Source organism: Castanea sativa, chromosome 3 (assembly GCF_040712315.1).
Source record: "Castanea sativa cultivar Marrone di Chiusa Pesio chromosome 3, ASM4071231v1".
NCBI classification, from domain to species: Eukaryota; Viridiplantae; Streptophyta; class Magnoliopsida; order Fagales; family Fagaceae; genus Castanea; species Castanea sativa.
In genome coordinates this window covers 37,047,765-37,119,853 of record NC_134015.1, presented here as the reverse complement: position 1 = coordinate 37,119,853, position 72,089 = coordinate 37,047,765, and the positions used below count along the sequence as shown (strand labels likewise).

The 72,089-nt window shown below is 35.0% G+C and overlaps 3 protein-coding genes across 3 annotated transcripts; 2 read left to right on the top strand and 1 right to left on the bottom strand.

Annotated features, from left to right (window-relative positions):
- The first annotated feature begins 17,247 nt into the window (after positions 1–17,247).
- Positions 17,248–18,608, top strand: LOC142628889 (uncharacterized). The gene is made up of 3 exons (XM_075802921.1): positions 17,248–17,348; positions 18,054–18,172; positions 18,271–18,608. The coding sequence occupies exons 1-3, from the start codon at positions 17,248–17,250 to the stop codon at positions 18,606–18,608; spliced, it is 558 nt and encodes a 185-aa protein (XP_075659036.1).
- A 5,816-nt stretch (positions 18,609–24,424) lies between these two features.
- Positions 24,425–30,498, top strand: LOC142629880 (pantoate--beta-alanine ligase). The gene is made up of 5 exons (XM_075803932.1): positions 24,425–25,204; positions 25,824–25,937; positions 26,248–26,379; positions 28,554–28,725; positions 30,230–30,498. Exons 1-4 carry the CDS (start codon positions 24,590–24,592, stop codon positions 28,668–28,670), a joined length of 978 nt encoding a protein of 325 aa, XP_075660047.1. The 5' UTR covers positions 24,425–24,589; the 3' UTR covers positions 28,671–28,725; positions 30,230–30,498.
- Positions 30,499–36,997: 6,499 nt separating this feature from the next.
- LOC142627133 (histone-lysine N-methyltransferase, H3 lysine-9 specific SUVH4-like) lies at positions 36,998–56,418 on the bottom strand. The gene is made up of 17 exons (XM_075800934.1): positions 56,076–56,418; positions 55,163–55,593; positions 54,030–54,095; positions 53,138–53,206; positions 52,094–52,145; positions 51,860–51,966; positions 51,156–51,332; positions 47,202–47,300; positions 44,077–44,175; positions 42,798–42,847; positions 42,554–42,642; positions 41,577–41,736; positions 39,952–40,057; positions 39,683–39,865; positions 39,056–39,292; positions 37,931–38,097; positions 36,998–37,330 (listed from the first exon to the last, which is right to left on the bottom strand). Exons 2-16 carry the CDS (start codon positions 55,568–55,570, stop codon positions 37,984–37,986), a joined length of 2,016 nt encoding a protein of 671 aa, XP_075657049.1. The 5' UTR covers positions 55,571–55,593; positions 56,076–56,418; the 3' UTR covers positions 36,998–37,330; positions 37,931–37,983.
- Between the last annotated feature and the right edge of the window lie 15,671 nt (positions 56,419–72,089).

Here is a 72,089-nt window from a genome sequence, read left to right as displayed (position 1 = left end):
GTACTCAAAGCCCATTATAGGCGATGACACTGATTTTGAGTTGGTGAGATGAACTTTAGAAGATTTGGGCCTGAATGGAGCCTTCCATCTTCCCACTCATCACCAACTGAGGTTAAGGGACAAAAGAAACTAAGTGATGTGTGTGCAAACAAGTATTGAAATAGTTTTTATCAAGATTAAGAAATAAGACACATAGGAATTAAACTCACTATCCCTAGTGGAGTCGCGATTGTGGACACAACGGAAATGTTGGGAGTTGCCACCTAGTTTTCGTAATGGCCTAAGAACCATATATATAGTGTCCTTTCAAGGAAGGACCATTGATCTTACTACCAAAGATATGGGTTCGGAGTTTAGGTATGTTCAACGGAAGGTGTTAGGCACCCAAGACCGCCCAACCCTAAGGTTGGCCTCCCATCATTGTGTCTTACGTCTTAACCTCAATAAAATCATGTTCAATACTTGTATTCTAACTCTCACACACACACTAGCATGCATCTAAGCATACAACATGGCATCATTCATCTCAAAACACATACATATCTATCCATAAAGCATAAGAAAACAAACCACACATATACAACCCTAGCATTCGTCAAAGCAAACCCTTATATCTCATCACCTCATCCTAACATTCATCTAGTATGGCATCACATCATATTCAAGGCATCAACATGTATAATCAAGTCAAGGAAAAGCATAAGAAAAGATTCAAGCAACATGTGATTCATCCCAACATAAAAACAAAATCATATCACAAATGCATGATCATTTCCAATGCATGACTTACCTTTTACTTACCTTGCAGCAACTCAGCACCTATGGCATTTATGCCTGAGCATGTGAATGAATGTTCATGTCATTCAAACAAGGAAAACACTATACAAACCCTAATTCTACATGTGATAGCAAACCAAACAATTAAACATGTGAAACAAAGGCATTGGAAGCATAAAAGCATGGAAATGAGGTTAAAAAAACAAACATGTGAAAGCAGAAGCAAAAAAAACAAAAACAAAAACAAAATTAGGGTTTCTGGGCAGCAATTTGCGCACGCAAGAACAAGCCTGCGTGCATATAATCAAGCCTGCATGCACAAGCAAGATTATGCGTATGCAAGTTCTTGCCTGGAAAACCTAAAAAACATAAAAACAAGGCAAAACCTCAAAACGGAAATTCTAACAACTTAACATGTATTTTAAGCATAACAAAATGTAATCCTAATCAAGAAAAGCATATTAAAACATATTATAACAAACAAATAAAGCAAATAGAAGGATTTAAAAGCAGAAAATGAAAGAAAGGAAAAAAGAAAAGTTTAAACTAGATATCTCAAAGAAAAGCTTTCCAAGATTGATTTTTGACCGTTCCCCTCAGTCAAATCTATTCACAAACCAATAAGAAAGTGATTAGCAACGTTAAACTAAAAGGATTAGGGCCAGAAAGGGTCTCAATCAAACAAAATTCACTTGAGGGTATTTTGTGAAAAACTCTCTTTTGATTTACTATTTTCTAGTGAATCTTGTAATTTTCCTGTGGGATTTGTGTGTTTTGAAAATGTACCATGTAAGGCTTTACATAGTGGAAAAAATGAGGTTTGGAATGACTCCTAGACAATGTGAGATTCTTTCCAAACCTCAGCCATTATTGCAAAAAACTTGCCTTTTTTATGTTTCTAAAATCCTAGTTGCGAACATATGCTTTGGCCCACGTACGCAAGCTGCTGCCCACGTACGTGGGCCGAGGGCCATTTTGGTCATTTTATTTTCAAAAATAGATTTTTAATCATTTAAAAGGTTATATTTTCCATTTTAACACTCCTCAAGTCAATTTGATATCTGATTAGGCTCTAAACTGGCCTTTTGGCCTTAGAGTTTGGGCATCATTAGGGAATGGGGGGAGCCCAAGTTGTAAGGGGTACAAAATGCGGTGTCTACATTGTGTACACAACAGGGAGTCGCCACCTAGTTTATGCAATGGCCTAGGAACCATATATATAGTGTCCTCTCGAGGAAGGACCTGTGTGAGCATGCATCGTGGTTGCGCGCGTAAGATGATTCATGTGTGTGCATGCCGAGGGCTTCCTTGGCCCTACTTTTCCAAAAATATATTTATTCGCTCATTAAAAGTTACATTTTTCATTTTAACATTTTTCAAGTTAATTTAACATCTGATTGGACCCTAAACCAACCTTGGGTCTTAAAATTTAAGCATCATTGGGGAATGGGGACCCGAGTCGTAAAGGGTACAAAATGCAGTGTATACAGGTGTCCATAGGTTGCATCTTACTTTTAGGTCTGAAACAATGCCATAAGCCAACATAAATTGTTTAGGGTATGAACTCCACCCATCAACTGTTCTCCCTTTTTATTAAACGTAAGACATACCCTTTTGGAGAACTGAAATATTAGGTCATTATCATAGATTTTACTTATGCTTAAGATGTTAGCCCTAGGACCTTCAATATAGAGCACATCTTCAAAGGCATGCATATCAAGTAATTCAACAGTACCTTTACCCACAATTTGGGATTTACTCTCATCACCAAAGGTGACAGCTCAACCTCCACATTTCTTTAAAGTTTTAAATAGAGAGTTGTCCCTAGTCGTATTTCCAAAACACCCACCATCAAGAAACCATATACAAGTATCAAGGACTTTCATGGCAACCTAAAAATTAAGCACATTGGTCGTCCTTTTCACCTAAACTTTATTGATAGTGTAGATATCGCATTTTGTACCCCTTACGACTTACGCCCCAGTTCCCTAATGATGTCAGAATTCTAAGACCCAAGGTCGGTTTAGGGCCCAATCATATTACAAATTGACTTGAGAGATGTTAATGTGAGAGACTGCCAAACTCGAGTGCTTTCAAACAAGAGATTTGGGTGCTTTTAAGGGCACCTATCTTTTTGGGAAAGTGGTGTGGAGTCACTGATTGAATGAAGAAAAGTACAACTCCGGTAAATTAAACCTTACAAAGCTTTGGGTTCTAGTTACAATCTATGCAAAAGAATACAAAGCTTCTGGTCCTAGTTACAATCTACCCAAAATTAAAGAAAGATAAAACACTAATCTGCCTATCCAAAAATCCTAAGCTCGGGGGCTAGGTTTCAGAATGGGAAGGTGTTAGGCACCCATTCCGCTAGACAGAGTCTGGTCTTCTAGACTCTAATGACCAATATACCCTTTTTTGCATGATGTTGAATGATATGTTGAACATACATGATAGACACTTCACCAAATTAACTCAAATAAATTTACCTTATGGATGTGTCATCTTTTCAAGAAAATTCAGACATGTTTTGTGAATTAAAAAAAAAAAGGATTTGTAAAGAAAAATCAGATTGTATTTTATGTAAAAGAAAGAATGCGATTTTTGTTAAAAAGAATTAGATTTGTTTTGTGAATAAAAGAATGGATTTGTAAAGAAAAATCAGATCTGTATTTTATGTAAAAGAAAGAATGCAATTTTTGTTAAAAAGAATCAGATTTGTTTTTGGGTAAAGTTAAAAAAAAAATGATTTATCAAGAAAACCAGATATGTTTTTATGAATAAAAAAAAAGGCTTTCTAAAAGAGGATCCACATTCATGAGATGAATTTATTATGCATGCATCACATATAACAAAAAAACTATGACCTAACATTCAATCATTTCATTTAAATTTCAAAACCTACAATTTTGTAACAAAGAAAATTTTTTCTAAAAAAAATCAGATATGTATTTAATGAAAATACAGATCAGTTTTTGTGCTTTAGAAAAAAAATCAGATTTGAAAATATAGATAAGTTTTTGTGCTTTAGAAAAAATCAGATCTGTAAATACAGATCAGTTTTTGTGCTTTAGAAAAAATCAGATTTGAAAATACAGATAAGTTTTTGCACTTTAGAAAAAATCAAATTTGTAAATACAGTAGTTTTTGGCTTTAGAAGAAATTAGATCTGAAAGTGCAAATCAAGTTTTGTGCTTTAGAAAAAATCAGATCTGTATTTAATGAAAATACATATTAGTTTTTGAAGAAGTCTTTAATAGATATTAACAAATTTTGAAATTTAAATAAGAGAATCTTAATAAATAACCATCTAAGAACATGCTAAAGAAAAATTCAAGAAGAACATGGTAATCATATATCAAGAACAAAAAATAATAAAACATGTTAAACATATTCATGCATCATCAACAAAAATTAATGGAGAAGAAAAGAAAAGAACAAATAGAATACCTTTTGCATAAGCATGCTCTTCTAGTAAAAGAATATTTTAGGATTCAAAGAAATTTATTCAACCCTTTAAATCCTAAAAATACTTTGCTTGCAAAAAAGAAATTCCTAAGGCAAGAGCCTCCAAAATGTCTTTAATGTAAGGGGAATTGAAAAGAAGAGAAGAGCCAGAAAGAGGAGGGGTCAGAAAGTGTAGAAAAGTGTGCTGAATTTTGAGAGGCATCCTCTATTTATAGAGGTTGGAAAGCTTCAAAAAATTAGCTGAATGATTAGATATGAATTGGGATGCGTCCTTATCTCTAAAAAATTGAAAAAGGTAAGGTTTATCTTAATCCAAGAGTCCTCGGGCCGGGCCTCGAGTTTGTGCCAATCAGCATTCCAAGAGTGCCGAATGGCCCTCTTGGGTGCCGAACCCATGTTTGAATTTTGGTCCACTTTGGACTCATTTTTTGAGGGTTTTTTAGCCGAAAATTGCACTTAGACGCATTTTTAATCCGTATTCTAAAAATTAAACCCCTTTTCTGGATATTAAGGTCTCTAAAGTGATAATTATCTTGTAGATAAACACTCCAAAAAGTCTTGATTATCCACAGTTTCATTGTTATCTGATTATCCACTTTATTTCCATGGAAGCAAGTCTAGTTTTTACACTAACTAACAACCAATCACAAAATTATTTAATTAATTTTAATTGTCTAGCCAATCAGAATTAATTATAATTAATCATGCGTAGTTGGTTCCACCCAAACAAAATGCATGCAGACCGTGCAAACTTGATCATGTGATATCTTTCAATCCGACGGTCCGATTTGGAAATCGGGCATACCGTCGCGACCGTTAGAACCTCAAGATCATTTTTATAATATGTAATACATGTAATGCAACTATAAATTTTGGGTATATCAATGGTCATTTTAGTCATCTTCCTTGATTAAATTATGGGTGCAAAATCGAGTGTCTAAAGTTAAAATAGAAAATATAACATTTAAGTGAGCAAAAAAAAAAAAACTATTTTTGGAAAATAAAGGCCAAAGGAAACCCTCGGCCTGTGTACGCAGGCATGAACCTACATACGCAGCTATAAAGCTTGTGTACGCAAGCACGAGCCTGAGCACGCAGGTAGGGTTTCAGAAACCTATGAAAGGTAAGTTTTCTGCATTAAAGACTGAGATTTAGAACAAATCCCACATTGTTTGAGAGCCGTTCCAAACCCCCATTTTCACAATATAAATAGCCATACATGGTACCTTTTCAAAACACACAGAAATCCCATAGGAAAACTCTAAGATTCACTAGAAATAGTGAATCAAAGAAGGAGTTTTTCACAAAACATCCTCAAATCAATTTTATTTGATTAGGGCCTTTTCTGGCCTTGATCTTTGAATTTTAAGATTACTAATTGTATTCTCATTGATTTATGAATATATTTGACTAAGGAGAACGGTAAAAAATCAAGCCTAGGAGCCTTTTGCTTTAAGGTATTCATTTCAAATTTTTTTCTTCCATTTTTCTTTAGTTTAATCTTGCTTTCTTTGTTTCTTCACTTGTTTTACATTTTTGTATGTCTTAAAAGCATGTAGGTTGCTAGATTTAAGCTTTCAAGTGTTTTTCTACATTTTCGTTTCTAGGTTAGGCTTTAGGATGTGTCTGCGTGCACATGCGTATGCAAGCCTATGATGCACACGCATACCCGTGCGTAGAAACCCTATTTCAAGTTTTCTGCTTTTGTTCCTTCTTTTATCTTACACCATATGCCTTTGTTTTAACTTTCTTGTATGCTTTTCAGTTTTCTTTTTCTCTGTTCACATGTTTGTTTGTCATTGTATGTTAGATTAGGGTTTTCTCTTAAAGTTCGCACTTTAATGCTATGCCATTCATTCACATTTTCATACATGATGCCATAGGTGTTGAGTTGCTGCAAGGTGAGTAAAGGTAAGTAAAGGTAAGTCATGCATTCACAATGTACATGCATGGTCTCTCTTAGGCTTGATGATACAATTGTGTTCTTAATGTGTTGGATGATGACATGATTTGTTTGTTTTATTTTCTACCTTGATTATAATGATCTTATGCTTTTGCCTTGGATGTGATGACATGGTTCTAGATGTATGCTAGGGTTTGTGATGTGATGATTTGCATGATTAGATGAATGTTAGGTTGCTTGATATGTATGCTAGATGTATGTTGGGTTTGTGATGTGATGAGACGCCATGGTAGATGTATGTTAGGGTATAATATGCCATGTATGCTAGATGAATGCTAGGCTTTGGTTGATTGCCATGATAGATGTATGATTAGGTCTTTTTGGGATGATTGATGCGATGTTGTATGCTTAGATGTATGCTAGTGTGTGTGTGTGAGTTAGAATGCAATATTGAGTGTGCCTTTAATAGGGTTAAGATATAAGACACAATGAGACGAAGCCAACTTTAGGGTTGGGCAGTTTTGGGTGCCTACCGCCTTCCCAAGACCGTACCTTAGCTCCAAAACCCATATCTCTAATCAAAAGATCAAAAAGGTCCTTTCTCGAGAGGAAACTATATATATGGTTCCTTGACCATTTCAAAAACTAGGTAGCGACTCCCTGTTATGTCCACAGATAGTAGGAAACTCATCACGACCAGGCTAAAGCTATTTTGGTTTAGTTTAAATGGATCTAGAAATCAAATCAATAATGATCTCAACTAAAGTGAAAAGAGCCTGAACTTTATTTTCTAAACCTAGTTCATTTGGTTTGGTGAGGGTTTTTGGGAACTTAGGAGAAAACATTTGGATTTAGTGTGCCATGGACACTATAACAATGACAAGTGGGATCAGTGTTTAGTTGGGCATGTTTCATGTTTGTTGGTTTAGACACATAAGAAAACTTAGGCCAAATTGGGCAAATGCCCTTTTTGCGCAAAAAAAAAAAAAAAAAAAAAAAACAGCATTATGCCCCTTTTCCAAAGCTAATTAGGGAAATGCCCCTCTTTTGAAACTCGATTTTCTCAAAATTGAGTTAAGCCTTATAGCGACGTTTTAAGGAGCCTATAGTGACGTTTTGTAACTTGACCTCCATGAACTTGAGGTATATGTAAAAAAAAAAGAAAAATTTGCATGGAACTCAAGTTTATGGAGCTCGAGTTACAAAACGCCGCTATAGGTACTTAAAACGTCGCTATAGGGCTCCAAATTTTCTTTTTTTGAAATTCGATTTTGAGAAAATCGAGTTTCAAAATAGGAGTATTTTCCTAATTATTTTAGGAAATGGGGCATTTGCCTTTTTTTTTTTTGCGCAAAATGGGCATTTTCCCATTTTCGCCGACAAACTTAATTAATTTTCAAGAAAATTAATCTTATCACACAATGCAAGGTTTCCTTGTTAGTATCTATCAACCAGTTTATTTGATTTTACCAATCCATCATGTAGGGTTTCTTTCTCAAGTTTGACTATCTTTGGCTTTTCACAGAACTTTTTGGCATGTCTCTTTGATTTAACAAATTCCTTAAAGATTTTGTTCTCTACAATTTATGCAATGATAGTAATCACAATCATGCAAGTTATCACACAAGGAAATCAATCCTAAAGTAATGTAACTTGCTCTAATACCACTTGTTACATGTTTAAACCCTAGCAAGACTTTCTACCAATTTAAATTGCAAGCATCATGGATAAGGAAAAAAATAAATAAAATTCAGACACACACACAAACAATATATAATTACAAAGAGAAACCCATCAAGGACAAAAACTCTTTGTGGCCTAGCCCAGTAACATAATTCACTATGAAAATAGTTGCACTACATAACAACTTACAAAGCCTATGTACATACACTCAAGCCTCTAGCTTCTACTAGAACCAAATTACACTAATCGTTTCTGTTCACAGTCTCCAAATGCAAGTTGACACGTCAATTGCAAGTCCGATCACACAAACACTGCAAGGCCTCTTGAAGATTTTCAAAAGGTCTCTCTGGTTTTCAGAAATCCAAAGCACTCAAGGTCACACTCACTATTTTGGTGAAGTTTTCCTCTCAAGAATGTTCAATGGTAGAGGGTGAAGGTATAAGAGGATGCAAAGTTTTTTTTATTTCTAGGGTTATAGGAGCCTCTACCTTCGTTCAATGGTAAGTAAGGTTTAATTTCGTTCTTATAAAAGTACAAATCAAAGGCGGGATGTCTATTATTGTATTTGGAAAGTTATAATATGGCAAGTTATTAGGAATCTTGCTCAACCAAAGTTACGGGAGAATGTCGAGAAAGCTTCTCCATAATCCATTTTAATACTCTTGCTTGACATTTCAATGCTCGCTTGACCAAGGTCTTCATGACAACAACTTGAACTTCTATCAAATCTTTTTCCTTGATTACTTAATTGATTACAACTTAAATGAAAAGTATCCACTAAAATCAATATTTTTACAATCAAAACTTTGACATGGAATTAACGCACACTAAATAACTCGAACATACAATAAATACAATATGTCATTTTAGCTTTTGTGAAAAACAATGTGAAATTTGTTATGATATTATATTTATTGATTGACTAATGTGGCCTGTGATTGTCTTTCTCAACAATTCTAAAGTCACAAAAAATTTCATAAAATAATTTACGCACATTAAAGTGAAATATATTTAGTTATAAATAATAAAGTAATAACTCTAGGATAAAATTTGGCTACAAACTGGGTCGTAGCAATTGACTATAACCCCCACACAAAAAAAGATTAGCATGACTACATATTTTGAAAATATTACCGTTAAATTACATGCTCTTTATGTTTGTAATACACATGTCAAATTTTGTGCTAATTGGATGTTATTTACTATTTGATCATTAAATTTATTTTTTAAGCATAATTTTAAACTACAAAAATTTGAAATTTAAACATTTGATTGATGACATAGTTATTAGTTTTTTCTTTTCTGGAAATTTTGCAAACATAAAGGATATATGAAAAAAAATGTAATTTAATAATGGATTTGTCAAAATTCACATTCACTAAAAAAATATTGAGTTGAGTGATAGCCATTGATTTCAACCAAGTTTGTTGTCAAATTTTCTCTTATAATAAATCCTCTTTTAATTCATAGGTTGGTTTTGGAAGTAACCAACTCAAAAAAAAAAAGAAAAAAAAAAGAGGTTTTACAAGGTTGGGTATTGTTAAATCCATTATAAAATTCAATATTCACTCTTCTTAAGCAAATGGGTGCATTTAAAATAGTTGAGAGTTGAGACCCTCCACCAAGTGACAAGCCTTTTAGAGGGACATAAAAACCATCATTATGTGCTATTGATGTTCTCAAAAATCAGTAACCTTAATCTAAGGCAGTGATGTTTTAGACTATGATTACAAAATGACAAAGTTTAGTTACAAACTTGGTTGTAGTTAATGACAGCATCTTCAATATTTTTTTTATTGAATGTGAATTTTGAAAAATCCACTATCAAATTACATTTTTTTTTCTTATATTCTTCATATTTGCAAATGTTTTTTTAGAAAATCAAAGACCAATAGTTATGTTTTTAATTAAATGTTTAAATTTAAAATTTTTGAAAATTAAAATTATACATAGAGAATAAGTTTATGGATTGAATAGTAAATAATATTTAATTGACACAAAATTTAACATACATAAAAAACATATGTACATAACACCACTAAGGCATGGGAGAATGCATATGTGGTTGGATCTAGACCTTACACATGGAATGACTGTGAGAAGAAGAAGAGGAAGTGTTGGCTAAAAGATCCTATCCTTGGTTTATGCCAAAGGCGTGACTGTCTTGGGAAGGAAGTAAGATATGCACCTGACATGGTACTCAAACACTCACAAAAAGGGAGATAGTGACTTTCTAAGGTCAGAAACTATAGGGACACCTCTTATTGGTTGAATGCATGGTGGACCATTTCAGAGACACGTACACCATTCACAACACTCCTGATGTCCTTCTCAATGTTCAGAGCTGGTTTCCCAAGCAGTGGTGGCAAAGTCACCTACCCACAAGTCTTAGTGCCACGTTGGCGCAAGTTCTATCCTCTACTCAATAGATAATATCACAGCTGTGGTAAGGTCCAAAATAGAGAAATGATGATTTGACACCTGTCTTTGTACTTGTAAGGTTGAATTTATTCAACTATTTGTTGGCTTTATTCCGTGCCAAATTTTCTTGTATTTCAGCAATTAGATATCATGTATTTAGGTGGGAATCATGTAAGGGTTGTGTGTGAGAGTGTGTGAAGAATTCAAGTGTGTGTGCAATCAAGAGGATTCTCGCGAGTGACTCACGAGTGGTGTGACTCGCTAGAAGTGTCACACGTGTGAAGCATGCAAGAAGCTGAAGGGTTATGATAGCTGGAGCACTATAGGACAAAAAATACAATCTGGCCAGTTAGTTATTTCGCGATTGAAACTCGCGACTAGTCCCAGTAGCGAGTCAAGTCGTTAGAACCCCTTGTTATGCAGAAAAATGACTTTTCACATTCCTTCTCATACCCTACTATAAATACTCTCATACCCACAAAATGTAGAGAGCTTTCAGAGAGACTTTTGAGAGAGAAACCCTAGAAAAACACAAGATTGACTCATCCACAATCTTATACCTTTGATTCTCAAATTCCTCTACTTTCACCCTCTCCATTGACATACCCTTAAGAGGACCTTTAGCCAAATCCTTATCTCACCATACCCATATCAGTGAAAATGTTATTTAGTGCTTGGAAAGTAGTTCAGATAGGACCAATTCATTTGGTTGATGTAATGGGCTTGTTGCAGGATTCAGTAAGCTAGAGGAGACAAGGTTAGGCTTAACCCTGTTGGAGCAAGAAACTTGGAGGGCTTAGGTGCATCGAGTGGATTAGGCTTGGAGGGTCTATTACTATTCATGTAACCCAACTAATTTTCTAATGGATCATTTTACCGCTTGGAGGATGGCGGAAAGGTTTTTCGCCAAGTTCTTCGGTTTCCTCTTCAATAACATGTGCCGGTGTTATCTTTTGTTTGCATCTCTCTAACTCTTACTCTTTGCTTTTAATTACTGTTGTGTTGTGATTAAATTACAGTTTAGAGTAGTTTGTTTATTTGGTATAGCTTATATTTATCATTCCGCACATACATTGTTTGAATATAAGCTTGTGTTGGTAATACTGAAATTGGGGGTCTAAACATTCACTAGTGTTTTACACACCAAGTGAACTTTCAGTACTTAGCCATATTCCTCAGATTATAAGAGGAAAATCGAATTGTATTTTTAGGGAAAGAACCCAAGTAGATATTTGTAGAAGATAGTAGAAAGTTGATAAGATAGGAAGGAAGAACACCCTTATTGTACGAGATTGACCTCTTTTCACACATAATACAATCTAAGCAGAGCAAGAACATTCCATTCTTACTCAAACCGTGGTTTTTCATCCTTTCCTAGGGTTTTCCACATACATCTTTTGTCCTTTTATGTTCTTACTATCACTTTCTTCTTCTTTTTTCGAGTGTCATGTCAAAGCTAGCATCTTTTCAAGCTTTTTCGTGTTGATGTACTGTTAGATAACTTATTCTACTCTCTTATATAAGCTCAAATCTAACTTGCACATACATTTTTAGTGACTCCACTGGAGATCTCTAGTTATTTGCTTTTTAAATATGTCTCTGTTGGGTTATATACCTCTGTTTTTTTTTTTTTTTGTACTTTCTCTATGCCTCCAAGGAAGAAGGTTACAAGGGTACTAACTAGTGTGGGTGAAAACCATCAGTCAGAACCAAGTGCAAATCACATATCCATGCACTGTGAAGGCACAGAGTCCTCTGGTGAGGGTGATCATCTTGAGAACAGGCATATTATGGCTGCTATCGAAGACCTTCAGTGTTCTCAGGCTGCTATGTAGGCAAAATTCTAGTCTCTACGTTAGGAGACAACCATACCTCAAGCCCCTCAAGGTGGTCAAGGTCCTTAGGAATCTCCTTACTTGACCAAAGAAGACATATTTGCTATTTTGTTTGAAGCTAAGAAGTTGGAGAGTGTTGTTTATGTTGATACCATACCTCTTTATCCTAAAGAGATAGTTGGAAGACCTTATCCTGCTAATTACACTCCTCTTATTTTTCCCCAAGTATGATGGCATGACAGGGAATGCTAGAGAGCACATCACACGGTATGTAGATGCACCGACAACTCACTCCCATGATCATGAGTTGAGACTTAGGGAGTTTTCTAAGTCGTTAGAAGGCTATGCTTTTACCTGGTATACTAGTCTTGCACCAGGGTTGATTTTAGTTGGAATGATTTGGCAACACAATTTATGAAAAAGTTCTTTGCTTTGGAAGAAAAGCTTACACTATCATATCCACAACATGAAAGGAAAAGAGTGTTTGAAGGGTCGCTAGAGTATATTCACAGGTTCAAAGACCTTTCTTTGTTGTGCTATGACCCTATGGAGGAGGAAAGACTGGTGGATGTTTGAATTGTGAGTATGCTGTATGAATATTAACCTTATTTCGAAAACTTGCAAATTTCTAGTTTTACAAGGCTTGTAGAGGCTTCGAGAAGAACAAGTATGTCCGTGAGGAAGCCTTCAAAGGGTACGACTTCACAAGCTATGTGTACGCCTAGACAGCTTGCACCAGGGTCATTAGAAGGCCGTGCTTTTACTTGGTATACTAGTCTTGCACCAGGGTCGATTTTGAGTTGGAACGATTTGGCAACGCAATTTATGAAAAAGTTCTTTGCTTTGGAAGAAAAGCTTACGCTGTCAGATCCATAGCACAAGAGGCAAAGAGTGTCTGAAGGGTTGCTGGAGTATATTCACAGGTTCAGAGACCTTTCTTTGCTGGGCTATGACCTTGTGGAGGAGGAAAGGCTGGCGGATGTTTGTATTGTGAGTATGCTGTATGAATATCGGCCTTATCTCAAAAACTTGCAAATTTCTAGTTTTACAAGGCTTGTAGAGGCTGCGAGAAAAACAAGTATGTCTGTGAGGAAGCCTTCAAAGGGTTTGACTTCACAAGCTGTGAGTATGCCTAGACAGCCTTGGAGAAGAGAGGGCAAGAAGGTGGAAGTTGCTTTGGCAGGGGAACCTAAGAAAGTAGTCAAGGGTAAGAAGAGGGAAAGATGTGGTATTCCCCCTCCTTTTATTGTGTCTACTGAAGAGCTATATAGCATCCTAGAAGCATGATTGAAGGATGGTGTGGTACTGTTGCCTGAATGCAAGCGTGAACCCATGGAGGAAGAAAAGCGAAGTCCACTTTATTGTAGGTATCACATGAGATGTGATCACCATACCATGGATTGCTATGCTTTGAGGAATATCTTCCATGATAGGGTAGCCAAGGGAGATTTAGTTATCAAAGATGGGAAGAGGGCTGACCCAAGGATGCGTAGACTAGAGATAGCAATGACTTTCTTCATGGGTCATGAGGATCCTATGAAAGAAGAAGCAAAGAACATGGCCAACAGCAGTTCAGCACCTCCACCTTTGTTAGATAAAGAAATTGTAAAGAGAATTTAGCAGGAAGATAAGATACATTCCTTTCTTGAAGGAATAGGACTTCAGCCATTAGTTAGAAGAGAGGCAGCTCAAGCTTTGACTAGGGTGATGGAAAGAAATCATGAAGTGGCAGCTGTCGAAAGGAGTTTGATGCAAATGGCATATCAAGAAGCAAAGGATTCGGTTACCTTTTCTAGTAAAGATCTAGACAACTAAGTTGTTGATGGTGACAAAATTTTATATCTCACAGCCTTTTTGGGAGCATCTCGAATTAAAAGGGCCTTAGTATACACTAGTGCATTCACCAATATTTTGCCTCTCCCAACATTTGATGCCTTGGGTATTTTGAGAGAAAGAATCATTCCAAAGCCACTATAGGTAGCAGGAATAGGATCCTTACAGCAGAGTACCCTAGGGCATGTGTCTTTGGATCTTAAGGTTGGGCCGATTCGGGTAACCACTCTCATGCATGTAATGGAGGGGAGTATATCCTATCACATCATTCTAGGCCATCTCTAGATGAAGGCATATAAATCTATGGCTTCCACATATCATCAATGTGTGAAGGCAGTTTGGAGGAACATGCAGGTGGTTATTGAGGCCACTAGGATGCCTTTTGATAGAGTAGAGCTCCATTTTGTTGAGGCAGCTTTATATCAAGAGTATGAGCCTAAAGGTGAGAACATAATTCTTCCTTTTAATCCTATTGCTTTGCAAATAGAGGAAGAAGATGATGATGAGTTGTAAAGCCAGAAAGGCCTTCCAAGATAAGAAGAACCACTGGGCTTGATGGTTGGGTGGTATATAAGTCTGACAGCTGAAGGAAGGGGATGAGGAGGATGGTGAGCCTAATTCCTTTAATCCGATACAACAACTAGAAGAGGTTCATGTAGCTGAGGATTCGATTACCTTTTCTAGAAAAGATCTAGCCAACTAAGTTGTTGATGGTGACAAAATTTTATATCTCATTGCCTTTTTGGGAGCATCTTGAATTAAAAGGGCCTCAGTAAACACTGGTGCATTCACCAATATTTTGCCTCTCCCAACATTTGATGCCTTGGGTATTTTGAGAGAAAGAATCATTCCAGAGCCACTATAGGTAGCAGGAATAGGATCCTTACAGCAGAGTACCCTAGGGCATATGTCTCTGGATCTTAAGGTTTAGCCGATTCGGGCAACTACTCTCATGCGTGTAATGGAGGGGAGTACATCCTATCACATCATTCTAGGCCATCTCTAGATGAAGGCATATAAATCTATGGCTTCCACATATCATCAATGTGTGAAGGCAGTTTGGAGGAACATGCAGGTGGTTATTGAGGCCACTAGGATGCCTTTTGATAGAGTAGAGCTCCATTTTGTTAAGGCAGCTTTATATCATGAGTATGAGCCTGAAAGTGAGAACATAATTCTTCCTTTTAATCCTATTGCTTTGCAAATAGAGGAAGAAGATGATGATGAGTTGTAAAGCCAGAAAGGCCTTCCAAGATAAGAAGAACCACTGGGCTTGATGGTTGGGTGGTATATAAGTCTGACAGCTGAAGGAAGGGGATGAGGAGGATGGCGAGCCTAATTCCCTTAATTCGATACAACAACCAAAAGAGGTTCATGTAGCTAAGAAGCCTGTGAAAGAAGCTCCTGAGTACATGAATGACGTTGTGCAAGAAGAACTTGTTGAGATTGATCTGAATGATGGAGAAAAAGGTGAAAGATTGGTGAAAATCAATAAGAGTTTATCTGAAGAAGAAGAAAAAAGAAAGTTGATAGCCTTGTTGAGGAAAGACAAGGATGTTTTTGCTTGGAGTTACCAAGAAATTCTAGGTTTGAGTCCAAGCCTAGTAACACACAAATTAAAGGTGGATCCTAATGCTAAGCCTATGAAGCAACCGCCAAGGAAATACAGTTTAGATGTAGAAGAAAAGATAAAGGCTGAAGTGAAAAAAACTTTTAAAGGCAAGTTTCATTGGAGAAATTGAATGTCCAAGTTGGTTAGCCAACATAGTTCCTGTAAAGAAGAAAGGCGGTCAGATCTGTGTGGATTTTCAGGATCTCAATAAAGGTTGTCCATAGGATGAATTCCCACATCCTATTGTTGATATTCTGGTAGATGCAACAATGAATCATGAACGTTTTTCCTTTATGGGTGGCTATACTAAGTATAATAAGATCTTTATGGACCCAACAGACGCCTCGAAAACTGCCTTTAGGACACTTTTTGGGAACTGCTTCTATAAAGTGATGCCTTTCGAGTTAAAGAATGCAGGTGCTACTTACCAAAGAACCATGACTTTGATCTTTGGTGATATGCTTTATAAGTAAGTGGAAGATTATGTTGATGATTTTGTGGTGAAGGCGAAGAATCATTTTGAGCATTTATTGCACTTGAGGCAAGTCTTTGAAAGATGCAAGGAACACAACTTGAGGATGAACCCTCCAAGTGTGCCTTTGGGTATCTTCAAGGAAGTTCTTGGGATTTCTTGTTCATTATAGAGGGATTGATTTAGATCCTACAAAGGCCGAAGCAATAACCACCCTTAGTCCCCCTATAACGCTGAAGGAATTGAGAAGCTTTGTGGGAAAAGTTTACTATTTAAGAAGATTCATTCCAGGTCTAACTAAGATCTTGAAGCCTCTTATGGAGTAGACTAAGAAAAGAGTGGCTTTTGTATAGTATGATCAATGTCAAAAGGCATTCAAGAAAATTCAGATGATATTGGCAAATCTTCACACAATGGTGGCCCCTTTGCCTGATAAACCTCTTTTGTTATACATAGCTAACACAAAGCAATCCTTGGGAGCATTATTAGCTCAGGATCAGGAACGGGTAGAGATGCCAGTGTACTATATTAGCAGGCTTATGAATGGACCAAAGTTAAGGTATTCAACTGTTGAGAATGTGTGTTTGTCTTTAGCCTTTGCTATGTTGAAGTTCAATTATTACTTTTTAGGGCATCGTGTGCAATTGGTGACCAGGAGTAATCCTATGAAGTACCTTTTGACCCTCCCTCAATTGTTAGGGAGAATGGCACAGTAGGCCATCTTGATATCGAATGCATAAGACCAACCGCCATTAAAGGTCTGACAGTAGCTAATCTATTGGCTAACTTCTCTGGGACAACTGATTTTTCACCTCCCCAACAAGAAGTTTTGGTGACAGAAGAGCAGGAGTAGTCAATGTATTTCGATGGTTCATCTACATTTTAGGGGGGAAGGATAGGAATGGTACTAAAGTCACCTGGGGAGAAACATACATTTGTTTATAAGTTACGTTTTCCTTGCTATAATAATGAAGCAAAGTATGAGGCCTTGTTGGTAAGGCTGAAGGTCGCCAAAAGGTTAGGCATAAAAAGGTTGAAAATATTTGGTGATTCTGAGTTGGTAATAAGGCAAGTTGAAGGAATTTATGGAGTAAAGAATCCTAGTTTGGTTGCTTACAGAGTTGCAGTGCAAAAGATTATGGAACACTTTACTTCCATAGAATAAAAGGTGATTAGCAAAAATGAGAACAAGTTTGCTGACTCTCTAGCTACCATAGCTACCAAGTTTGTATTGGGGAAAGAAAAGATGACACTTCAAGTGGAGAAACAACCTGGTTCGGTCCAGGATGAGCTATATTTCCTTCAAGATTGGCGAGAACCCTTGTTGAAAGCAATGACTCAAGGGAAGTATGTTGGGTCAGAGTTACCAACAAATATGAAAGACTTCCTCAAGATCAGCGGGGATTTGTTTTTCTAGAGGAGCAGAGGGTTTGCTGATGAAATGTGTCTCGAGACAACAATGACTGACATTGTTGCATGGGTTGCACTATGATACTTGTGGTGTAGACCTTGATGTCAGCTTGTATAGAAAAATACAAAGGCTAGGGATCTTTTGGCCAGAAATGGCCAATGATGCTAAGGAAGAACAACGGAGTTGTAAAACTTGTTCTATTATTTTTCCAGATCAAGCAGAATTGCTTAATGGCGAATTGTTGGAAAAAGATTAGTAGGACCCCTATTTAAGATACCTTTCACAAGGTGTATTACCTACTAATCAGGTTCAAAGAGAAAAGTTGACAAAATACGTGACCGGGTTTAAGATGGTAGATGAGAAGTTATTCAAGAGAAGCTTTCAAGGAAGGTGGATGGTATGTATTCCCACTAAAGAAGTCAATGGTGTTCTTTCAGACCTGTATGAAAGAGAACCAGCAAGACACCCAGGTGGGAGAAAGCTATGGCAAATGGCTTTACACCAGGGATATTGCTGGCCCACAATGCAAAGGGATGCTCAAGACTTTGTCAAAAAGTGTCAAGAATGCAAAGGCGAGGGGATGAAATACACACCAACCATCAAAGTCTTCATCCAATTGTGGCTTCATATACTTTCTACAGCTGGGGACTAAACTTTATAAGACCTATAAACCCACCCTCTAAAGGATGTACATGGATACCGGTAGCTATTAAGCTATTTACCAAGTGGGTAGAAGCTGTGGCTATGACGAAGGCAACAGGTAGCTCAGTGGCTAATTTCTTGAGGGAGAATATAATATATCATTTTAGGGTACCCAAAAAAATTATTTTTGACAATGGCACACCATTCCTGAACAAGGTTGTGCGCCGTTTAACAGATGGTACTCCATTTCTCACACGACATTGACACCTTATTATCCCAAAGGAAATGGTCAAGCTAAGGTCTTTAACAAAAGATTACTGAAGATATTGGAAAAAATGACTAAGGAGAATGGAAAAGAATGGAAGGAGGAACTTCCTACAGTTTTGTGGGCTCATAGAACAGCCAAGGCACAAGCTACAGATTCTTCACCCTTTTCTCTAGTCTATGGCACAGGAGCTATTATCCCAATAGATTCAATAAGGCCAGTAGTGAAATTGGTAGAGATTGCAGGGATACCCAGAGAAGACATTGGAAGTTGTGAAAGAAATGCGTGACAATGCTGCCTTTCATAACCGCCTTTACCAAGCTAATATGAAGGCTAAGCATGAAGGCCAAGTTAGGGAAAGAAAGTTTCAAGTGGGAGAACTTATTTGGAAAACTACCCAGCATGTGCGAGGAGTGGTTGGAGCTGTTAAACCAAATTTTCTCCAAAATGGGAAGGACCATATATAGTGGAAGAAGCATATCCAACATGACACTATTGGCTAAAGGATCAGGCAGGTACAAAGGTGTATAGCCCCATTAGCGGAGCTCACCTTAAGGAGTATCATGCTTAATCTTGTAAAAATATTTTTTATTGCCATCATGTTAAACTAATGTTGTGTTCCACAAAACTCATACTATTATAAATGAAGTCTTATATTCAGCTATTTCATATGCTATTGCTCATAATATGCACACAAAGTCTAAATAGCTTAACTGAATAAAGCATAATAAAATTTATAATAAAACCACGTGGTCTTTTAAGATCATAAAATATTACAACTTGGAAATTAGATAATGTTTGAGAGAAATCTAAAATTTTCAAGGGAGAAGTCTAGATCGCTCAGGGCTCCTAGCTCGCCTTCTAGCTTTTCAATCTCTTTTCTCAAAGAGTTACGTTATGTCATGACACCTTCTAATTGAGCTTGAAGGGCAGAACTTGCTTCTTGCTGGGATGTTAATTCCATCTGAAGTCTATTGATAGATTCCTGGAGTTGAGTGATTGAAGTGCCACGTACCTGTAAGGTTGATTTTGTTTCCTTTACTTTGTTGATGCAAGAGTTTTTCTTAACTCTCAATTTGTGAAGAAAGGACAAGGAAGCATGAACAGGGGGTCCTACCTTCTTTAAGTCCTTTAATGAAGTGACACAGCTCTTTAACCAGCCAACATTGACATTTAGGCTCTCAGCCTCACTTAGTGTGGAAAGGAAATTGTCAAGGGGAAGAGTTAGACAATCCTCTTTGCCCTTTGACTACAGTTGGGATATGATAGACCCAATTTGCTATAAGAGAAATCCCCTAAGTGACAAGATCCATTTGCTGGTATCCCTCATGGTTTTGAGATATTTGGAGAGCAATTGAGAATAGATTGCTCTCAAATTAAGAGAAATCAATGAGAGTAGTGGATCAAATTCTGTCTAGGTGCTTTCACCCCCTTGCTCTTTAGAAGTAGCTTCTGTTATATCTTCTTTCTCCTAAGGATTTTCGGCATACACCTGATTTGAATCCTCCCTTTTAGTGTTAGATTCTATTTCTTCAGTAGAAGTCATTTCCTGTACAAAAACCTCTTGAATTGAAAAAGTGTCTTTTGCTCTAGGTTGAGCTTGGGGAACAAAGCCTGTCACCTGTCAAAGGTCAAAATTAGAGAAAGGAAGAAATTTTACTTACTCCATTGACTAAAAGAAAAGGTTACAAGAGTTTAGTCACTATAGAGAAGAGAATGTACCTTGGGCTTCTTGCTAAAAGGGGTTTTTGCATTCTTCTTCCTCTTAGTGCCTGAAGGTTTGGCTTTGAGAAGGAGTTTTAAAGTCAAATCACCCTAAAAAATAGGTGGGACATCCACTCTCTGGGCACCACTTTCCCCAAAATTCCTAACACTTTCTCTAATGTCGGACCACCACGACTTGAACCTAAGTGAGGGTAGTCCAATTCTGGTGGGGGAAGTAAAGGGGATTTCAGGATTTGATAACAATATCTTGATGAGGTTCTCTCTTCTAAAGACTAAGGAGGCCACTACAGCGGGTAAAGCTAAAGTAGAGAGATGCCTAGTATGCCTTGGTCAAAACCAAATTGGCAAGCAAACCTATGGGGATTATAAGTTTGAGTTTCATACACATCTTGAAAGCGTGCCTGAAGATGAGAGGGAATAGCACATGAAACAAAAGAAAGTTCTTCCTCAGACCAAGGGGTGTCTCTGTAACGAGAAACATAAATGCTTTCCAAGGAAGTGAACAGTGGGGAAAATCCACCCTCTAAGACAGCGTAAGGTCTAGCTGTCCAATTAGTAGGGTCATCTAATACTTTGCTAAAAAAGCTGTTTGAAGACACTGCCATCTTGTTCCAACGCCAAAAGCGTGGCAGCCCTTGGGGTGATGGCAGATTGGTCCTCTAAAAGTTTAGCACCTTAAGAATAAGGGCATAATTCCTAAAGTGTTCCCACAATCATATTTTCAAAAAAGGCAACGGGTACAAAGGTTTCAACTTGAAATCTACCCCATGAGTGTTGCAAGTCAAAGGTAAAATGATCTAAATGAGAATACAAAGTTCCTAGGAAATAAGGAGCAAGAGGAAAGGATTGTCCTTTGGCTAGTTTAACAGCTAAAGGGAAATGCCTACTCAAAATCTTCTCATAGGGATATCCCTCAAACAGATGGCGAGAAAGTAAAAAGGCAATAAAGGCTTCAAGACATAAGAGCTAGAATTACCTTCTCCAACAACAAAGTTAGTGCTTGCCTTCAAGGAGTCTCTATTGGCTTCCTCATCTACGCCATCAGCATATCCCCTCCAAAAGTACCTGATCCATCCCCAGAAGTTGGCCCTAGAACCATTGTCTCCGCCAACACTAGTATCTTCTGGTACTTCCTTGCTGGGGGCTTTTCCTTTCCTCGCTGCCTTCAAAACTAATTTCTTTAAAGTTTTCTTCATTGCATCTTCAAAGAATTTCACAACTTTAGAGTCATCAGGAGATAAAGAGATGTTGACCACTTCACCATCTACAAACGAGGGAAGTATCAATATCTCATAGACATCTTCTAGAGATGGAGAGATTTCTTAACACCCTATGAAAAAGGTATGGGTAGTGGAATTCCACATATACAGAAGAGAGAAGAGACTTTCACTATCTTTGCTGATCTCTAGACCAGAGAACACAAGAATGATGTTCACAAGTTTCACTCTCTGTAAGATGTCCATGAAAGGAGGATGAGCCAACACTCTGCAACACCAGCTTCTCCAACCTCTGGAAATAAAAGTGTAAGATTTAAAGACCACATCCACGGTGGGAGAAAAGTCCCATTTGCTGCCAAGCCTAGGAATGTTCTTTAATTCCAGATCCATGGTTAGAAGATCATCAAGTTCCTCACATGCTGTGTAGGGAGGGTTTTCAGAACAAGGGGCTAAATCCCAATCGAGACTTTTATCAAACAGATAGTCTTCGAAGAAGGGAGGGATAATCCATTGTTCCTCTATGGAAGGATTTTCACCTCCTCCTAGAAGGGGTTTGTTACTCTTCAAAAGTGTAGTATCTGCAAATTTTGTAGAACTGGATCTTAGATCACATTTTACACCCATGATTTGGTGTTTGAAAAGAATTTTGGGATTTGGATTGAAGAAGAAGAAGATAAGGGAAAAAGAGAGAAATAAGGAAGGGAAATATCTTTCATTTCCTCTTATACTTTGAAAAGTTAATATTTTCCCTCCAAAAAGAGGCTGGTTCAAAAGTGAGATATCTTTTCAAAATTTACATGTGTCAGCGTAGGGAAAGATTTAAATCTCTGACAAAAAAGGGCAGTTGATGGTGCTGAAATCAAAGAAACTGCCTTCACAGACAAAGTATAAAGGCGTAACCCTTCACTAACAGGTTTAGTTTGGTTTATTTCATTTCACATTTTGTTAACTGACATGTTTACATTTTATGTCTTTGCGTAGGAATTTTATAGGTGATAAAATAAACATAAAGCATAACATAAATAAAAACAATAAACATATAATAAAATAAACTTTCTTTTTCTTTCATATATATTCTTTTGTGTTAAATTTTTTTACAAAATTGGAAAGAAGGATTTAAATGATTTGGCCCTTGTGGCCTATCATGTCTTTTCCTTCATCCTCCCCTGAGTTAGAACTGTCAAAGGAGCTGTCAGAGGAGTCTGACTCCTTAGAGTCAGAAAACTCTGAACCACTGGACTCCGAGCCTGATTGGGAAGGCTTGCACCATCTCCTGTGCCTAATGGGGGCATCCACAAATGCAGCAGTCGTTGCCTCCTCAGCATCCTCTTTAGCCTTCAACTGAAGTTCTTTTGAGTTCTCTTCTTCTTCGTCGCTCTAGTTGAAGGGAGTGACCTCTTCGGGAATGGAGACATGAGGAGGCAAAGGGTGAATGGGAAAAGGGAGAGAGGGATGCATAAGGCTTGGTGGGGGGGGGGGGGGGAAGGAGTGTGGTCACTAGAGGCACTCTCAGAGGAGCACGAAGTGTGTTTTGGGGACTTGGAACCGGTAGAAGAAAGGTTCGACATTTTTTTTATGGAGGTTAAGGTTCTTTGGGAGAATCTGAAGATACAAAGGGAATGAAGAATGAAGAAGAAACATTCCCTATTTAAATCCTCAACTGCAGTTAAGTGAAGAGATATGGCATTTATGAGGAGTAATGTCTAACTGCCAAAACAGAAGAAACGAAGAGGCGCTAAAATGGCTAGAAGCACCCCTATGAGCCACGTGTCCATATTCAAACGTCACAAGGCATGACTACTAGAATGTTAATGCTTGAATCAATGTGATTGTCAAAGGCCTTTGCCATTAAACGTCATTGACAATCAGGGGGCTAATGTACATAACACCACTAAGGCATGAGAGAATGCATATGTGGTTGGATCTGGACCTTACACGTGGAATGGTTGTGAGCAAACGAATAGGAAGTGTTGGCTAAAAGATCCTATCCTAAGTCTGTGCCAAAGGTGAGACTGCCTTGAGAAGTGAGTAAGATATGCATCTGACATGGTACTCAAGCACTCATAAAAGGGAGATAGTGACTTTCTAAGGTCAGAAGCTATGAGGACACCCCTTATTGGTTGAATGCATGGTGGACCACTTCAGAGACACGTGTACCATTCACAACACTACTGATGTCCTTCTCAATGTACAGAGTTGGTTTCCCAAACAATGGTAAAGTCACCTACTCACAAGTCCCAGTGCCACATTGGCGTAAGTTCTATCCTCTACTTAGCAGATAATATCACAGTTGTGGAAGAATCCAAAATAGAGAAATGATGACTTGACACATGTCTTTGTACTCAGCCATATTCCACAAATTATAAGAAGAACATGCAAGTGTACTTTTAGGGTAAGAACCCAAGTAGATATTTGTAGAAAAGAGTAGAAAGTTGATAAGATAGGAAGGAAGAACACCCTTTTTGTACGAGATTGACCTTTTTTCACACATAATACAATTTGAGCAGAGCAAAAACATTCTATTCTTGCTCAAACCGTGACTTTTCATCCATTTCTAGGGTTTTTCACATACATCTTGTGTTCTTTTATATTCTTACTATCATTATCTTCTTTTCCGAGTGTCATGTTAAAGTTAGCATATTTTTAAGAGAAATGATATGTCCACAACATTTTTACAATATTTTTACAACAAATTCTAAGTGGCAGGATGTTAATGGTTGTTATTGTTGGGGCAAAAAAGTAATCTTAGTGTTAGGTTCAAATTTGAACTAATAACAACTAACCACCTATGATTTGTTGTAAAAATATTGTGGACGTAGTACCTCTCTATTTTTAATATTTGTCATGTTGATGCACTGTTAGATAACTTATTTTAATCTATTATATAAGGTCAAATCTAACTTTGCACGTAAACATATAATTGAATGATTAAATTTTTTTTCTACCCTACAAACAATTTGCACTTATAAAGTTATAATCACACTAAAAGTGTCCAGTGATATAATTAGATTTCCTAAATATAAAGCTATGTTAATTATTTTAGTTGAGAATCAGAAATAATGGCTATAAGTTTGCAGCCAAACTTCGTACGACTTTTTGTTCAGTTCTATTAAAAATGATAGACAAAAATAATAATTGGTCAACTCAAAGATGCGACTCCAACCAATCCGCCGCCTACCCATTTTTTCTATTTTTGGCATTACATTACCCTTTCCAATTCACAGAGCCATGTATGTCTTCAGAAACATAGCATAGTAGCATACACGCTTCTTTGGAACTTCACTATCAATTGACAAATCCCACTTTTTCTTAGACTTGTTCTGCTCTAATGGAAAAGACCCACAATTCCCAAATACCAACGGAAAGCAGCCATAAGAATGAGAAAGAGCCAGAGATAATAACAGACAAGAATCAGATGAGAAAATGGTCAAGGGCCATGAGATCCCAAGGCAAGACCATAGGCTTGGTACCCACCATGGGATATCTCCATGAGGGCCACATATCATTGATTAAAGAAGCCCACAAGCACACAAATCTCATAGTGGTCTCAATCTATGTGAACCCAGGTCAGTTCTCTCCAACTGAGGACCTTTCCACATACCCATCTGACTTTGATGGTGATATCCAAAAGCTCATGGCTGTTCCTGGTGGTGTTGATGTTGTTTTCCATCCGTACAATCTGTATGACTATGGGAACTCTGGTGTTGGTGGTGATGGTGAGGTAGAGAAGAAAGGGGCAGTGTCTTGTGTTGAGGAGAGAGGTTTGGGGCATGAAACTTGGGTGAGAGTTGAGAGGTTGGAAAAGGGTATGTGTGGGAAGAGTAGGCCTGTGTTCTTTAGAGGCGTTGCCACCGTTGTCACCAAGCTGTTTAATATAGTGGAGCCTGATGTTGCTCTGTTTGGCAAGAAGGATTATCAACAATGGCGGATTATTCAGCGGATGGTGAGCTCAACTTCTCTTCTATTCTATAAATAAGAGAGGAATATGGTATTTTTATCTTCATTATGAGTGTCCCTAATTCCCTTTTTTTTTTTTGTATGTTTATTTGGAACCTGAAAAATGAAGAAGATTATATAAAGCAACCCATTTAGTCATTATGACACATGCACGCAACTCAAGTGTTATCTTGATCTTGCATAGGCCCTCTGTGAAGAGAGAGAGAGAGAGTCTTCCACTGCTCACATTCATCAACTTTTTATTAAAGTATTCATTGAATCTAAGAAATAGTATTATTCACATTGTATTGTGATTTTATCATTAGGCTTTTCTGTTGTGCAGAACTTCACTTGATATTACGTATGACATTTAAAACAATTTAAATTTTCAACAAACTGGTTCTGTTCTTTGGTTGGCAATGTTAGTGTTAGTTCAGTTTTGAGCCTGACCAAATGCGTTTTGGGTTTGTACTGATTCTAGAGACCTTGATTTGGTCTTGTTTCATCTTCTAACCTAGTTGTTCCACTAATATGTAGAAAGATATTAACAAATTGATGTCATTTGCGATTTCTAGCTGGTCTGACTGTGCTGCTTGTTAATTTTTTTTCTTACTGAATTCTTCCAGGTTCGAGATCTTGATTTTTCCATAGAAGTGATAGGTTCTGATATAGTGCGTGAGAATGATGGCCTCGCAATGAGTTCACGCAATGTGCACCTATCAACTGAAGAGAGGAAAAAGGTTCTCTCAATGTTGGTTATTCCTTTAATATTCTCATGAAGCTTTACTACCAATTTGCATATAGATACATTTCTCTACCATGAAAACAATGTTTTAAATGCTGCGGAGTTTTAGTTATTTTGTGAATAAAAGATCATCAGCATTGGCTGCTTAAACCAGTTTTTTTCCTCCTCCCTTTGCAGATATTTTGACTTTTGATATATACATCTTTTCTAATTTATCTTAATTATTGTTATTTTTTTCTATCCTATACTTCTCTAGCAAATATATTGTTTACATCATTGTACAATTGCTTCTGTAAATTCTGCAGGCATTGTCTATAAACAGGTCATTGTCAAGAGCTAAATTTGCTGCAGAAAAGGGTCAAGTAAACAGTGGAGAGTTAAGAAACATGATTATCCAAGAAATAAATGAAGCTGGTGGAAGAATTGATTATGCTGAGGTGAGGCATGAAAAATCCTCCTTAATTTAAATTTATTTTGGACAAATTAGAACTTTTGAGTGATACATAGTGGCATAGCATTTTCCTTTTCAAATTATTGGATAGGTAATATTCTAGCAGTAGTTAAACCAATGTAAAATGGTCTTATCCACTGCACAAAGGTCGGGACCTGTAATGGTACCTTAGCACCCCCCCCCCCCCCAGCCCGCCCTTTTTCCCCCCCCTGTAGAAGTTGATTCTTGGACTCAAAACCATGACATGTTGCTTTGGGTGAAAGGCACTTGCCATCACAGCAAGGTCTAACCTCTTATTAGATGAAGTCGTATAAAATTTATTTTTTATTTTTCCAGAACTTGATACATTGAGTAGTCATGCGAGGCTTTAAGCGCAAAGCTCAAAGTGCCAAAACCCAAGTGCTTTTCACCTCCAAAGCAAGGCACATTTGAAGAAGTGCGCTTTTTCAATAAAGCTCAAAGCGCACTTTTATTTTATTTTTTTTAAATGAACCAAATATGAATTGTAGCCATCTTATCTTAATACTGTTGAAATGAACCGTTGATTTTGTATATACAAATCAATTTTATGGTATTCTACTATAAACGTAAGCCCACCCCCTCCACCTTTTCACATATTCCGTTGAATTTTCTGCTTGGTACAAAAACTATCATGTCCGGAAACTCCTAATTCATTCTTAGGAGAAAAAAAAAAAGAAAAAAAAAGGCATGATTAATTTATTTTTGATAATTTTTTAGTTACTTTAGGAGTTGATGTTGAACATATAATGAACTCTATGCACTTAGACATATTGATTAATACTCATTTAAGTGAAAATTTGATTAAGAGAATGATATAAAATGTTATATTTCAAGTTATATGATTATTTGATCACTTGATTTTTTTATTGACCATTAAAAATTATTTTCAATTTTTACATTATATTTTTATAATGGTGAATTTCACTTCAATCTAGCACTTGCTTGCACTTGGGCCTAATCTCCAGGAGGCCTTTTGCGCTTAAGTGCACCTAGCGCTTAATTTTCATAACCGTGTGAGAATAAACACTCAAGGTTTTTGGGGGACCCAACTGGTTGCAGGGTCCCGGAGAAGTTGATCTTGTTTATTATTGGGGTCGGCATTTAGCAATCTACTGCATGACAGCATGAGCATCTTTTGACTAGGTGTAAATAGCATGCAGGTCAATTTGATGCAAATATATGAAAAGAAGTACCTCATTTTATCATCCTTTGCCACTAAGTAGCCAGCCCCTATGTGTCGTAATTCATAGGATCCCTGCTTCCATTTTTTACTCAAGATTTGAGTCATCATATGTAGGATCAAACTCACTGTAGTGCCATTCATTATCATCTTCTTATCACTTTAAATTGTTACTTTATTAAGTAGAAATCTTTTGTTGTTGATTATGTTCAAGACCAAATAAAGCCATCAAAGGCTAGTGTTTTCAATTCCTAGGAATTTGGCAAACAGCTGCTGCCTTTCCTTTCTGTTTGTTATAATCTTCCTTGGTGGATGTTCTGACCTACTCATTCTATCCCTCTATAGTTTGTTTCTTTTCTCCTTTGAAGCCTGCATGTGTTTGTTTGTATCTTCTGGGGTATGCACCTGTGCTTTGTCTCTTTGAGTTGGTGGTGGGACTCTTCGTTCTGTTATAGTCTTTTCCCAACACAAGAGTTCCCTGTGCTATTGTATGCTTTTGTTTTCTTTTTATGCAGTCACTTAACACCCTCCCCCCCTAAAAAAAAAGACATCCAAGGCTCGTTTCTCTCTCCAAATTGTCTTACATTTATGAAGTGAATATTTTTCATCTCTATATAGATATATAAATCAATTGTTCTGAGTTTTTTTTTTCTTGGGGGGGGGGGGGGGGGGGGGGGGGTTGTGTTTTTTTTTTTTGGAGCCACTTGCTTGTAGTGATTGTGTTTGCACTAAAAGGAATATATAGTTTACGAACAAGAAACTGGCTGAACTGTTTTACTCAACTATTAAAGGAATGGAGCTTCTTTAATATACTCAAAGATAATTGTAATATTTGGAACCCATCTCTTATCAGAGTGGTGCCTACTAGCATTGTAAATAGAACTCTAGCATTTACTTTGCTGAATCTTAAAAAGTTTAGGTTAGAATGTGTTTTCGTTACATATGTCTCTTGCTATCAGATCGTAGACCAAGAGACGTTGGAGGCAGTGGAAGAAATCAAGAGCCCCGTAGTGTTCTGCATTGCTGCCTGGTTTGGGAAGGTCAGGCTGATGGACAACATGGAAATAAATATTTAAAAGCCGCATGCTCAGTTACACAACATTGTGCAAAACTGCGTTCCTTATCAAATTGGTAAAGATTTGTCTTTCCTTATATTTTAAGCAATGGCAGTTCAGCAATCTTGTTCTGACTTTACTCTTATACAAACTATATACGTGGTCGGTGTTTTTTGTTGTCAAAGAAAATGGAAGAAGAATACATCTATTGAGGATCCATAGCCAATCCCAAAATTTTGGAATTAAGGCTTTGTGGTTGTTGTTGTTGTTGTCCCCCTTTGAGGCATACATGTTATATCTTTCAAATTTAACGTTTTAACATACCAACAAAAAGAAATGATAAAGCTAAAATCCAATTTTGTAAATAGCAAGAGTAGAATTTACTAATATATTCTGTGTTTAAAAATATATGTGAAAATTGCTATTCGAGAGAATATATGGTTGTACTTAGTAGGTAGCTATCAAATGCATGGAAATAACAGTCTTAATTCTCTTGGATCTCAGTCAAGACCACCTGTTTGAAACATTTATGATTTCTCGAACTCTAATTTACATGTAATGCTCCAATTTCAATTCGGAGCAAAATGTACCATGTTATCCATGCTCACCCATTCGTATTACATTATATTTTCCTATTACATTATACATAATAATATTTCAATTGTCTTTGGAGAAATTGGTTTAGGAAAAGAAAAAAGAAAAAGAAAAAGGGGAATGTAGAATATTAAACTTTTCTGGAATTCATAGACTTATCTTTTATTTATTTTAAAGGGAAATTCATATGTTTATTCTGATTTTGTGAAATAAACGCAAAATGTAATTGACCAGATAATAAGTCAACATATGATATGAAAATAAGAATCGTGTAAATGTAAGTTGCTATTGTATAATAAATATTACTTGTCTAATAAGGTGGATAAGTTTCATCCAAAAAGAAATACGGTGGATAAGTAAGAATCATGGTTTTGGTTATGGTTATGGTTATGGTTATGGTTATGCCTATCAATTCGAGGATATCCTACCCTATGCCTCTACTGGGGTTTCCTTTTTACTTACGCATAATTGAGTTTTACTTTTTTTCTTTAATCACCCACTTGATCTTTGGACATGCATTTGGGCTTGAGTGGCAGACAAAGACTAAATCGTCTTTTACTACTAGTTTAGGTGATTGATTGGTGTGGCCTCTGACCTTAGCCCACTCGAGATTTAAGAGGGGGTGGTGTTTTATAGAATGGTTGGAAACAATATACTTTCTTTTATATGAGAGTGAGTCCCACTTCTGTAGGATCCACTTCCTTAATGAAAGGGATGTTATATGTGACTGTTATACAAAATTATAGATCGCATAAGAAAGATGGATCATACTGCAGCAGTATTACTGTTTTAGGAGTTGCTGGCCCCAGTTATTACTCTTGAAGACAATGAGATACTCAAGGCTATCTCTGCTCCTCAAGATGTAAAAGATATTGTCTTTAGTCTTGTGTCTAACAAATATTCTTGTCTTCTTCTTTCTTTTTCTTTTTTTTTTTAATTTAATTTTTTTTTTTACTTCCCTGCCTTGGGTTGCAAATTGCAATTAGCGAGGGGAGGAATACAGCCTTGTTAGCAAAGCCAAATTGGAGGTTTCATACTGAGAAGAAGGCACCTTGGGCCCAAGTTATACGGAGAAAATACTGCTCATCTGCTCCTCAAGATGTAAAAGATGTTGTCTTTAGTCTTGTCTTTTTCTTTTTTTGATTTCAGATGTCTGTCTTCTTCAAATACTATTGGGATGTTGTGTACAAGGAACTCTATGGGACAGTGTCAAGTTCTATTTTGAGAATGCAAAACTGTTAAAATCTTTGAAACACATTTTGCTTGCATTACTTCCTAAGATTAAGGGGGCATCTTTGGTAACAACCTTCACCCAATAAGCCTATGCAATATGGTCTATATCAGATGATCTCAAAGATTATAGTTACAAGACTTAAAACAGATTCTATACAGTAATTCCCCTTGACAAGGTTCTTTTTTTCTGGGGAATTTGATACAAGATAGTACTGTGATGGCACAAGAGGTTATTTACTCAATGAGCAAAAGGAGAGGGGAGAGGGGTGACTAGCTTTGGAGCATCTCCAATAGGCTCTTTAAACCCATTTTTGGGGAGCAAACCCACAAAAACTCAGCTTCAACAACCTCTCCAAACTTTTATTTTTATTTTTATTTTTAGAGTTGATAGAGCATCTCCACAGCTTCTCTATATTTTTGTACTGTTTGAACAGTAAACAGTGACATTTATCTTTTACTTACTTTTTCAAATATATCTTCCAACAGATTCTCTATCTTTTTTCTATTTCATTTAAATATTATTTCTTTATTCATTAAATATTCTTTTTTTAACAAATACACATCTTTCAACATTTTTTTATTCAATAGCTGATTATTATAATAGCTAAAAGACCTTTGAAGTATGAATAGGAAACACTACAGTGTTCTTTACTTGTAAAGAAACACTATAGCAATTCTAAAATTTAAAAAAAAAAATTGAGATGGAGAAGCAGTGGGTTTTTAGGATGTTTTCTCTCTAAAATTAGCTTTAAAGAAACCATTAGAGATGCTATTATAGAAGCTCTCTTGACCAAGTGAGCACTATAGTAACTCCAAAACGTTTTTGTCTCATAAAATAATCTGCAACAGAATAAAAGTAATATTCTCTCTTTCCTCCCTCTCTTTGTTCACTTTCTCTCCCTTCTCAACCGAACTCATTTTTCTCTCTCAAATGTATCTAAACGGCAACTCACAATTAAAGCACAACACAATCTTTTTCTCATAAACTAATTTAACTAGAAAAACAAAACTAAAATTAGAACAATAAAAAGATCAAGAACACAAAAAAAAAAAAAAAATGCCGATTCAACCCAATCCTAGCAACATGCGCTTGGCACTGGTGAGCAGGACGAGCGACGATGATCGTTGAAAGCCAATCTAACTTGGCTGATATCCACTAATCGAGCTACTCTTCTCTCTCTCTCAAGATTTGGTCGATCTCCACCAACCTTCGCAAAGGTCCTTAACTTGAGTGAGGCAGGTCTCCCTCAAAAGTGTGGTGGCAATGCAGGGGAGCAGGGTGGTGATTTCTGTGTGTGTGTGTGTGTGAGAGAGAGAGAGAGAGAGAGAGAGAGAGAAACAAAAAGAAAATGTTGGAGAACAAAAAGGAACAGTATGTATTCTCCAATAAAACGTGTAGACTTTTTTTTAATGATAATTTAATGAATAATAAGAATTATAATCCCTTAAATTATGATTAGATAGGTTTCCCTTTTTCTTCAAATAAAATAGTAAGGGTAATTGATAAGTTAATGAATATTAATAATTAAAAGATAAAACTGTTTCTCAAAAAAAAAAAAAAAAAAAGATAAAACTAGGCAAAGATTAATGAATAAATTCATTTCAAATTACAGAGATTTGATAAATTTTTAAATTACATAGAATTTTTATAAGACTTGTACGAAACTAACATTAATTTGATAAATACTGACAAAGAGATAATGTAAGCATGAAAATTAAAAATAGATTGTTAACAAAAAAAAGATCAAAAATTTTGAAATTGTTACCATTGAAAGATTTTAAAAATATAGTTGTTAGAAATTGAAAAATATAGTTGTTGGGAATGAATAAAGGAAAAATAGAGAAAGATTAAAGAATGAATGAAAAAATGATATTTTAATTGAATTTAAAAAAAAGATAGAATATCTGTTGAAAAGTGTATTTAAAAAAGTAAATAAAAGACAAAAATAACTATTTACTTTCTAAACAATGCAAAAATTTAAAGAAATTATTGGAAATGCTCTTATGGAACTCAAATTTAACATGGAACAAGCCTAAGGCAAGATCAAAGTGGTTCTCTATTTTCAGTAGCTTGCCTGGTGTTTAATAGGCATTAGATAAAGATGATAGAGGAATGAATTTCTAATCATGCCTTTTCAATTCTTATTAGTGGAAAGCTTTTTTTATTTTTTCAGTCCTTCAAGAGGTTTAAGCCGAGGAATCCTCTTTCCCCTATCATTTTTATTATTGTGAGTAACATGTTTGGTAGCAACGTTTAAGCATTGGTATATAAAATAAGATGAAAAATTATAATTTAAAAAATGTTGTGAAAACCACGTTTTTAAAGTATTCATAATGCGAAAAATGTATTTGATACCATATTTCAAATAACATATTTTAAAATGTGAAAAAAAACATGATCATATATTTGGTATGTGTATGTGTTTTTTTTTTTTAAGTGATTATTGTATAGTAAAAGAATACTATTTTATTTATGGAGAGAGAAAAAGGAAAAAAAAAAAGAAGAGTTTGATCTTGCCAATGGACCCCATAATTTTCAACTTATTTACAAAAAGACCATTCAATTACTTCTCTTTTTTTTTCTTTTTTTTTTTTTGAGAAAAACGGCAATGTTACCTGAAAAGTGAAAACTAAAAACTAGTACGGATAAGTTTTCAAAATATATGTTTTAAACACCCTAATTCGAGAATTGTAACTCAAACACTCAAAATTAAACATCACTTTGGGTCTACAGTTTTTAGCATTTAAATACTTAAAACTGTTGTTTGAATATCGCTACCAACAATAGAAAGGAAGGCCAGCTACTAGGCTTCAAAGTGTCAAATGGGAGTCTTAAGGTTAGCCGCCAACAATTTGTTGATGATATGTTCATTTTTTTGGAAGAGCAAAACTAACTGAAGCAAGGAAGATTGAGGATTGCTTACAAAAGTAACGATAGTGGTGACAATTATATGAAGAAATGTAAGCCAGATCTTTGCAAGTAATATTACCCAAGGTTGAAGTTAAGAAAGGCAGGACCAAATGAGTTGTATTTGGGTATTCCGATGAACAATAACATGCTAAAGAGCAAAATCTTAGATGCAGCGGTGGAAAGGGTGAAAAGTTGAATTCAATGATGGAAATATAAGGTTATGTCTCATGCTACTAGGACATAATTAGATCTGTGGCATCGGCTACTCTCCAACAATATTTGAGATCTCTCTTACTTTCCCTATGTTGTTCTCATTGAAGGGATTTTTGGTGTGGGGAAAAGACTGATGAAAGAGAAATAAAAAAGGGGTTATCTAAAATCCTAGAAATCAGCCTGCTTACCAAAGAGGGGTGGGAGGTTTAGGTCCAAGGATAATGAATGATGTAAATAGATCCTTGAAAGCTAAGCCAAGCTAGGGTGTTTTGATTGCATGGGATAGGTCATGGTCTAATATCCTAAGACTGTGTTTGGTTGGGTGTAAAATATTTTCCGGGTGTAAAATAATTTCAGCTGAAAATATTTTCGGGAAAAGAAAATATATTTAGGTGTTTGGTAGCATTTTTAAAAAATACTTTGGAAAATATTTTCAAGTGTTTGGTTGTGATCTTGAAAATATTATAGAAAATACATTTTCTACTTGTTGCCCACATTTTCTCACATTTTCTCAGCTTCCAAACAAATATCATTTCTCAATACAGAACAACAAAACCCAAAAAAAAAAACTCATCAAATTTTCTCAATACAGAACAACAAAACCCAAAAAAAAAAAAAAAAAAAGTCATCATCAAATTTTCTCAATACAGAACAACAAAACCCAAATCTGGTCAGAGAGGAACGAAGAGAGATTTCTCAATACAGAACAACAAAACCCAAAAAAAAAAAATCATCAAATCCGATCAGAGAAGAACGAAGACAGAGAGAGAGAGAGAGAGAGAGAGAGAGAGAGGCGACTGAGTTCGACGTTGAGGCGAGATCGCGCGGCGGAGGCGAAGGCGAGCACAATCAGACCGGGTTCATCAGAGATGGGTTTGAGCGTTGAGCGGCGCGAATTAGATCGGCGATGGCGACGGCGAAGGCGTGATCTCGCCGGCGCGGGTTGGGGCGCAATCTCACCGGCACGAGTTGGGGCGCGATCTCGCTCTCTCTACTCTCTCTTCGTGCTCTCTCTCTCTCTCTCTCTCTCTCTCTCTCTCTCTCTCTCTCTCTGTTTTCTGGAAAATTTCTATTTGAAGGTAAAATAGAGATGGAAATTGTTTTACAAGTGGGAAGGGGGTATTTTACGGTCAATGCATGTGATTTTCAGTTTGACCAAGTTTTCAGTTGTTGCCAAACACATGCAAACGCGTAAAACATTTTCTAAAACTTATTTACTGTCCAACCAAATGCAGCCTAAAAGAAAAATTCTTTAGAAATACCACCTAATGAAGGTGGAGATCCTAAAAAAGTTGTTCTTGGTAATGGAAATCAGTTTTGAGTGGCAGGGATTTGCTAAGGGGAATTAGTAGTATGTACTAAGGTACCCTTGGATCCCTACTATTCAAGGGTTTAAACCAATCTCTCAAGCAACTTCTAACTTATTTGTGATTTGGGTGACTCATTTAGAGCCAGTTTGGATATGCCATTCACAAAGCCTTAACACGTGTTTTAGGCTGTTTAGGAATAATTTAAACTTTTGATAAAAATCTTTTCCTAAAAGTAATGTAGATAAAAATCAAAAGCTAAATATAATTAATTAATTAATTTTTTGCTGAAAATACTATAATAAAAAAGTAGAGTGAAGCCCACATAAGTAAAAAAGAGTTAGTATTTCACTATTTTGAGCAAAAACCATAATTGGACTTGACTTTTTGACCAAAAACATGAGAGTGAAACCCACAAAATTGATGGAGAGACACATATGAGACCCGCAAAACAAAAACCAGATTATAGCATCTTATAATCAAGACTCAAACGCACACTTAATGCAAGATAATCCATGGATATGGAATCAACAAAAGGTTTTTGAGGTTATTGCGGACTAGGATTTTGCTTCACAGCTTAGCAAAAAAGAAGATTTTGCTTCACATATTTTTAGAATGCACTTGCCACAAGGTAATATGAATTTACAGTAGACTTTAATGAGCTTTTCGAGCAAGTCTCAATGCTTGAGCAATCCCTTGGCAAGGTTTCAAGCAAGATAGAGTAAACAGTAAGGACATGTTTGGTAGACTATAATAGGTACTATTATGTCAATTTTTTTTATTATATAGTAATGTCATAGTTATTCCTATGGTTTAATTACTCTTTAGTTTGGTAACATTTTTATTACAAGAAATAGTCATTTCTAATATGAGAAATAATTATTTCTCTTTAAAAGGGTTATAATAGTTATTTTTTAGTAGTGCAATAATTTCTAAAATTAATATATTTTCAAATAAGCAAAATTTCCCTATACACGTAACAATTATAAAAATAAAAATCATAAAAAATAACTCATCTCTCTCTCTCTCTCAAATTTTAAAAATATTATTTTTAAGGAAATATAATTGTATGAGTAAAATATTTCCTAAAATAAATCTCAAATTTTATTCTAATGTTACAACTCACAACCAAACTTATGAATAAGTTTAGTTATTCTATTACAACACATTTTATTCCTAGCAATAAAGATTACAATTCATGTTGTAATCCTCATTTAGGCTGTGTTTGATTCAGCAGTAATTGATCTTTGGAAAATGTTTTACACCATTAATGGTGTTTGGCATCTCAGGAAATTACGATCAAACTGAAGATGCATTCAGTTGATCGTAAAATACCCCCCTTAAAGTGTAAAATGTTTTACACTTTGAAATTACCTTCAAAGCATTTCCACTCCTCACAAAAATCCTTTCCTCACTCACACTCTCATTATTCACGCCATGGCCGAGCCAAAGGAAGGAGAGAAGCACCATCGGTGAAGCCTAGAAACAACCACCAATCCACAGCCCCACCGTCGTGCCTGCAAGCCCCGTCGCCGGTGAAGGTAGTTTGAGCACTTCTCTCTTCCTCCACCGACCCATCCCTCTTCGTCCCCGACCCACCTCCACTAACCCATCCATTTTCCTCCACCTCCACCAACCCATCCCTCTTCCTCCCCCAACCCACCCCTTTTCCACAACCAACCCATCTTGCTCATTTCTTTTCCCTCAAGACCCACATCCTTTAATTGAGATCTTGAGATTTGGGTTTTTATGGGGTTGTTCCCATATATATAGTGTAGTGTTTTTTTAGTTGTTTTCATGATTTGGTTGAGGTAATAACAATGATTTGTTCTTGGGTTGCAATTGATTTGTTCTCTGGAAAATGTTTTACATTGGAGAACCAAACACCGAAAATACTTTTCCGACGAATTTCCTAAAACACAACCAAACAGATGAAAATGTTTTTCTTTCCGTAAAATGTTTTCAACTAAAAATATTTTACACTCGGAAATTATTTTACATGTTGCCAAGCACAGCCTTAGTTACCAAACGTGCCCTAAATCTTTATCCCTCTACAGAGCTTGCTTGAGCAGGCTTCTTCAAGGTGGAAATTTTCAAAATAATCACGGGACTTTTTTTTTCTTTTTTCTTTTTTCAACAAGGAATTTGCATCTTTTAATCTAAATACACTGTCACAGATATCAGCCAATTAAAATTTAAAATGCTAACATTAGGGGGAAGCCTAATTTTTTTTTTTTTTAATTTATTTATGGAAGTATCCCCATTTTCTTGGTGCCCTCCTCCGTATTCCATGGCCACAGAAAAGGAGATGGGAGGGTCCTTTTGTGACTGTTTGTCTCCTTTAATAAGGTAGCATTATTCAGCCAAAAAATGCCACACTAAGGAGCCCGGTATCATATACAGAAATCTTTGGTAGGATTTTCCTGTTCCACAAAGAAAAATAATACTCAATATCGGAAACAAACAATTTCACAATGTCACAACTTGCTAGGGAATTGTGATTGGATTTCAGCACTAATACATGGGACTACCACAGGTAATTACTGGGGAAAAAAAAATACCATTTAGGTGCACCAATCACAAAGTGTCACTCAAGCATGTTGTGGATTTTGATGTGTACTTGGGTGTAAGTCTAGACTTACTCTATACAATAACTTCTCCAGGCAGCCTACTTATTCAAAATCATAGTAAATCCAAAATAATATGGTAGTAGTAAAGAAATAATTACCAATAATTCTGCCACTATCAAAACCAAAATGAATAGAATGATACAAATTTTCTTCTAGAATTACAATGTCATTCACAACCACTAAATTACCCTAAGGGCATCAAATAACTGTAATGTAAGTGAGAAAATAAAATACCAATACAATTCTACTATTTAATTTTCAGATGAAAGAAGAGACCCGTATCAGACAAATGAATTTCAGCCAGCACACTCCCAACACAAAAATAAATAAAATAACATAGAAGTAAAAAAAATTGTAAGGAAATTTACATCCTGAATTGCAGATACTACTTACAGAAGGGTGGGGTACCAGTAAAAGAAAGAATCCAATGCAGAAGCTTCAACCGCCTAGTACAAACGCTTCCGACAGTCAGCTGTACCACAGTAGCATGGCAGCTCCTTTATTTTTCCGTCAGGACCAGTAACGCTATCAAGTTCATATCCATAGTCATAAGTGAGCTCCTGCTTGTCACATTAAACACTGTTATTATTCCACAGAAGAAGCTGATTATTAAAAGCTAAACATTTTTAAGAAAAAGTTCAACCTAAGGGTTGGGTTCAAAATCCAGTCCCAGATATGTAATATCTAAAGATTATTAGCTGGACAAACAAACCAGTGTAGTAAGAATACTAGCCAAAACAAAACTTCCATTACCCACATCTAGCACAACAGACAAAATAACTTGATGGTGAACAAGAGTAATGCCAGCAGAATGGGTAACTTGCTACTGACACATTTCATCATTCATTACCTCATTAGTACACTTTGTTAATATTTCTATAATATTTTACTGAATTAGTTATAGAAAGGTTATACTTAATTCTGGAGGTGGACGTATTGATTATTGACTGATGGTATATAAAAATAGTGTTTGTTACGAGTAAGGACAATATCACTGGCCAAACAAAAAGGAGACCCCCATTTTTCTTTTACATGTGTTTGCAAGCCTCTTCATCAATCCTCTCCAAAGTATATTCTTTTTTATGAATAAAAAGAGTATTATTAACAAAACATGAATCCAAGTGCATACAAGAGAAACGCAAATAAATCCTCTCCAAAGTAGATATTGCATGAGGATAACATAAGAAAAAAAGTTGCAACCCTCATAGATGAAAGGTTTATAGTTATGATATTATCACAGACCTTATTAGTGCGATTGACCTTTCAGTAATTGTATTCATATATATTGGTTAACACCATAGCTACAGTGTTCTTCTGCAGATTCTAATACAATTTGCAATCCCTTATCAAATTTTAAGGGCTTCATTCAAACTACTGAAAGAAAACACTGAAGACAAACCTCAATGTCCATGCAAATCAAAGCAGGAATTATCTGAATTCACACTTCCATTATGCTTTGGAGGAATAAAAAAGAATGGGGGTAGGGGGAAGTATAAATGAAGCTCAACAAAGCTTTACCTGCATAGGAAGTATGTTATCTGCAGCAAATAACACCACTCGCGCAAGTCTCACATCATGGTGGGAACTCAAAACACACTGAACAAAGAGGTTAGGCTCACAACTATGATTAATAAATCTGGCAACATTACCATATAATCCTGCATCTATACAAAACTCAGGCCCATTTTCTGATATATGGTCATTTCTTTCCTTAGCATGATTGCTTGAAGGTATAGATACATCACGCAATCGCCTCTGCAAAAAAAATAAGAGTGATCTTACATGGTTATAAGATTGCTAATAATCGCATAGAATTGGCAACAATTTATTCCTTTTTTTTTTTTTTTGCTAAAGAAAGAAAATATAAGGGAAATAGTAGAGAGACAGACAGAATAATTGTTGTCATTCTATTTGATTATAGAGCAACCTAATACTATTTCCCTTATAAGTATAAAGATTAAAAACAATTTAACAAAAGTTTGTCTATTACCTACTAGACAACAAAGCAATATAAAGCTGCTGCAACAGGGGGAATTAAAATTTGCAAGTAGCATACTTATATTTAAGCAGTTTAATGCACCTTAACAAAACAGTACAGATGACACACAGCCTCAAATTTGAATTCATGCATTTTTATATCCGTACCTCTCTCCCTCCCATCCCATTCATTGTTTGCCAGCAATCAATGTCAAATATATAGTCATTCCCTGACACATTGTCTAATTCATCACTCTTCCTGAGAATTCCAATGTATTCACAAACTGGTGCACCAGAAGGAATTAAGTCTCCAGACCTCACAGCCCAGCCTTTATCCTTGGTACGATAGACCTGTTCAAAGAAAAATGATTTATCATCTGTTACATAAGCAATATACCAGAAAAAAATACATTACTATTTGATTTTAATTATATGACCTCAAGTTGGTACTTCAGTCCCTGCTGAGATGTGCGATTTAGGCAACTCGGTCCACAGCCACATCTTGGACCACATTCAAACACAACGTCCCTTGGTTCAACTAATCTGGGAAAAAGGAAAGAACAAACAAAAATTACAAATCTTTCAAGGAAAACACACACACACAGAATAAAGACCAATAATTCTCAAAAAGATACCTTGGAAACATGATACCAAGCTTTAAAAGACAAGAAAATACAAGTAAACATAATAGAAACCAGAAAACACAAATCTTTAAAATTTCAAACATGCTAACTTCCAGGGTATTTTCCAACTAGCTGCAAAAGCAAGCTAAATAAAAACATAAAGACATAAATCTGCATAACATTAAGCTTCATGGGTAACATTTAACATAAATGACAAAGCATAGCTATTAATATACATGATAAAATATATGTAGTATAGAAAATGTACGCATTTTCATTTGCTTGAATTTTTAAAAAACGTTTCACAAAATCAGCATTAAAAAAAGGAAATGAAAAAAAAAAAAAAAAAAAAGAAGAAGAAGAAGAAGAAGAAGAAAGCATTAATAGATAAACGTGTGGGTATAACATAGATTTACATGAAAATTATGGGACTAAAATAATGTCAAACATGTTAAATAATTTTTTTATGATATTCCAATTTAGTAACAAACTTATGTTAGCTGAGGATAATTTCATAAAATATAATCAAAAACCAACTAATTAAGTATTTCATATTTTTTTTGAAATTTTGGACATGTTTTCAAGCAATATAATAAACAAAAAATTTATGTTCTCATAGTGTTATAATTTAAAATAAATTTATTATTGTTTACTTATAATTTAATATACATACATACATATCTACAAATTATACACACACACGCACACATTAAGATCTAATCATCCAAATTATAAATATAAATAAAAATAAAATCTTAACAGATAAATAAAAAATATGAAAACTGTTGACTAAATTTTGATGGTTATATTGTCGTATATAATAACACACCTTAACACAATAAACAATTATAATGTTGATATTTAGGAAAATTGGAGCATTTTTGTACAAGTATAATACAAGAACACTTAAAAAAAAATAAACAATTAATTTTTTTTAAATGTATATTATCTAAAGTATCTTTGTTTCATATGGTAAACAAGAGTTTAAAAAAAAATACATGCATTCGTGTAATATACTGTATAATACATGTATAGTACCGTGTTACTACACAATCAATTTCTGTTGACCAACCATCATCCACATCCCTTTGAGCCATTCTCTTTGTTTTTTTTTTTGACAAGTCCCTTTGATCCATTCTCTCATTTAAACTAATATTTTCCATGATTAAAATTATGTAAATGTCATCAGTTGAGTTGTAAAATGTGGAAGATTACGGTTAGATGCAAAGGAGGGAGACAAGAGTGAGCAGAAAAAGGGTATAAGAAAATAGGTTTGAGGCTAAAATTGATTAGTACCTCACAGTATCATATATTTATATTGAAGTGACATGACATGACATGATTACAAGAACACCCTTACTCTAATATAAAATAATAAGCTAATATAAAGATAGCACAAAATAACTCTAACATCATCAAACAAAAAATTCAAACCTCACCTGCCACCATCATGGTGCACATACGGGAAGTCATTGCCATTTAGTCGAGCACAAGAACACTTCTCAGCATTAGTACATTTTCCTTTGCAATTGCATCCAGGAGCATTTGGGGGGATAATTACATTTTTTGCAACTCGATTAGACTTGATATATTTAAAACCTACAATTCCAAAACTGTGTCAGCAGTACTGGCATCCTTAATAAATATACTACGAATAATCTACCAGCAAGGCCGGCTCTAGGCCTAAGGCCCTGCTTGTCCCAAAAATTTAAAAAGGTGGCCCCCAAAATTGTAGAATGAAAGTTGATTTTTTTTTTTTAAAAAAAAAAAAATATAGGCAGGTTTTGCATTCCTTCCCCCACCCATCAAGAAGAGCCCCAAAATATTAAGCCAATACAAATCCAACCCAATTGAAACCCTAAAATGTTTTACCAAAATATTTGCTATAAGTGTACCGAATAATGATTGACAATCAATTTTCCTAACTTTTAAAAGGGGGTTTTTTTTTTTTTGATGAGGTGTAAAAGGTATGTTAATAATACCTTAATACAAAAACTTAATTAGAATGTTTGCATCTCAAAAAACAAGAATGGTTTATAAACCCTCAAAAATATATATATATATATAATAATAATACTTATTTAAATATTAAAAAAAGCTATGAAACTTTATTGCCTTTGGCCTCAGAATATATTGAACCAGCCCTCTCTACCAGCAAAGTCAACCCAAAAAAATTAAAAATAAGAAGAAGAAGAAGAAGAAGAAGAAGAAATCAAACACATTTCAATAAAAGAAGGGAAACCTTAAGGATAAGAATAAATTGTATTGTCATTTGCCATTCAAGGAACAAAAACTGCAAATAATGACATTATAGCGGAGTGAAGTTTATGAAGAAACATATAATTGCACTTAATTTGCATTTTTCTTCATCAAATTCTCCATTGTAATTAAATATAAATTGATACTAAACAATTACCTGAAGGTACAACAGGTGGAACATCGCATACATTTGTAGCAGGAATACATATATTTTCTTGACCGCCAGAGATATCCTTACACACCAATCTAGAAAAATAACTGACACAAATTATGCTTATGAAATACAAAAATATTTTCATTAGTGTTTATTTCCTTTGTCTTTCCTATCGAATAACAAAAGGGCATAACTCTAGTAGACAGAAGTATTTGTTCATTAATGTGGCAGCTTACAGAATTCATACCCATTTAATTCAGAACGACCTTTAGAGACTAGCTGCCGAGCAAAATCTACCTGACTTAAGAAATTAAACTTAATGTAAGAATAGTACTATGAGCAAGAAAGATGTCTGTGTAATCAGTGCAAAGACCAGAAAAGCAAAATCATGTATAAAAATATGACTTATATTCAGCCTAGAAACCATCCAAAAGAAAAATGCAAGCTACAACTGGAAAGCACCCAAGAGTCAAAAAAGAAAAGTACAAAAGCTATGTCAATCAAGTACCAGAGAATAACTCTATGTTGCACCAGCTAAGATGAGACATGATGACTTGGGACAAAACCAAAACAATACAACATGAAAATTGAAGAACAAGAAAAAAAAAAGATAGGTCATCTTGGAGTTAGCACCAAGCAAGAGAAAACATCTAGGAGTCAGCAACCTATGGTTGGTTAGAGTCAACACCACACCGTTGAGACAATTTCAAGAGGAATTTCATCCATCATCAAAATAATCCATCTCAATAGAAGCACAATACTTGCTTATATAGACTACTAACCCTAATTCTAATTGACATAGGAAAACCTAATTCTACTTTTGATTGACTTGGGAAATTTAATTCTAAATGACAATGGGAATCCCAAATATTGAATTACAAAAATAACCTTGACTCTAGCAATTTAAATAAATAATAATAAACCAAATTATATACTAATAGCTATAGTAAAATATTATAGACTTGAAAAATATAACCTTGCGCTTACCGCATCACTTGGCACATGCTAACAGAAATAATTATTTGGAATCAAGATATGGATACAACAAGAGTTCAACAAAATCTACAGGAAAACTAGGTAAATCCATACATGTATAAAATCCATTACAGAAACAAGAAAACAATGCATACTGAAAATACATTAGATTACTTGTAAGACAGGCCATTGCACTCAATAGTTTGCAAATAATTTTTTTTTTTTTTTTTTTGGATAAGACAAGTTATCAAGTTTCCTCCCAATTACATTCTCTTTTTTTTGGATAAATAAAGAAATCATTATTAATAATTAATATAAGGAGAAAATTCAAATAACAGGAAGTGTATCAAGCTCCTCTTAAAACATTACAATCTAGAATTTAACAAATCTAAAAATTTCTAAGACATGGAAAGGAGAGCAATCCCATAGCAATATATCAAAGTGCTTACAAATATATCTTGTATCATTCAAGCCAATTTCCAACATAGGTTGTGAGTGCTACACAAAAAATTCCTAGGAAAAAAAAAAAAAAGAGAGGAAGGATTGTTTGCCTGATTTGTGACCAATTTGGGCTGTCCTTCAATTTGCCGTAAACGATACTTAAAAACATTAAATCCAAAAGCACTTCTCTCATTCCAACAATGATCAACCTGCCAGATAGTGAAAAAGAGACGGAACACATATTAGACTTGTGGTCAACCTAAGAACTTCACAAGGATATAATTATCAAATGAAATATTTTTAAAACAAAATATAATCACATGACCTATTATTCCTTTAAAAATTAAAAAAATTAAAAATTGTTATAAGATCCTTAATGATATTTAAGACTACAAGAATAAAGAAGAATTTAAGAAACATAGTCACAGCATAATTTTAGGAAAAGGAAAAAAATGACAGATCAGGATTCCAATTAAACAAAAGCACTTGAATCAGAAGAAAGCCTTAAAAGTTTTTAATTTTCCAACCCACTCATATAAATCCTTAATTACTCCAATAGAGCACCAGCTAAAAGAAGATGAATGTAGAAAACCAAAAATGATGTTTTCAACAGAAGAAATACTGAAAGAAATTTTTTTGATAAATTACAAAATCAAATGTTATGTTCAGAATCTAAGATCATAATGAAATGAGCCCTCAGGTTCAACAGTACCTAATACGGAAACAAGTGCAGATATGGATATGAAAAAAAGATACCACAACAACATAGTACATGTAATACATTGATTTTGAAAAAGATATGGTTTTACTATTTCGTATATACACTGACCCATGTGCACACACAGAAAGAGAGAAGCATTGTGCTATCAAGCTAGAAAGCACGGGTGTGGCGTTTGGGCCGCCGCACCCGCGTCCGACGCGGCGTGACGCAGGGACGCGCAGGCGATGCCGCGTCCGCCTTTAAAAAAAAAAATTTTCAGCGTGATACGCGCCGATTCGCGCCGACACGGCGCCGATTCGGGCCGATACCGATACCGCCTCGAATCGGCCGGTACGGCCGAAATTCAAAAAAAAAAAAAAACAAAAGGTGCAAAATGCACCGTTTAGCTTGGCCAAAAAAAAAAGTGCAAAGGCACCGTTCAGCAGTCAGCCCTCTCCCTCTTCATATTTCTTGCGCCTCTCTCCCACTCTCTGCCTTCACTCTTCAGCTAGGCTCTCACCCACTCTCTGCATTCACATGTTGTATTATAATTTTCGAACATCATGGAATGTTTATATAATGGAGTTGTATTCTAGTTATTATTTACTATTGCTCTTAAATTTGGTATATGTTTATATAATGTAAAAAAGTATGCTTAGCAATATATTAAAAATATAAATATTTTTAATAATTTTTTAATCGCCGCACCCGCACCCTACTAATTATAAAATTGCCGAGTCCCGCACCCGCTCTCACACCCGCACCCGAATCCCGAAACGCACCTGTGCTTCATAGCTATCAAGATTGATAAAGTCTTGATATTTTCATTAAGAGCTAAAAATAGATTTGTCAAAATACAATATCAGCAAGTTTTGTTTATCATGCATGTGTCCTAATTTATCCATTCAGAAAAATGCATTATAATATATCTTCAAAACTATATTCTTATTCTATAATTTATCTACTATAAGGTTTGTCCAATAAGTAGCCATGAGTAATAGGGCGCCAATGTGATTGTCATAACAAAAATATTATCAAATTTTCAGTTATTCATGAAGGATTGATCTTGCATATGGCAATATCAGTGTAGTCAACAGTAAGTCAGGCACTGCATAGGCAGAGCCAGGGGGGGGCAATTAACCCTCGTCACTGCACCCAAAAAAAAAAAAACACTAATAATATACTTGAATCTTTTTTTTTTCTTTTTTTTTTTGGTGAGAATTCGTTCTTGTTAAAATTAATAAAATATTATTTATGCTATATGTCAAATTTCAGTTTAAAAAAAATGGAAAGAAACATACTTTATTATGTCTATTATGGTTTAAACGTTATAAAAAGGAAAAAAAAATATATATGAGGGAAAAATAAAGAAAGAAGAGTTTTTTTTTTTTAACATAATTATTTATTTCATTAAAAGAAAGGAAAGAAACATATTTTATCCATGTCTATTATGGTTTAAAAGGTTATAAAAGAAAAAACATACGTGTATATTGGGAGGAGGAAAAATAAAGAAAGATAGTTTTAACTTAAGGGGAAAAAGAGGGAGTTTATTGTTACCTTTCAAAAGTTATCAAATATGCCAATAGGATTTCTAATTAAAATTTGTGCATAAACAATAAAGTGTGAAGATATTTACATAATTAGAGTCTGATATTGTTTTCTAGTCAAATTCAAAAGTTTCAACTTTCAAGTAATACATGTTCATAGTCTTTTTATGAGTCTGCATTAATCAAATAACAGAAATTTAGTTAAGTTGGACTTGGTATTTATCTAATTATAAAAAATCTTTTCATTCACAAGTGGAATTTCAACTTCGAAAAAATTGAAAGGGGCACTTTTCATGTAAAAAATTCTAGTAGATAAACACATTAGAATGAATATGTCACCTTTTTGTGCATTTCTTATGTTAAAATATCACTTAAGTTTTTATGAATGCCTTTTATTTTACAAATTGGTCTCAAATAATATATATCGATAAATAAGAAAATTTTAAGAAGAAAAACTACTTCATGAACAAAGGACATTAAGTAGTCAAATAATTACAAACAAAAAAAAAAAGATTATGTACAAAAATGCTGCAATATGATTGTTAATTTGTAGAACACCCACCCCCCCCCCCCAAAAAAAAAAAGGTAGCAAACAAACCATTAACTCCATCACAAAATATTATCAAACCTGTAAATTTGCCAAATTCCAATTGATCAGGAGAAACAAAATATATCCCCACAGATTCCAAACAATAAAAACCATTTGAAGCATGTATATATATAATGTCTGAAATCTCCACGTCCACTACATGCACATATATATATTGGTGGGAAAATGCTATTGTCAAACATGAAGCTTGATAGAAATTTAATTGGAGGAACAAAATATAAGGACAAAATATTGAAGAAAATAACATGGCATAAATCCAAAAAACGAACATACAGTTTATGAAAATTCTCAATTCACATATATCAATTTCATGGATTTCAAAATACTTATATAATTCTTTGATAACAAAAAAACATTAAATTCATAAGTATGTTCTACCTTGTATAAGCCATCATATGTGTAAATTTTGTGAGTATAACTGCCAGCACATTTATGTCCACGAATCACTCTAATAGGTAAATCTTGAACCATATTGTTCTGCAAAAGATAACAATCACATACTATAAGCTTGATTTGATGAAAGATTTGTTACCTTACCCATATCTGCGCACAAAATAAACATATTATAACTAAATAAATGTGGATTTGACAGCCACAATACCTAATTACATATTGATCACAACTCATATCATTCTAATAACATTTGACTTAGTTCAAGTTGAACTATTCCATAGCATGTTAGCATTAAATGTAACAATATTAAAAAGCGCTTTTAGGGTTATTGGCAAATCTAGATTCCCGCTGCTAAAACCTAAATATTTGGTTTGGCCATTTGGGTATATTTATAAACCAATAATTTTTGTGATGTGATCCTTGGTTCACAAATTCACATTAATTTTAATTCATGCAATTCATGTAGGCAAGTTGAGGTTTCAAACATAACTTGAATTAAAATTCGATTTATTTGATTCCAAACATATGAAATTGCCAAAATGATTTAAAATTCAACTCATATTGGCCAATTCATGGCTTTCCAAATAGGTAGTTAAGTAAAATACTATACTGAAGGAAAAGTGTGATTTCAACTAAACTATGGTCGCTTAATACCTCAACACCAATTAGACATATATCAGAACTGCACATCATTATTAGATGCGTATTAGTGATGATAAAAATTAGGCATTTAGGACACGTTCTTTCGTCCCCCACCCCAGCACCCCCGCCCACAAAAAAAAGAGAACAAAAATTAGTTCTTAATTATTTTTATTTGTAATTAGGAGTACGTCTTACTAGGAAAAGGTTTCGCAATAGCCTAAATAATGGATTTGTTTAGTTAATAAATTGTAGTAAATAACATTCACATAAATGAATTCAACAAAATTCCAGCAGCTTATTATAAGTTTGAGGGTAGTATGATCGCCTTCTCCTTCCTATGTGTGATTGCCTAGGATTTATTTTTCATAGTTTTTCATTCTAGTCGCTGTTTTGGCAACAACGCCCATCAAATTCATTCAAATCCAATCTTTTATATTATTTAAGCTTACCTAAGCCCTTAGACATTAAAACCTATTCAATAACCCATCAAAATCTTATAAAAAATTCTATTTTAGTGCCGAATTTCTAAAGATCCTACATCAGGAAACCTCTATACAACTTTTTTGTTAGGAACTTAAAATTTTAAATAAGTTCTATTTAGTAGGAAAGATAAGAAAAAGGCATTCTTGACCCCAAAAAAAAAAATCCTAAAAGCACAAATAGAAACTTCTAGGGTTACTAAGGTATCTTGAGGTATTCAAAAGAAAATTAAGGCTCTCTCCTTTCATGAACTTTTGGAAAAGTTCAAATCAATCACAATTTTTTAATTTTTTGATAGGTAGAATAAGTATTTTATTGAACAAGACTACTTCGTGTACGAGAAAGTGGATACAAAGAAGTCTAAAGAATTATAAAAGGTTATGTACGGAAAGATAATGGCTCTAAAAACTCTAGAATGGAGTCACTATTGTTAAACCCCCACAGTCGAGACCAATCAAAAAACAATCTAACAAACAGCTCTATCAATTGTATCCCTGAAAATTCTACATGTACAACGATTATGTTCCTGCCACAAAGTCCACATCAAACATAACAAAACCAAGTTCCAATATCCAAAGACTGCTTGGAGCCTTAACACACCAAATACTCTTTCAAGGGAGAATCATAGCACAAGGGCCACTTAAGGCATCATAAAATGAGCGAACATCATAATCCCTGTTTCCTTTCAGACTCAATCTCTACCCTCCCAATAAGGGATATTAGAGTAAGAAGATTGAAGAAGGACATTACTCATTAAAATCTCAAAAAACTTGCATCCCAATTCCTTGGTTCCCCATCACTTTGTCCTCCCAAAAAGGATTCAGCTAAAGCACCACAAGCTAATGAAAAATCATACAAGTCAGGAACGGCCATACTTAACGGTTGGTCACCACACCATCTATCTTGCCAAAACTGAACTCGGCTACCCTCACCTACCTCAAAGGGGATATAATGTAGGAACCCTTCCCTCCCCACGTTAATACCTTTCCATAAGCCACAACCATGAGTTCCATAAACATTTTTTGCACACCAATCTCCCCACTCCTCTCCATATTTCATAACTACTACAAGTCTCCACAACGGCATATCCTCAATTCCAAAGCACCATAACAATTTACCTAGAAGTGCCTGCTTAAAGGGTTACTAACTTCCTAATTCCCAATCTGCCATTAGCAACAGGAAAGCACACTACAACTCACCCCACTAAATGATGCTCCACCCCCAAGAAAAGAAAATTTCTCTACAATTACTCAATTTTGTTTGCCACACTTACAAAAATGGTGAACAGTGAGAGATAATAAGTAGGTAGCCTCAATAGTGTACTCTTCATTAACATTAAACTTGCTCCTTGTGACAAATAGAGTTTCTTCCAACCTGATAATGTGTGCTCCATCTTCTCTTTCTCTATAATAGGATTCCAAACCGACTTTCCTTGAAGGAAGCCCCCAAAGGCATACCAAGGTAAGTCATCAACAAATACCCAATCTTATAGCAGAGATATCTGCAAGTACTAACATATTTTGAACCTCACCAACAGGAAGCATCTCACTCTTACCTAGGTTAACCTTAAGGCCTGTCAGTTTCAAAACAAGTCAACACCATTTTTGAGTATAAAGAATTTGCTTGGGATTAGAATCACAGAATAAGTTTGTATCATAAGCAAACAATAAATGACAAACACACAAACCAACAACAGCACTAAAGCCCACCCTGACACCCCTGAATAAATCTTCCCTCCTCAGTTCTGTTCAAAATCCTCCTCAAGATAACAAAGAAGATAACAAGTCGCCCTATCTTAATATTTTTTTTAAAGATATTTCAATACTCCACTCATTCTAGATACATTCAGAAAGTTAAAACCTAAAACAACCATATTAGTTAAAAAAGAAATTTCAAGAACATTTTTTGAAATAGTTAATGTTATATCTTAAGAAAAAGAAATTCCTTGTTTGGACCGCAGCTTTGGGGAAATGTCTGACTGTTGACAACTTAAGAAAAAGAAAAGTTTGCATTCTGGATTGGTGTTATATGTGCAAGTGCAATTGTGAAAGTGTTGACCATCTTTTCCTTCATTGCCCGGTTGCCATGGAGTTGTGGGATATGGTCTTCGGTTTATTCGGAGTTTGCTGGGTTATGCCAAGGTCTGTTGTTGGGCTTTTGGCTTGCTGGCAAGGTCGTTTTGGTCGCCATCGTAATGGAGATATCTGGAAGGCCGTTCCTCATTGCTTGTTGTGGTGTATTTGGAAGGAGAGAAATAGTAGATGTTTTGAAGACATCGAGAGTTCCATGCCTGACCTTAAGTCTTTCTTTTTCCGAACCTTACTTGATTGGTTCTCCGTGTGGAGAAGCCATCCTTTTCTTTCTATTTTGGATTTTCTTGACTTTTGTAATGTTCGTCTTTGATTTGTTCTCCCTCGTATACTCCCTGTGTACTTGGGAGACTCTCTCTTTTTTTTATCAATGAAATTATCTTTATTACTTATCAAAAAAAAAATCTTAGCATGCGATGTAACTTTTACTAGCTAATTTAGTGAGGCAAAATTCCTTATATGACATGTGAACAAATACTAAAACAATATACTACATGCAAACATTCATAAGGTGAGTGTCTTTGAATTCATGCATGTACTTAGAAGTACCTGAACAAGAATAAACCTATTTAAGATTACTTTCCCTTTAGGACACAAAATTTTTCTGTTTAAGTGTCTGAAGAACAAATTCCACCAACTTAAAGAGGAAAAACCCATGTAATCAAATAAAAATAACATGAATAAATAAATAAATCAAAAGTATAAACCATATTTCCATATTACACACCTTAAGAACCAAATTACCACGACACATAACTTGATACTTAATTTGACGTTTATTTCCAAGTAAGCCATTCCCACCTTGACCTGCGTACCCAACTTCTGCATTGTCAACATCATCTTCATATTGGCCAGACAAGACGATTGAAACTGCAACAGGCAAGGTAAACTTCCTGTACTCTTCCTGCAATGATCCAAGAGATAATTAAACCTACAAACTCACAGTGCATTCCACCAACATTTAAAGAGAAAAAATCAGTAAACAATCATGAAAGCCACTGAACACCATGGTTTTGTAATATGGATTATTAGTCCCTTAAAGTTTGTAATATACTAATATACCTATTTTCGATTTTTAACAAGATAGTTTGGAGTTATCCTTCAGTATAAAGATAACTGGTATTCAAAAACAACAAAATTTCATAACGTGACCAAATAAAAGAGGAACCAAGGCCTTTTCACCTATCATCGTGATCTTGGTAGGACATTGTATTTCCTTAGCATCCCATGCACCCAAATCCCCGCCAATTTTACATAAAGTTTCAAATATACTGAAAATCACAGTTCTGAGTCAATGCAATTTAACTTTATATATATGTGCTTAGAAACTTTATCACTAAACCATACACTTGGATGCCATTAACTTATTGTTGTATACACACTTTACTAACCAACTCCCACAGAATTCTTAATTAAATGTAGATACACTACCATTTTGCAAGTTTCTCCAATATAATCAATTCCATTCAACCAGTCTCCATGAAGACCTACAGCCACCATTTCAGCCCGTGAAAGAAATTGTTGCCCAACCTTAATACCTGCATTATGAAAAGTAAGTATAAAGTGGTTTTAAAATGCTTCGAGAAGCCATTAAACTATTAATGTAATTCATAAAAGACCAGATAGCAAATATCTACACCCCAACAGACAACTGATTTCACAAACCTGGTAGATGACCTATTTTTTTGCAGTACAAAATTTTATTTGACCTCACCATCTGCCATAATTCACAGAGCAAAAGAAAGGAAATGAAGTGACAAAATAGATCAGAGTTACTCTACACTGCAGTAAATCAAAGTTACCATAAATGTTCACATATAGGAAAGAAATCAAAATTATTAGCCAGCTTCAATTTTATTTTTATAGCAATAATTTACTAATATGAAACATTAACCTAGCATTAAAATAAAGATATGCAAAAATTGATCAATATGAGTGTGTCCACATGCAAAACAAAATTTAATGGCATTATATTTACCATTATGCAATATCATACGTAAAAAATCATAATAATGTTACAACTTAGAAGACACAATAAAATGTAAGGAGCATGCTTGTGTCTTATGTATGCAAATATTCACGAATCAAATTTACCCTTTTCTTCTCTACATTAATTTTCAAACATCACCAGTATCAAAATGCATGTGTACCCGCCAATGAGTCCTCCACCAATAGGAATGGTGGAGGCTAAGGTCATCACTTCAAAACCCACTGGGTGTCTTTGTAACATGCACCAACAAAAAAGAAAAAAAGAAAAGAACTGTGTGCGCATGCACCAAAAGAAACAGGAAGTATGTGAAAAAACAAAGATAACTCCAAGCCTTGGGTCAAAGTGATCTTTGACAATATTTATCAAGTCACCAGATATTTGTAAATTGTACAGCTATTAAGACTCCAGAATGAATCTAGGCATATCATACCATCATTATTTGCAAGTTCAAAATGCTCCTCTGCCTGATAACGATATTTATAACCTGACATGACTTCAGCATTATCCTGATTTTTAAACTATGGTTACTATGCATCAAACCATTAGCAATAAGACCAATTAAGAGAAGCATGCCAGTTTCATTGGTAGATACACCACAGTTCTTGAATAACAAGTTTGATTGATCATTAAAGCCACTGGGACTGAGGCTGAAAACTTTCTACTATGCAATGCATATAGTGTACAAGTAATTTTGTGTAACACATAAGCCAGCAACTTGCCTCAGAAATAGCCTTCAGATCAGGTCGCTTGGTAAGTTTCTTTGCATGATCATCATATGCATTCCCATTCTGCAAACATTTGTAGCATTAATGTAAATAACCATTAAGATCAATAATCACCAAGATACAGTTTTAGTCCTGATTTTAAAGGCACTTCAACATCTACTGCTCTTGTCTTTGGAACAGAATCACTAGAAATATACTGATCCTTAAGTAATTTAGTGTACGGCCACAGACACAATCTGATTTTGAAAGCATGAATTGGCCACTTGAAAAGAACTAGCATGGAAATTTGAAGATTATAAAGAACAATCAAAGCAAAACAATTACTATAGAAAACCTTGAATCCAAGAAGGGATGCAAAATAATGGGTGTGTGTAATTACAAATTTATATATATACATACATACATACATATATATTCAATCAGAAATTTTGGCAATCATATAAACGCTAACAACAAAGTATATCTCACATGATGATAAAATTGAAACAGATAAATCAATAGGGTGGCTAGCCTATTCACATTAAAAAGGTTCAACCCGTGTACACAAACAAAGTAATGCAACCAAAGCCTTATGTAACAGGATGAAAAGTATATTGTATATAAAGATGACATCCACAGATGGCTAGCCTATTGAAATTTAGGGCCTCAAACCATGTATATAAATGAAGAAGAACTAAAGCCTAGCGTAAGAGACTGAAAAAATTCAACATCAATTCTGGAGTTTCTCCAAAACTGCCAATAAATGAAGTAAAATTAAGAATTAAAAGTGAAAGAGAGCAAAAGGGATTGCAAAAAACTATAACTTCTAAGCAAATTGACCAAAACTTTAATAAAAGCAACCAATAAAAAGTAAGGAAAAAAAAAAGTTGAAGTTCAAGATTCTCACATTATTTTCTGAACCATTAGAAAAGTGCACATCATCCTTAGGCTTAAGGCACCTCTTCTCCTCTTCCTGTGCAGAAGCATAGACAGGCTATGTAAAAAGAGATTATTGCTCAAATTATTAAAGCAGCCAAAACATAGCCCTGCACACAAGTATTAGAAATTTGCAGATATAGCCAAATAGCCTTTAGCCTTCTTGCATCTCTACTCATCTATCCACATGCATAGACACGCTAAGGAAAAGATTAATTACTATAATCATTAGAGTAGAAAAAGTAAGAACTCGAAACTTCTCTACTCCAGACTAATCAAATCGAGAAAATATTATATAAAAAAAATTAAAAGATATTTGGGTCACTACAGGATTCTTAATCCTTTCAATGTCAAAGGATTTATATTGTAAATTAGTCAAAAGAAAAACATCTCACAAAGAAAGAATACATGAAGCCAACCCTAACTAATTTGTTGAGGATCCATACCCAACCCCAAAAAATTTGGACTAAGGCTGGGTTGTTGTTGTTGTTGTTGTTGTTGTAGTCAAAAGACAAACATTTAAATACCAAAACACATCACATCAAAGAATGTTATTATAAAATTTAACATAAATATATGCACTATAATACTAAATCCGCTACAAAGTACTAATTTTCTACAGTTATTACATTATGTGTGCCCGAAGGGATTATTAAGCCTTACTGATACAAAAGGCAACTTGGTATGATCCATCTTCAAATGATAAAAACATTAAGTTCTAAATAATGTAAGAAAGAAGTTAATATAAAAGACCAAAAACATTAACTAACAACTGCGGCATGTTAAAGTACCAACATCATTTGTTTTACTTGTATAATCGCATAATGGGCATTTATGAAGCTAATACTACCTTTCCTATAACGGTGTTGTTTCTTCTGTAATTTTATTGATCCTAAACTATTGAAGACATGTCCAACTTTAAACTTTCCCTTTTTTCCTTAATTTAATTTGCATGGTAGCAAGCTAGCATTAAAGAGATTTGTTTAATGATAGAAAGTGTTAATGGACAAGAAAGCATTTTTAACACATCTAAAGGCAACCTGTCTACTGCAAGTAAAATGCATAGATACGTAAATAACACACACGCGGACATTATTTAATCACCTGAACAAAGCGAAGGTAAAATGTAGTGAAAACCCTTAATGTCTCTTTCACCATTACAGAGTCATTGACTCGAGCATCGCCATTGTTACGCCCCGTCTTGAGATCACTTCTACATCCAATGTCTTCCACAAAAAGCACTTTAGCATCATTCTTGCTAACTTGATTTTTTAGGCCATCTGATAACCTCTTTCTCTTACTACCATTGGAAGGCATTTCATCATCGGATTTCTCTTTAAGCCTTGAACTAACCCGCCCTTGTGAGCTCTTCGATCGCGGGCTCCCTCGCACGGGAGTCTTTGGTTCAATCTTTTTAATACATCGAGCAACATTCTTCTTATCATCGGCTAGCACTTTACTTTGATTGCAACTGCACAAGGGGCCAGCACCGGAATCCTCTAATATAGCCATTGACTATTAATAATTATCACAACCTGCATTCAGAAAACACCAATTACTTAAACATGTTGAAAAACAAGACCCTCTTAACATGTTTTTCGTTTCGATTTCAAAACATCTCTGGTGCCTCCGCCCAAAACAGAAGACAAAAAAAAAAAAAAGCCAAACGAGATCTTTAACATCAATAGACAACAAATTTGGTGGTATTAGTGAGCAAGAAATTTCACAAAATAAGCATTGGCTCAATTTTCAACTTCAAAGAAAATAAATAAGGCTCAATTTCATCGCAGACATTAATAAGAGAAAAAGAAAGAAAGAAATTTGCTAAACATGCTACTCCAAATCCATAGAGATTTACAAAACAGCTAGCTATTTATATTAATTCTCAATTACAATTAAAACAATAGGACACACACACAAACAAAAACAAAAAAAAAAAAAGATTTTCCACAATTGCGAAATTGTGCTCAGATCATGAACTAAAGAAAAAAAAAATCCAGGAAAGTATCAGTGCTACCTGCTCCACTCTCTAAATTATGAGTGCACAGTCAGAAATTGGAGTTTTGATTTGGGGGGTGGCGTTGTTTGATTTTGGTAGCTGAGGATTAGCGTTTAAAGCGCGCGCGCGAGAGAGAGAGAGAGAGAGAGAGAGAGAGAGAGAGAGAGAGAGAGAAGAAAAGTGAAGTGAAGAGAAGGAGTGTGAGGTAGGGTTTTGATAATAGTCGGTCCATACATAAATATGAGACGTGGATGGACAGTAAAAGGCAATGTTTGAAAGAGCCGAGAGCAGCGGGAAGAAGAGAAGGGTGGCGTCAGAGTCAGACTATGCTATTGCTATTTGCTAAGTATTTGCTACCCTTACGGTTTTGGATGATTTTTTTTTTTTTTTTTTCTTTACTTGTTTGGTAAGTAAGAAGGTGTAGGGACTAGGGAATAGGGATATGCATTAAATTCACCGCAACAAATCTTATCAATTCTAATGTTTTGGGTAAGTTTTCTATGGTTTATAGGTTGAATTTTTTTTTTTTTTTTTTTTTTGAATTAAGTTCGAGTAGGTCCAAGTTTTGGATCTAATAAAAAATAATAATAATTTAGAACTTTAGAGTAACCCTATAAAGCCTGTTTTAATTTTTTTTTTAATTTGATTTATTCAAAATTTTGATGTTAATTTATTTAAATTTATGAGTTTGATGTATTTTTATCTTTTATATTTATTTGAGTTTTTTAGCGTGATTTATTGTGATATTTTGAGACTCAATTTCGATAAAGTTTGAATTTTATGCTCTTTTTTTAAAAGAAGATTTTAGAATAGAGAGATGCTATGTTCACAATATTTTTATAACATTTTCACAACAAATCACAAATGGTTAATTGTTATTGGTTCAAATTTGAATCCAACACTAAGATGACTTTTTTGCCCCAACAATAATAACCAGTAACAACCTACCATCTAAGATTTGTTGTAAAAATGTTGTGGACATATCATTTCTCTTTAGGATATTATGCTTAATCATTTTCTTGGCATATTTGAGAAATCTTTTCCAATCACTCAAGTTCTACCCAATGCAGTCCTTACTCATGCAAACTTTCTCCGAACCCTTCCTAATGATTTGCCAATTGTTATTCCTCGTGTCTCATCTAGAGCTAGATTCCTCCTCCTCACCCGATATTTAAAGTTAATTTTGATGGTGTCATGTTTAAGGAGGAAAAGAAAGCTGGCATTGGGGTTGTGATCCAGGATTATTTGGGACAGGTTATGACCTCCATGTTTGAAAAGATTTCTTTACCATCCTCAGTTGATGAAGTTAAAGCTCTGGCTACAGTAATGTTGTGCACACACTTTTTTCGCAAGCAAATTTCACAATTGCTAAACTAGTTGACTATGAACGGTGGATACAACTGATACTTATGGATCTATCGCTTTACCTTTATCACTCATAGTCAATCACTTCAATAATCACAAATTTTATTGTGAAAAATATTCTATCTATAACATTATTGAATTTGAGCACTTAAAGTCTAAAAACTCTAGAGTACCCACTAACATTTATCTTTCATTTGATGTTTTGTGGGTTTTAGATGCTGAATTTTTATATAAATTCCAAACTTTAGCTTTTTTTTTTTTTATTTGAGAAAACAAACTTTAGCTACTTAAAATAATAGTAGAAGAAACGTTATATTCTACATAAAAGCATTCAAGGAAGTGAGACATGTATACAACTTTACAAGTATATTGCTATATTCTTTAACATTTTCATATTGGTTTATTTTCTCATTTTATTTTGAAGAATCAAATTACATGTTAAAACTTTATGTATTTAAATTATTCTCTTAATTTGATTGCTATTAACTATGAATTTGATTATGCTTGATTTCTTTATTTTGATGATATGCAATATATATTGTGGATACAATTACATAAACATATGGTTATAGTTATATATATATATATATATAGACAAAACTTAGATACAGTACTTTAAGTACTGTTCCTAAGGTTCCCTTCTTAAATATTTGACATTTGACCATTTTAACAGCCCAGTAAACGGCGTTACCAAAATCCCATCTCTTTATGTTTTAATATTTTTTTTCTTCTTCTTTTGGATCGTGAGAACAGAGAGGTCTTTTTCTTCAATTAAAATATCTCCAACTTCTCCAAATCCCACACGTCTCTCTCTCTAAACTCTCTTTCTTATTGTTGTTTCTTTTTTTACCCTCTCCAAGAACACTCGTTCACGGTCTGGTGCAACAACCTCTGGTTCAAAACTTTGTTTGGTTCCCAGGAAAACAAAGAAAAAAAGAAAAACAGTTCAAGGATTGTAGTTTTTAGTTTCACTGTATCTAGATTTCTTCTTATGTGATTTAATGGGAGAAGTTAGAGAGATCTACTGGAGCCATTTGGCTTTCTTTTTCAAAGATTGAGTGGATGAAATTTAAGATCTTCTGAGTAATTTTCTGAATTTACGATTTCCATTTGATTTTCTTTTGTCTCAAGCTTTGATTTATTTGCAAATCAAAATCTGGTTCAAAGCTTTGTTTGGTTCCCTAGAAAACGGAGGAAAAAAAATGTTAAAAGATTGTAGCTTTTAGTTTCACTGAATCTAGATTTCTTCTTCTGAGATTAGGAGAAGTCATAGAGATCTACTAAACCATCTAGTTTTCTTCTTTAAAGAGTTAGCGGCTGAAATTAAAATTTTCTACTTCTTAAATTTATGCGGAATAATGTTTGCCAGGGAGAAAAAAGAAAAGTTAACAGAAAGACAGCGGCGTTATTTTTATTTTACTGAGCTGTGAAAATGGACAAATGTCAAATATTTAAGAGGGAACTTTAGTAACAGTACTTAAGGTATTGTATCTAAGTTTTGCCCTATATATATATACACATATATATTGTTATTAAAATCAATTAATATTTTTCAAATTAATTTTACTTTTAATTTTGTCTTTTCATCTTACCCCTAGAGTTAAAATCCTAGTTCCGCCATGGGTCATATTCACAATATTTTCATAACTTGTTAAAATAGTAAATAATAAGTGGTTCTTAATCTTACTAACAACATAACTTGCTAAGGTAGTAAATCATGAGTGGGTCTTAATCTTACAATAAAACTTGTTAGGATAGTAAATCATGGGTGGTTCTTAATCTTTACTTACAACAAGTTAGGGATGTTAGTTCTTAAGTCTATCAATGCCATCATACGTGACATTATCATATTCTAACATAAAAAATAAATAAATAAACTATTTAAAAGAATGCTTACAAATCAATGAGTTACTGGCTTTGCTCAATATAAGGTGAGGTGAGAGTAACAGAACAAAATTTCTCTCCAAATCTCTCAAAATTAATTTGGAGAGAAATCTTTCAAACTCATCATATATTTTTATACTGTGTATGAATTTTGAAAATTTAATCGTTCGATTGCATGTTCTTATTATATCCTTCATGCTTGCAAAATTTCAAGAAAATCAAAGATCAAATGCTATGTCATCAAACAAATATTAAAATTTCAAGTTTTTGTGATTTAAAATTGTGTATAAAAATAAGTTTATTAGACGAATAGTAAATAAAATTTGATTTGAACAAAATTTGACATACATGTTAAAAACATAAGGAACATGAAATTTAACGGTTAAATTTCCAAAATTCCCACCTAAAAAAGAGATATATAAAATGTTTGAAGAGTTTAACTTTGTTCAAAGTAACAAAGGTAATTATTACCATATATAATTTGGCATGACCTATCATTGGATTTGACGGAGTCATTGTCTTATGTAACTCGTAATAAAGACTAACATGAAGTGAAAAAATGAAAATAAAATGGTAGAAGTATCTATATTATTATTTAAGGGGCTTCCTTTGTTTGGATTCCTCATTTTTTTAGTTCAAAAATGCCCCTATACTCCTATGTTTAAGTAGAGATAAAACTAAGTGACAGTCTGGTAAAAATGTAACTCTAACTCCCACTAAAATATTGCCTAAAAAATAGGACAACTTTCTTGTTAATTTTCAAATTACTTTATCCACTTATAAATTAGATTTTCAAAATAAAAAATTATATATATGAAATAAAAAATAAAATTTATTTTCCTACAAAATATGACCACTAAAAAAAAGTCTCATCGCACGCGCTTTGCGCGTGTGATGAGGCTAGTATGAAATTATTGATCGCTGCGGCGAGGTTTCTTAACAATATGACAAATTTATAGCCCTTTTTTAAAAATTTTTAAAATATATATATATGAAAAGTTATAGCCATTTGTAATCCTAAACTAACTGCTCAAAGTGACCCTTATCTTGCGATGTGCCAAAGTATATGATTGGATTTGACGCTCACACAATCTTCTTATATGTAACTAACATAGTGCCCGTTTTTTTCAGCTTTTACCGGCTGAAACGCGCTTTTCTAAGCCAAAAAAATAAAAAGTGTGTTTGCTAAGTTTTTAGAACATTGCATTTTCATGAAAGTTGCGTTTTCATTTGTGAAGGAAAAGCTCAAATTGGGAAAGCAACATTTTGCTCCTTTGCCAAAAAGCGCTGAAGCGCATTTCAATATTACCTTTGGAAGTTGCACAAATTCCCCAAATTGCCCACTAGTTTTTCTTAAAAACCCAATTTTATCCCGTTGTTTATAACATAATTTTACAAAAGAACCCAATAATGAAATCAGAACAAAAAAAAAACTGATCTCACCCATTTCTACCACATGTCTTTGGTAGTGGGGAAGAGATCAAGCAACGGTGGGGAGGAAGACAGGCGGCAGTGAAGGCAGAGAAAATCAGCAGACGACGGAGGTGAAACGCAGAGGCGAAACGCGGAGGTGATGGAGGCGAAAAACGGAAATGACCGATCAGCAGACCCATCTCTTTATCTTCATTTGATGAGAATCAAATGGTGTGGTTGTGTGTGACCTTTAAGTTTGTGTGTTTTGTGGGAAATGGAAGTGGGTTTGAGGGGTTTGAGTGCATGAGAGTTGGGGTTTTAGGAAGGAATGTTGAGTCAAGTGGCCGCCATGTGGCGGACTCTGCTGTTGCACTACAATGTTACGGTGGAGCCGTGTAGGTGTGTAAAACACAGTAACACAATACAAAAAGGCACACAATTTCTGATAGTTTGGTTGGGGGGCTCTCTGGTCTCTTTGAGAGTTGAGACTAAGATTGAGTCTGACTGTTTAAGAGGAAACTTGCAGGTGAAGTGGCAAGAGAAAGGGGAGAAAGAAAGACAAAAAAATAGAAAAAGAAAGAGGAAGAAAGAGAGCTCTGTGTGGAATGTTTTGGAGTGTGGAGGAAGTGGTAGGGAAAAAGAGGAAAGAAGGAAAAAAAAGTAAGGGTATGTGTGTGGAGGAGAAAAAAAGAGGGGGGAAAAAAGAAGAAGGAAAAATCAGTATCAATTATCACAATATTTTCACAATACTTTCATAATAAATCTTAAGTGGTAGGTTATTATTAGTTAATATTGGTAAGAAAAATAATTTTTTTTTTAGAAAGAGACAAAAATAATTTTAATAGTATGTTCAAATTAAAATCTGATGATGCAAAGAAGATCAATAGGCTGGATGCTTCGGACTTGAAAAGACCACTTGCTCTCTCTGCGGCCTAAAGAAAAAAGAGAAGCCAATCAAAGGCGACCGGGGCTGCCGGCCAAAAACCCTCCGATGGTAAAGTTAGTTTTTCTCTCTATATTTTTGGAGTTCCAACTTTTTTGGAGTAAAATTCACATACCTGTGCTTTGTCTGCATCAGTCTTTATATAGTGCCTTCATATATGGTTATGGAAATTGGAACCTCCCCTGGATTCAAGGAGGCGCAAGGGTAAAATGCAACTCCCATAACCGTTTAGGAGTTATTGTTTATATTTCACAACGGACACCTGACAGTTATGCGTGGGATAAGGAATTACCGCATTATCTTCGAAGATTTTCCTAAGTATGATACTCTCATCCTAGAATTCCTTAATTGAGTATGTTTTGGCACTTGCGCAGAGGCTGCCTCGTCTGACAGACACTCCTTCAGGACGAGGTTATCCGCGCTCTGGACGAGTACCTATTTTCTGGTGGTGCCCACCTCGTCCAGAGCTCTTCTTGCTTGGACGAGGTAGTTGCAGGTAGGTTCCGAAGGGTGTTTACAATTCCAGACGGGTTACGGACGACCTTTATGGATGACTTGGAGATGGGCAAAATCAATACCCCATCAGTTAACTGATGATGCAAAGAAGATCAGTAGGCTGGATGCTTCGGACTTGAAAGGACCACTTGCTCTCTCTGCGGCCTGAAGAAAAAAGAGAAGCCAATCAAAGACGACCGGGGCTGCCGGCCAAAAACCCTCCGATGGTAAAGTTAGTTTTTCTCTCTATATTTTTGGAGTTTCAACTTTTTTGGAGTAAAATTCACATACCTGTGCTTTGTCTGCATCAGTCTTTATATAGTGCCTTTATAGACGGTTATGGAAATTGGAACCTCCCCTAGATTCAAGGAGGCGCGAGGGTAAAATGCAACTCCCATAACCGTTTAGGAGTTATTGTTTCTATTTCACAACGGATACCTGACAGTTATGCGTGGGATAAGGAATTACCGCATTATCTTCGGAGATTTTCCTAAGTATGATACTCTCGTCCTAGAATTCCTTAATTGAGCATGTTTTGGCACTTGCGCAGAGGCTGCCTCGTCTGACAGACACTCCTTCAGGACGAGGTTATCCGCGCTCTGGACGAGTACCTATTTTCTGGTGGTGCCTACCTCGTCCAGAGCTCTTCTTGCTTGGACGAGGTAGTTGCAGGTAGGTTCCGAAGGGTGTTTACAATTCCAGACGGGTTACGGACGACCTTTATGGACGACTTGGAGATGGGCAAAATCAATACCCCATCAAAATCAGTATCAATTATCACAATATTTTCACAATACTTTCATAATAAATCTTGAGTGGTAGGTTATTATTAGCTAATATTGGTGAGAAAAAAATAATTTCACAATATTGATTTAAGTATGAAATAAACTCTTTTATATATACATTGTCCTTTTTGGTAATTTACCACTCAAATCACCACTTTTATAAGTGCTAGCCAAACACTCAGCTTTTTCAAAAAACATTTTTTAACAACTTTTACCAAATACTCAACTTTTTTAAAAAGCTCAATTTCATACCACACTTTTTGAAAACTCCACTTTTTCAAAAAGCCTAGTTTCAAAAAGCTGAACCAAACTCACTCATAGTCTAACTTGAACAAAAAAAATTATAAATGTTATAATATCACTTTTGTCAGTTTGTGACCCCATCATAGTCTAAAATGAATATTTACCTCTCTCTCTCTCTCTCTCTCTCTCTCTCTCTCTCTCTCTCTCTCTCTCTCTCTCTCTCTCTATATATATATATATATATATATATATATATATATATATGCTACCATCAAATTATGAAGTTAGTGATCGTGATCAATGTGAAATAAGCATGCAACATACCTGAACCTAACATAATATTTTATGTAGTTTTCCTTTAGGGACCCTACCATAGCCTAACATTAAAAACAAATTTAGAAATGCTATAAAACTGTAGAGTTCATGATCAATGTGACATACCACCGCTCCCTCTTGGTTCGGCGGTCCCTCTACAAGTATAAATGCTTGTGGGGTGTGGGGTGGCAAGGGCCGAGGTTCAAGTCTCCAAGAGGGAGTTTCATACACATATACACTTAAATTAGACTAGAGTAAAAATTCTATCTTGTATATAACAAATAATAATAACAATGATCAATGTGACATAAGTTACCATAAAATGGGACGAAGTCACTCTCATTTATGACATTTTTTTTGTTTGCCCCAAAGTGATCATAAAATTTGAAGGAAAAAAAAAAAGATTTGACTTACGATAATATAAACAAAAAGTAACCAAAAAAACAAAGAAAATGTTAGCCCACAATGTTGCATAACCTACTATCAAATTTGATATAGTTGTCTTATGGAACAAAAGTTATTATCTAACAAAAATTATTAAAAACTTTCAATTAAAAAAATGGGGGAGGGGGTTTAGCACATGGCTTGATAGAATCATTTAGGGGCTATTTGGTTTTTTTTTTTCATCACTCATCACTCCTCACTCAATTTTTGTCACTCGTCACTCATCACTTAAAATACCCAAATTTCCTATACCCACCCGTTTGGCACACTTCACTCAGCTTCTCATCACTCAAATTTTTTTACTTTTTTGTGGGACCCATACCTGTAAATTGGTCAGTCCCTTCTGTTAAGCCTACTCGCAAAACCCATTACCCACAATTTTCTCTTTTCTTATTTTCCCTTCACCCCTGTTACTCTCTCTCTCTCTCTTCACCCTACACTCTCTACCACTAAGCTTACAAGCTCAACCTTCTTCTCCACTAGGTGCTGGAGCTCACAAACTCACAAGCAAATCACGCCGTGAACGTCGGTGACCGATAAGGTCTGCACCGGTAGCTCAGCCTAGTAGTTCAGCGAAGGAAAGATTGAGTCGGTGCAATCTTAGGACAGAGAATCCGCCGCCATTGTTGGCATTGAACGGCGTGAGAATTTTTGCGAAGGACAAGATTTTATCATAACCCATAGCGGCGACGTCGTTTTGGCTCCTAGAAGGCTCCGATGGACAGTTGACAAAGTTTTGTTGAGCGTGAATAGGATGGAGGAGGAGCCTGGCGAAAACCTTGTCGGTAACCGGATCGGTGAGGATTTGGACCTTGATGTTCTAGGTTTGTATGTGTTCAGAGTTTGTTTGTGTTCTAAGATTTTGCCCAAACTGTTCTGGGTTTTTTTTTTTTATGTGGATTTGTATATTTTTCTGGATTTATGGGTTTGATTTCCTAGAGGTTTCAATGTTGATTGTGTTGGAATTTTTTGTGTTAAGATTGATTTTGAGTGGGTTAGTCAATTGGGTTTGTCTTGATTTGGAGAAGAACATGAAGAATGAACTGAGATGAGAAAGGCGATAAGGAAGAACAAAAAAAAAATCAAACTGAAGAGTTGGCCGCCGCGAGTTGGATGAGGTGGGGGCTCGGTTGGCGTGGCTAGGCAAAGGGGATGAAGTGTGAAGAGGTATGCTTGGATTTGGGAATGGAGAAGAATTTTTGTGGGGTGGGTTTTTGATGTGAAGGAAAAAGTTGTTGGTGGGGATTGTGAAAAGGAGAGCAGGACTTGACAAGGCACTGAAAGTGGGTCCCATACATGTGTGTTTAATTATGAAAATATCATTGGAAGAGTTTTGGAAACTGAAAACACCTAAAATGTGTTTTCAGTTTCCATAACTCATCACTCAAAAATATAGAGAATTAAGTGATGGAAACAAAAATAGGAAACACAGCCAAACAAACCTTCTTGGAGTGGGTCCTACTTATTTTGAGTTATGGATGATGGAAACACAAAATCCAAATATCCCCTTAATTTGATGCATGCATAATATTATATACAATCTTGTCCTAAACCAACTTTAACTAAAAATTAAAAAACAAAAAAAAGCAAGAAAATTAGTAAGTTACTACTCTTTTTTTTTTTTTTTTTTGAGAATCCACCCCGAGGAAAGAAGGGGGAGTTAAGTATTATGAAAGAACTTCAGAAAAATAAACATTAGCAGTATCTGGGGGAACAGTCTCTATCTAGACACAAAAAGAAGAAAAATTACAAGCTAATCTAGCAAGCTTATAAGCTACTTTTTTGCAAACTCCACTAAAAATAACGTTGCTATAAGCAACTTTTTTTGTAGTGTATCTACGAATATGACAAAATTGATTTCCTAAAGTTTGTCACGGACTGCTTGATGTCACTGAGGATATGGCTGAAAATTGAGGAGGATAATTCTTCTCTATTTAAAGCCTTGATGATGATTTCTGAGTCACCTTCAATGATTACTTGATCAAACTCAAGCTCTCTTGCAAAATGAAGAGCTCTACATGTCGCTAACACTTCCACCATCTCTACTGAAGTAGGTAGTGGAATAAATTGTGTAAACACAGCCATAGTAAGACCTTTGTCATCACGAATAATGCCACCCAGACCTACTGAATTACTCTCTTTAAAGATAGCTTCATCAAAGTTGATTTTTACCCATTCCATTGGTGGTGGATTTCATTTGGTGATGGGTGGAGCTAAGGAGATCTTCACTGGAGAGAGATTTGCTTGCTAGAATACCTGCAAGAAGTCCAAAAGCCAATGAACTAATCAACCCCAATGGAGATGCTACTTCACCCGCTTTGCATTTATTCTTTCAAGTCCAAACCATTGAAGTGGTTATTGCAAATAGATCAGAGAGGTCGCTTTTCTCTAGGCAGAGCTAAAAAACATCTAAGAAATTCGAGCAATACCTGGATTCTCTTAACAGCCAGCCAAAGTGCTTAGTCTAGACCTCAGCCAGGGCAAGACACGTCCAAAGAGTATGGAGGGTTGTTTCTTGACTCGCCCCACAGCTTCGACAGACAGCATCAGTTAGAACTTTCCTTTTCATCAGATTCACCTATGAAGATAGAGCATCCAAGCCTACACGCCACATTATAGTCTTGATTCTATTATGGACTCTCATGCTCCAAAACCCTTTCTAGGTCTTCTTCGATTGGGACATGTCAAATTAACTTGGAATAGCGTTCATCTCTTTTTCCAACATTAATCTATAACTCGATCTCACTGAGTATTCACCATCTAAATTGAGAGGCCAAATGAGTTTGTCATCGCAGTCACTGAGGCTTATGGGGATTGATTTGATTAGAGAGGCTTTGTGAGGCAAGAAAATGTTGTCCACTGCCTCATCGATCTAGTAGCGCCATTCGTTGTCAATCAAAATAGAAACCTGTGCATCACAGTTAAAAAAATTTAGATATGACAGAACTTTTTATTATGAGGATTTGGGAGCCAGTTGTCATGGTAAATATCCAAATGGCAGAGCCATTTCTCACTCTCCATTATGCCCCTTTATGAGTCACATCCATTTCCTTAAGAATACTCGTCCATGCAAAGGATCCATTACATTCCTTAGCAACCAAAATCGACCCATTGGGGAAAATTTTTGCTTTAAAGAACCTGTGAAATAGAGAGTTTTTGCTATCCAATAAGCTCCAGAACTGCTTAGCTAGCATAGCATCATTGAATTTTCGAGTTCTCAGAAACCCATACTTTCCAAATTTTTGGGCTAACATAGAAAGCTTCATTTTTTCCAATGGATTTTCCTTTGATCACCTTTTTTCCCCCACCAAAGCTTCCTTATCAATACTTCAATGTCATTGCATAGAGTGATAAGAAGCTTGAAACAACTCATGGCAAATGTTGAGATTGCCTAAATGACAGCCTTAAGAAGCACTTCACGACCTGTTTGGGAGAGAAGTTGTTCCTTCCAGCCTTGTAACTTAGACCACACCCTCTCCTTGATGTACATTAAACTCGCTTTCTTGTTCCTACCAACTCGCTTTCCTATTACTACTCAATATGACATGACCGAAATTGTTTGTCCAAAGTGGCCAAAAACTAGAAAAATTATATATATATATATATATATATAAGAAATCTATTAGCATGCAATATGAAAAATTCTACCATTATATTTGACATGGCTATCTTATATGACCTCGTCACACAATAACATGGGAAAAAAAAAAATTGATAGTGACCTTGTTAGAGCATTCCCATCAAGTGTGCCAAATGCCAAATATTTGGCATTTGGCACACCAAACACCAAAAATCCTCTCACATGAGTTGTTCTAAATGCTAAAACATTTGGCATAAGTGAACAATGACATTCTAACTTTGAAACGGTACGAACAAAAATGGTACATGAAAAAATTACTTTTTTATTATTTTTCTCTCTCCTCTCATTAATTTTATATCATTTTTTCTCTCTCTTAACCGTATACCACTCTTTTCTCTCCGCCCTTCTCTCCTCTCTCGCTCTTTCTCTCTCTCTCTCTCTCTTAGCCTCTCTCATAATCCGCCACAATGATCTCTCCACCCACCGCTCACCTCTGTCGCTCGCCAGAGCTCGCCTCCTTCACTCACCAAGTAGCTCTCATCTCCTTTGACACCAGCGCCGCTTGCCTCCACTAACTCCGCTTTCTACTCGCCAAGCAGCTCGCTTCGCCTCCGCCGATGCGCTCACCAAGCAACCCACCTCCGCCGAAATCTGCTCGATCTCACTAAGATCCAAATCCTCTTATTTGTTTGGATTGTTTATGGTTGATTTTGGGGATTGGATTTGGTTTGAGAAATTGGATTGTAGTTTTGTAGGTTTGGTATTTTGATGTGGTGGTGATTAGTGGTAGTTTTGGCCTATGGTATTGTGGTTTGCTGGGTTTATGTTAGCTGCATGTGGTTAGGCTGATTTTGATTTTGTTTTGCATTTGGGTTATATTTTGTAACAATGGTGGGTTGTGGGTTATGGTGGTGGGTTTGTAACAATGGTGGGTTGTGGGTTATGGTGATGGGTTTGTAACAATGGTTGAGTGTGGTGGGGGGTGGCGGTGATTAGTTGAAATAAGTTTTTTATTTTGTACTTTTTTAAATTGTTAGTTTTTTAATGTTATTTTAATATTTGTATATATTATTTTAATGTATAGAATTGAAGAATAGAAGATGTGATATATGGTGAATTGTAAAATAGTGTGTTAAAATAATAAAGTAGCCTTTTTGGTGTGTTAAAATGACATATTTATAGAAGATCTAATAGTAATGCTCTTACTAGTTATTGTTTATTGTAATATGAGTTACTAGTGAATGTAAGTAAAATTATTGATATGTATAACATTGTTACCATTGAAAATAATTTAAAAAATGATGATGAATTGTCGATGAATGTGATGTAGTTATTGATGATGAACTAAAAACAGTAGCTTGAATGCTCTAGGCTTCAATGGGCCAGTGGTTGCTTAGAAGGCCTAAAAAGAAAAAAAAAATCACAAGATCAAAGGTGACCGGGGTGAACCAGCCAAGAACCCTTCGATGCTTAAGTTAGTTTTCTCTCTAGAACTCAAGAATTCCAACTTTAGGATTGGTGGAAACTTACCTTCACTTGATATGGATGAGTCCTTTTATAGTGAGCTTTGGAGTAATTACTTGTTTAGTAACTTCCTCAACATGGATGGAAGTTAGAAGGTTCAGACTTAACTTCCACAACTGCTAAGAATTTAGAAGGTTCAGACTTAATTTCTACAACTTCTATCAGAAGTTAAGAACTTAGTGGGAAGTTAGAGCGATGAATAAAGATTTTGCTCATACTTCAAAATAGTAGAACGTGGTCTGGATTATAAGCTTTTGAACATAAATTTACCCTGAGAATTTTTAAGTGTTGGAAGGTCATCCAGGTGCTTCCATGTTGGACGACCTTCTTACACTTGGATGACCTTCTCGGATTGAGACAACCTTTCTGGGCTTGGACGACCCTATGGACGAACTGAAGCTAGTTCAATTTTTGGTCCACCATCAGTTATGTATGTCATTTTTACTATTTAAAGTGATTAAAAAAGGAAAATTGACAATAAAATATACTAAATAAGGCACTAATCAATATTCACCTTTTATATGAGGTCCACTGTTATAGTTCTCTCAAAAAGAAAAAAAAGGTTCATAGAGATATCATACAAAATAAGTGAGGATATTTCATGATATTTCTCATAAATATAATATAATTATCTACTAATATAAAGTAAGTTAAGGCTTTCCCCCCCTTTCTAGTTGTGTATTTAAACATTACTATTCTATTTGGACAAAGTTAGGCTCTAAACATGCTTAGAGCCTTAGACTTTAATCACCAATAGAAAGATGACATTTGTACTTGTCATGTGCATTGCATATTGTTAGTTTTTAGACCCCTTAAAACGCCAAGTGATTAACCTAGTTATCTAGCCAAGTGATTACTTAGATAAATTATTCAGATCTAGGTTAACACAAACAAAACATATCATGTAAAGAGTGCGGAAAATAAATAACACACGATATGATAACCCAGGAAAACCAAGATTCACTACCAAAGAATTGAAGTTTTACAATACCGACTTAGACCACTAACATCTTATTGCTACCTCGAGTAGAAAACTTGCTACCTCGAGTAGAAAACTTACTACCACGACCACGTGACAGCTCCGAATCCATGGACTACTTCTTTCTCAGATCCACAGCATCCATAAGTATACCACTTGTTTTTCTTTAAGCTCTTTATGCAGCAACTGAAAAGATTACTAAACTCTCGATATCAATCTCGATCGTGATAACCCTAAATATGTATGAAGGCAAACACTTCTAGATCTCACAAGAGATTCATACACAAAGCATAAACTGAATGAAAAACTGGTTTTGTATCTCATACAAAACACATAGCGGAAGCAACAAATAAGGATCTATTTTATTCATGATTAATAATGTGCACTATGTAAATTTCAGAATTTAAGAACAAGATAGCGCACCTTGGTGTGGAGAAATTCAAAACAAATATTAGCAGCACTTGGGAACACTTTTAATCTTCACTCATATTCCACTTTACGCCCAAGATGTATGGTCTCTCAATCAGTTTTCAAAGGGAGAATAAAAGTGTGTCTCACTCTCACATACACACCGTTTCTTATATCTTAAATAAAAATTATGTATGTTTCTCACTTTATAACTAAGTGATTGTTTAATTGGGCTGGCCTATTGGGCCTTTCCAATTGGGTTTTAGTGTGTGGCTTGGAGTGGGACCAAAAGGGACCAATAAGACACTAGCTCCAATGGGCCTTGGACTTTTCCGTCAACTATTGACAAGTCCAAAGTTACCATTAATTACATTTAATACCACTATATAAATATAATTGCACTCTAGGCCTTATTAATAAATTATATCCCAAGATTTTATTATACATGCAATCCCTTCATTAAAATGTTCGTAGTAATACAAAGTCATATATATAGACTGCCACTTTGAAGATTACTACATCTTAATTCCTAAGTACCCAACTTAATCATTTATCTAATTCATCATATATTTATGAAATCCAATTTCATAAATATATACTTTAGTAACTCCTTACTAAAGTGGTTGGGCCCAACTCTCTGAATAATTAAACCCATTAAACTTATCTCAAGGGAATATTTTGTATCTTCGTTAAGAGACTATGAATTCCATCTTGAGAATATATGTTCCATCAACACTAAATGTAGCTGCCCAACATACTGAGGTTTTGACCGTAACTAATAGATCTCACTCCTGATCTATCAAAGCAACCTACATCTCATGATCAGGTCCATTATTCTCTCAGGATTTAGAGTTGATGTAAATAGAAGTCGTGAGATTTATTATTCATTTGACAGTCGTTAGGAGAATAATAAATCTCATAGCGGTCCAGTTCAATATGTCTTAATTCTTAAAACATATCAACATACCAACTAGAAGTCTCCACTTCCATGATCAAGACAAATTATCTTAGTTGATATGTTATAGTCTTCGCAAATGAAACGCTCATTTTCATCACCGACTATGAACTACATTTTGAGTTTACAAGGAACTTATGATTTACATCTTCTATGACTAAATCACATACAATGCATCTCATGGACTATGATAATGTCCCATTAGTTCATTTGATAGATAGTCTCATATAATTAAACAATTTAATTATTTATAACATGCCAATAAATTGAATTTTAGGGCATAAACCCCAACATAAACAACAACCAAAAAATGTGGCTACAGTTTTTCTATTTATATGAGACATAAAACATAAAACCCTACACGTCATATGGGCTTGGGCTGAGTTGAAAAATTCTACAGAAAAACATTTTGCACAAGTTTCGATCGATTGAGTCTAATTATCGATCAATCGAGCCTTGCAAAAATTGAATAGTAATTTTCTGCAATTACTCGATTCCAACTTTACATAGACACACACTTTGAGTAGCCTAAATATAGACTAAACGTTTTGATCATAGTAAGCCAACATATACACATTGAAGTTCCAATACATTAGTTCCTAATTTCTTAGAACCTAACACATATAACAAAGTACATGCATCTTTTTATTAGTGGTTGGAGGCTTGGAGCCCAAGTTTGGAGCAAAACCTTTTCCATTC

Bases quoted from the DNA above. Each gene is read 5' to 3' on its own strand.
- LOC142628889 (XM_075802921.1), top strand. From the start codon at position 17,248: ATGACACTTCAAGTGGAGAAACAACCTGGTTCGGTCCAGGATGAGCTA. The intron at 17,349-18,053 runs GTATGTTGGGTC...TACTTTCTACAG, and splicing joins AAAGCAATGACTCAAGGGAA to CTGGGGACTAAACTTTATAA. The intron at 18,173-18,270 runs GTAGCTCAGTGG...TTCCTGAACAAG, and splicing joins GGCTATGACGAAGGCAACAG to GTTGTGCGCCGTTTAACAGA.
- LOC142629880 (XM_075803932.1), top strand. From the start codon at position 24,590: ATGGAAAAGACCCACAATTCCCAAATACCAACGGAAAGCAGCCATAAG. The intron at 25,938-26,247 runs GTTCTCTCAATG...TAAATTCTGCAG, and splicing joins CAACTGAAGAGAGGAAAAAG to GCATTGTCTATAAACAGGTC. The intron at 26,380-28,553 runs GTGAGGCATGAA...TCTTGCTATCAG, and splicing joins GAAGAATTGATTATGCTGAG to ATCGTAGACCAAGAGACGTT.
- LOC142627133 (XM_075800934.1), bottom strand. From the start codon at position 55,570: ATGGCTATATTAGAGGATTCCGGTGCTGGCCCCTTGTGCAGTTGCAAT. The intron at 52,146-53,137 runs GCAAGTTGCTGG...GAATTATGGCAG, and splicing joins ATCTGAAGGCTATTTCTGAG to ATGGTGAGGTCAAATAAAAT. The intron at 39,866-39,951 runs GTCATATAATTA...TTCTTTGAACAG, and splicing joins GACTGAAGTACCAACTTGAG to GTCTATCGTACCAAGGATAA.